Here is a 72,089-nt window from a genome sequence, read left to right as displayed (position 1 = left end):
ATGAGTGCAAAAGTCAGGATAAGATAGGCTATGCTGTGTAACAAACAGCACCAAAACTTTCAGTTGTTTAACACAACAAAGTTTTTTTTTCCAAATCCACACAAAGTCTACTATGGATTGGGTAGCTTTCCTCCATGGGGTGGCCCCAAGGTGATCTTGTGGCACCTCTATCCCAATACATGCCTCCATGATGGTCACAGTAAGAGACACATGTTCCTGTTCCTAAGTGCTCAGCTCAGAAATGACACATGTCACTTCCCAATCCACCTCATGCAGGAGAGCTGAGAAATGCAGCCTTCCATGCATCCAAGAAGGGGTAGAGAACCAGAAATACTGATGGACTGGTGAGCTTTAGTTATAATTTATCCCAATGAATAGGCCCCTTAGAGCAATAAGCCTTGATCACATTCACTGAGTGCATCACAACCTGTAAAATACCAGTATACATATCTTCCAGATGAAGAGTCCCAAGTTACAAAACCTGAGACTGGATTGAGGTCACACAGAGAAAACTTAACTGACCTTGAACATTCCAATTCCAGATCCCAAGCCCTGGTCCCTACAACAGAGGAGCCCCAGGGAAAAGGAAGAAATAGCAACCGAGGGAGAAGCAAGCCGGACTGGTCAAATGAATGCATAAGCAAAAACAGACTTTAAAAAACACCCCCTCCCCAGTTTTCTCCTTCATAACAGGGGATGGGGGAGACAAAATGTGGCTAAAAAGTCAGGCTGGGGAGGGCGAGCAGTGTAAAGAGAATTTGGGGCCCCCTCCCTGCTCAGTCTAGCACATTTAAAACATTTTGGCAGTGAGTCATCCCACTTGAGATATCAGGTTGATGGATTTCAAGTGAGGGCTGGACTGCAGGGGAAAGTTTGCAGTAAACAAGGAATGTGCCATTCATTGCAAGGATTTGCATGCACAGAGGACTGTGCTGTTTTGCAAAGTACTCTTGACGTTCCCTCTGCAGTCAGAGGCTTACTAGGCAAGGTGCCCTGGGCAGGGTTGATGTTACCCTGGGTAATGTCATACTTAGTCCGTGATCCTTCGCCACTGCACTGGGCAAGGCATCTGTTCCAGTCAGGGTGGGCTTGTGGACACTGACCCGACTGCGAGGTCCAGCAGCCAGAAGTGGGGATGCAGTGAGCATGTCCACCTACTGCTTACCCTCATTCTCACAGCCCAAAGGTGAGCCCCAGACATCCCCGGCCAGCCCACTCCAAACTTTCACTCTCTGGGCCTCGGGCAACAGTGAGCTCAGATCATCTGTGTCACCTTGAGGGAGGCAGGTAGGTGTGGCCATCGGATTGGAGGGTGGTCTTGCCATTGGCAGTGAGACCACTGTTGGGACCTAAATAAAAAGGTAAGTCTTCCACCCCCACTGACATGTCAGAGCCAGGTTCAGAGCAGGACTCCAACTCCAGCAGGGAACAGGCGAGCAGTTGTCCAGGGAGACACCAGGGTCTATAAAGTGAGAGGACAAGGAGCAGGAAGATTTGGGTCAGGTAGAGCAAACAGGTGACCTGCCATCTTGGCTTTTCCTGGACATATCCTGCTGTTCTTCTGCCTTGGACAGAGTAGGCTGGGGGCAGAGCCAGGGGAAGCCTGATAGGGGGAGGGCAGGTGTGCCTCTCACTAGAGTGGACGGGGCAGTGCCAGGACAGGGAATCACCCAGACTGTCCTCGCCTCTTCAGGCTCTGCCTGCCCAGGTTGTCCGATTCCTCGTGTCCTGGGGGGAAACACCACTGCTGGCCAGATCTGGAGTCTTCTTCAAATGTCCCCAGCACTGGTTTCAGGGCTCCAGCTCTTCATCTGGAACATGGCGCGACCACGTCATCCCTCCAGGACATCCCTTCCCTCCCTGCTACTAGTTAGGTCAGCGTGCTTTCCGTCCTGGGCAACTCAGCTGCTTCCAGAATTTCTCCAAAACGCTCCATCTATCTTGGGTTTGTGGTGACCAGTGGGCTGATCTTTGGGCATTCTCATCACCTCTGACCACAAGGACCTTCCTCCTCATTCAAATGTGGCATGGAAATCCCCACTTCTCCCAGAGACATGGGGCCCTGGAGTTAAGGACAGAGATGCAAGGCCAGGTATCAAGGGACCAGGTGAGCTCCCTCTGCTTACACTTGACTCCAGGACTCCAAAGCAAAATCTCTGCCCCCTTCTGGTGGGCAAATCGTTCAGCAGAGTGGGTCTCAACCCTGGATGCTCATTAGAGTCATCTTGTGTGGTTTTCTCAAAATCCAGTGCCCAGCCTCCACACACATCCCAGGCCAATTCAGTTAGAAAGTCTGGGATTTAGGTACATACATTCATATAATTTTTTAAATTCTCCAAGTAATTTTAATGAATAGGTAATTGCTTATGACAAATCAATGCTTCCGATGTATTCCACTAATCCAGCCTGTGCATGTCTTTCTTCTCATTTCTTCATTCATCGCTGCCCCTTACAATTACACAGCCCAACATAAAGCATGTTCATAGACATATGTCACTCACCCCATGAAGCCACATGTACCTCCAGCATATCAGTGAAGGGCAGGGGCTGGCTCCATGTTTATCACCATTGTTCTCAGGCAACAGCTCCTCTCTCCCTTAAAATTCTCAACTGCCTTGAAGCTTGGGCCACCAGGCCTGCTGCACTGTCTTGTGGTTGGCATCCTCTGCAGAGGTGCTTCTCACACTTTGATGCGCATATGAATCACTGGGGAGCTTGCTAACTGCGGCTTCCCCTTCAGCAGATACTGGGGAGGAGGGCGAGGCCAGAGACTCTGCATTTCCTATTAACTCCCTGGTGATGTGCACACCACTGGTTCAATGACGCACTTGCAGCAAAGATCGACGGGGCTCCGAATGACCCTCCCTCTCTCTTGATAACTTTATTTTTAACTCTGACACTGCTCCTGCCTTCATTCTTCGCTATTTTCATGTATATAGAAACACTCTTTCCAATACCCTGGCCTGTCAATTCTTTGCTTTGTTTCTCCTTTAATTATGTAATCTTCCTCCTCACCTCATTCGTCACCTTGTCAGATTATATCAGAAACCTTGTCTTTAGCAGTATTTATAGCTTCTCTGTGATCTTAATTTCACGTAGCCTATGCTCAATGTTAGATTTGGGGAGGTGTGCTGTGGCTGCCAGAGTGTAACTATTGAAGGAGCAGGAACAGGGAGTACTGATAGGGCCCCTGTGAGGCTGAGCACAAAGAAGTTTATATTTGAAATTCGCCACTAAGCTAAGCCCGGCCCCTGTTGCTATGCCGGCCCCTGTTGCTATGCTGCATGTGACCTCCCTAGCGAATAGCTAACTGCCACATCTACTTCTGTATAATGCTTGCTCACTTAGGATATATAAGGACCTGGCTGTAAGCGCCAGGCACGACTCTCATTTGCAGCTCCCTGTGAGTACGGTGTCTCTGGACATCTTGGGAGTTCGCCCCTGAGCAGGTTAAACTGGCCAATAAAGTAACATCTAAATTCCTGAAAGTCTCCGACGTTTAGTCTCGTACCCGGTGGATACAACACTCAATATACTTATTCCCTCCTACTAATTTCCTGTCCCCATGAGAGTGCTAGTCCCCTGCACCGAACACATTATTCTTGCCCCATAAACATCTCCTCCTGCACCCGCCATATGTGTTTACTTCCCTCCTGAACATTTGGTTATAAGACTGTGTACTATATTCGCTCTGTTGAACATATTGTCAATTCCATGGTGTGTCCCTCACCTGGCAAAACCTCAAATTTTGTTTATTTATTTATTTATTTACTTACTTACTTACTTACTTATTTAGTGACAGAGACAGAGAGAGAGATAGACAAACAGGAAGGAAGAGAGATGAGAAGTATCAATTCTTCATTGCAGCTCCTTAATTATTCAGTGATTGCTCTCCTATGTGCCTTGACTGGGGGGCTACAGAAGACCAAGTGACCCCTTGCTCAAACCAGATGGCCAGTGCTCAAGCCAGCGACCCCAGGGTTTCGAATCTGGGTCCTTTGTGTCCCAGGCCAACGCTCTATCTACTCTGCCACTGCCTGATCAGGCCTCGAAATTTATTAATTCAACTCTGCTTATTTTATGTGTGCCACGCATATGCACAGAGAACAAGACACCAGCACACAGAGTGGTCTTGATTTCCTTCGTGACAACTAATCACAACCGGGCTCATCTGCAGTCAGACTCCATTTATTTCCGTACTCCCCTGAATTACCACTCTGTACCTTCTGCTCTCCTCTAACTTCTAGCTTCTCCCTGCTCTTCTGAATCAGTGGATAACATTGCTTTTCATTTCACTGAGACAACAAAAGCTATCAAAATAGACTCTCTGGAAGTTTCCTCTAAAATAACAGCTCACCTTCCTGTACCTGCGCCTGTGTACCATACCTTTCCTGTCTCACTGCGAGTTAACTTTCCCCGAGCTGCTGTGAAAGTCCAGCTCCCCCGTCGAGCACTAGAATCCGGCCCTTCTCATCCATGAGAGACATGGTCCCAGCAAGCCCTTCCAACTAACCTCCCAGCTATCTGCTCCACCTCACAGAAAAACTCATGAAAGCTTGGCCTACCATCATCTCCAGTTCGCCTCCTCTCATTCTGATGTTTCTTTGTTTTATTGAAAGTATGCTGTACGCAAAGGAAAGTGCATATGGTATATAAGTACAGTTAAAAGAATAACTGTGAAGCAAACACTACTGGACATAGCCATTTGGATGTCTAATACGCATCTTGGACACTTTATGCCTAAAACAGAACTCTTGGTTTTGACCCCTAACTCTGATCCTCTTACCGTTTTCTCCATCCTGGGAAATAGGAATTTCAATCTTCAAGTTTGTGCATGTTAATAAATCAGACAGGAAAAGGTAAGGACTATCTGATTCCACTCATGTGTGGGATGTAAAACAGAAAGCAACAAATGAACAAACAAGACAAACAAACAACAGACTCCTAGGCACAGACAACAGTACAGTGGTCATCAGAGGAGAAGGGGTGGGGGGAGGTAAAGGAGGATAAAAGAGGTCAAATACATGGTGGAAGACTTCACGTTGTGTGACAAACAAAATGCAATAATTAGATGATGTCTGATAGAAATGTACATTTGAAATTTATATAATCTTATTAACCAGTGTCACTCCAATACACTTAATCAAATTTTTAATTAATTTATTTATTTATTTATTTTAATGGGGTGACATTGATAAATCAGGGTACATATGTTCAGAGAAAACATCTCCAGGTTATTTTGACATTTGATTATGCTACATTCCCATCACCCAAAGCCCAATTGTCTTCCGTCACCTTCTAACTGGTTTTCTTTGTGCCCCTTCCCTCCCCCCACACCCTCTCTCTCCTCCCCCCAACCCCATAACCCCCACACTCTTGACCATGTCTCTGAGTCTCATTTTTATGTCCCACTTATGTATGGAATCGTATGGTTCTTATTTTTTTCTGATTCATTATATCACTCAGTATAATGTTATCAAGGTCCATCCATGTTGTTGTAAATGATCTGATGTCATCATTTCTTATGGCTTAGTAGTATTCCATAGTATATATGTACCTAAGCTTTTTAATCCACTCGTCCACTGATGAAACTTGGGCTGTTTCCAGATCTTCGCTATTGTGAACAATGCTGCCATAAACATGGGGGTGCATTTCTTCTTTTCAAACAGTGCTATGATGTTCTTGGGGTATATTCCTAAAAGTGGGATAGCTGGGTCAAAAGGCAGTTTGATTTTTAATTTTTTGAGGAATCTCCATACTGTTTTCCACAAGGCTGCACCAGTCTGCATTCCCACCAGCAGTGCAGGAGGGTTCCCTTTTCTCCACATCCTCGCCAGCACTTATTCTGTTGTTTTGTTGATGAGCGCCATTCTGACTGGTGTGAGATGATATCCCATTGTGGTTTTACTTTGCATTTCTCTAATGATTAGTGATGTTGAGCATTTTTTCATCTGCCTATTGGCCATCTGTATGTCCTCTTTGGAGAAGTCTCACCCAATTTTGATTGGAATATTTGTCTTCCTGGTATTGAGTTTTACAAGTTCTTTATAAAATTTGGTTATTAACCCCTTATCGGACGTATTGTCAAATATATTCTCCCATTGTGTAGTTTATCTTTTTATTCTGTTCTTATTGTCTTTAGCTGTGCAGAAGCTTTTTAGTTTGATATAGTGCCATTTGTTTATCCTGTCTTTTATTTCACTTGCCCGTGGAGATAAATCGGCAAATATGATATATTGCTGTAATAGATGTTGGACAGTTTACTGCCTATGTTTCCTTCTAAGGCGCTTATGGTTTCATGGCTTATATTTAAGTCTTTTATCCATTTTGAGTTTATTTTTGTGTATGTTATTTTTGTAAGTTGGTGGTCTAGTTTCATCTTTTTGCAGGTAGCTGTCCAATTTTCCCAACACCATTTATTAAAGAGGCTGTCTTTACTCCATTGTATGCTCTTACCTCCTTTGTCAAATATCAGTTGTCCATAAAAGTGTAGGTTTATTTCTGGGTTCTCTGTTCTGTTCCATTGATCTATATGCCTGTTCTCATGCCAGTACCAGGCTGTTTTGAGTACAATGTCCTTGTAGTATAACTTGATATCAGAAAGTGTGATACCTCCCACTTTATTCTTCCTTTTCAAGATTGCTGAGGCTATTAGTGTTCTCTTTTGGTTCCATATAAGTTTTTGGAATATGTGTTCTATATCTTTGAAGTATGTCATTGGTATTTTAATTGGTATTGCATTGAATTTATAAATTGCTTTGGGTAATATAGACATTTTAATGATGTTTATTCTTCCTAACCATGAGCACAGTATATGCTTCCACTTGTTTGTATCTTCCCTGGGTTTTTTTTTTATCAATGTTTTATAATTTTCTGAGTACAAGTCTTTAATCTCCCTGGTTAAATTTCTTTTCTTTTCTTTTCTTTTTTTTTTTTTTTTTTTTTTTGAACAATGAATTTTTTTTTTTGTATTTTTCTGAAGCTGGAAACGGGGAGGCAGTCAGAAAGACTCCTGCATGCACCCGACTGGGATCCACCCGGCACACCCATCAGGAGGCGTGCTCTGCCCATCCGGGGTGTCGCTATGTCACAACAAGAGCCACTCTAGCGCCTGAGGCAGAGGCCAAGGAGCCATTCCCAGCACCCGGGCCATCCCCCACTCCAATGGAGCCTCGGCTGCGGGAGGGGAAGAGAGAGACAAAGAGAAAGGAAAGTGGGAGGGGTGGAGAAGCAGATGGGCGCTTCTCCTGTGTGCCCTGGCCGGGAATCAAACCCGGGACTTCTGCACGCCAGGCCGATGCTCTACCACTGAGCCAACCAGCCAGGGCTCTCCCTGGTTAAATTTATTCCTAGGTACTTTACTTTATTGGTTGCAGTGCGGAAGGGGATTGCTTCCTTAATTTCACTTTCTGACAGTCCATTGGTAGTGTATAAAATGCCTCTGATTTCTGAGTATTAATTTTATATTCTGCCACTTTGCTGAATTCATTTATCAGGTCCAGTAATTTTTTCACTTTAGGGACTTTAGGGTTTTCTATATACAATATCATATCATCTGCAAATAATGATAGTTTTACTTCTTCTTTTCCTATTTGGATGCCTTTTATTTCTTTTTCTTGTCTGATTGCTGTGGCTAAAAATTCCAGGACTATGTTGAATAAGAATGGTGAAAGGAGGCACACCTGCCTTGTTCCTGATCTTAAGGGGATTGCTTTTAATTTTTGCCCATTGAGTGTGATGTTGGCTGTGGGTTTGTCATAGATGGCCTTTATCATGTTGAAGTATGTTCCCTATATTCTCACTTTGCTGAGAGTTTTTATCATGAATGGGTGCTGGATTTTATCAAATGCTTTTTCTGCATCTAGTGAAATTATCATGTGGTTTTTCTCCTTCCTTTTGTTTATGTGATGAATCACATTGATTGATTTGCAAATATTGTACCAGCCTTGCCTCCCAAGAAAAAATTCCACTTGATCATGGTGTATGATTTTTTTTATATATTGCTGGATTCAGTTTGCTAATATTTTGTTGAGGATTCTACCATCTAAATTCATCAGGGATATTGGCCTATAGTTTTCTTTCGTTGTGTTGTCTTTGCCTGGTTTTAAAATCAGAATTATGCTCGCCTCATAAAAGGAGCTTAGAAGTCTTCCTTCCTCTTGAATTTTTTGAAATAGCTTGAGAAGGATAAGAGTGGCTCTGGTTGCGGCAGAGCGATGCCCCGGATGGGCAGAGCATCACTCCCTGGTGGGCGTGCTGGGTGGATCCTGGTCTGGCGCATGCAGGAGTCTGTCTGACTGCCTCCCCGTTTCCAGCTTCAGAAAAATACAAAAAAAAAAAAAAATACCATACAAAACTACTGGACCTGATAAATGAATTCAGCAAAGTGGCAGGATATAAAATTAATACTCAGAAATCAGAGCCATTTTTATATACCTACAATGAACTGTCAGAAAGAGCAATTAAGGAAACAATCCCCTTCACTATTACAACAAAAAAAATAAAGTACCTAGGAGTAAATTTAACCAAGGAGACTAAAGACTTGTACTCAGAAAATTATAAAACATTGATAAAAGAAATCAAAGAAGATACAAATGGAAGCATATACCATGCTCATGGTTAGAAAGAATAAACATCATTAAAATGTCTATATTACCCAAAGCAATCTATAAATTCAATGCAATACCAATTAAAATACCAATGACATACTTCAGAGATATAGATCACATATTCCAAAATTTATATGGAACCAAAAAAGAACACAAAGAGCCTCAGCAATCTTAAAATAGAAGAATAAAGTGGGAGGTATCACACTTTCTGATATCAAGTTATACTACAATGCCATTGTACTCAAAACAGCCTGGTACTGGCATAGAACAGGCATATAGATCAATGGAACAGAACAGAGAACCCAGAAATAAACCCACAGCTCTATGGACAACTGATATTTGGCAAAGAAGGTAAGACCATACAATGGAGTAAAGACAGCCTCTTTAATAAATGGTGTTGGGAAAATTGGACAGCTATTTGCAAAAAAAAAAAAAAAAATGAATCTAAACCAACAACTTACACCATTTACAAAAATAAACTCAAAATGGATAAAAGATTTAAATGTAAGTCGTGAAACCATAAGCATCTTAGAAGAAAACATAGGCAGTAAGCTCTCCAACCTCTCTTGCAGCGATATATGCCGATTTATCTCCATGGGGAAGTGAAATAAAAGACAGGTAAACAAATGGGACTTTATCAAACTAAAAAGCTTTTGCACAGCTAAAGACAATAAGAACAGAAGAGCTGGACCAGGTGGTGGTGCAGTGGATAGAGCGTCAGACTGGGATGCAGAGGACCCAGGTTCGAGACCCCGAGGTCACCAGCTTCAGCGCGGGCTCATTTGGTTTGAGCCAAAACCCACCAGCTTGAACCCAAGGTTGCTGGCTCCAGCAAGGGGTTACTCAGTCTGCTGAAGGCCCGTGGTCACGGCACATATGAGAAAGCAATCAATGAATAACTAAGGTGTTGCAACGCGCAATAAAAAACTAATGATTGATGCTTCTCATCTCTCTCCGTTCCTGTCTGTCTGGCCCTATCTATCCCTCTCTCTGACTCATTCTCTGTCTCTGTAAAAAATAAATGAAAGAAAGAAAGAAAGAAAGAAAGAAAGAAAGAAAGGGAAGGGAAGGGAAGGGAAGGGAAGGGAAGGGAAGGGAAGGGAAGGGAAGGGAAGGGAAGGGAAGGGAAGGGAAGGGAAGGGAAGGGAAGGGAAGGGAAGGGAAGGGAAGGGAAGGGAAGGGAAGGGAAGGGAAGGGAAGGGAAGGGAAGGGAAGGGAAGGGAAAGGAAAGGAAAGGAAAGGAAAGGAGGAAGGAAGGAAGGAGAGAGAGAGAGAGAGAGAAAGAAAGAGAAAGAAAGAACAGAATAAAAAGACAAACTACACAATGGGAGAAGATATTTGACAATACATCTGTTAAGGGGTTAATAACCAAAATTTATAAAGAACTTGTAAATCTCAACACCAGGAAGACAAACAATCCAATCAAAAAATGGGCAAAAGAAATGAATAGACACTTCTCCAAAAAGGACATACAGATGGCCAATAGGCAGATGAAAAAATGCTCAACATCACTAATCATTAGAGAAATGCAAATTAAAACCACAATGAGGTATCACCTCACACCAGTCAGAATGGTGCTCATCAACAAAACAACACAGAATAAGTGCTGGCGAGGATGTGGAGAAAAGGGAACCCTCCTGCACTGCTGGTGGGAATGCAGACTGGTGCAGCCTCTGTGGAAAACAGTATGGAGATTCCTCAAAAAATTAAAAATCAAACTGCCTTTTGACCCAGCTATCCCACTTTTAGGTATATACCCCAAGAACACCATAGAGCTGCTCCAAAGGGAGAAATGCACCCTCATGTTTGTGGCAGCATTATTCACAATAGCGAAGATCTGGAAACAACCCAAGTGTCCATCAGAGGACGAGTGGATTAAAAAGTTTTGGCACATATATACTATGGAATACTACTCAGCCATACGAAATGATGACATTGGATCATTTACAATAACATGGATAGACCTTGATAACATTATAACGAGTGAAATAAGTAAATCAGAAAAAACTAAGAACTATATGAATCCATACAGAGATGGGACATAAAAATGAGACTCAGAGACATGGACAAGAATGTTATGGTAATGGGGTGGGGTGTGGAGGGAGGATGGGGTGAGGAAGGAGAGAGAGGGGGTGGGGGGAGGGGAAGGGCACAAAGAAAACCAGATAGAAGGTACCAGAAGATGATTTGACTTTGGGTTAGGGGTATGCAGTAAAATCAAATGTCAAAATAATCTGGAGAAGTTTTCTCTCAACATATGTACCCTGATTTATCAATGTTACTGCATTAAATTTAATAATAATAATAAAATTTTAAAGAATTGCTACTACAAGTATAGAGCCAGATATTAAAAAAATAATAGGCTATGCAAAGCGCCTCAACACATCACATTAGTTTCTTTGTTAATTTGTTGTACTAAATTACTTATATTTAGTCATAAACAAATTACATAATAAAATCCTGTTTACTTAAACAAAAAAAAACTGTATTCCTCTTTTGCTATATTCTTTTTCCCCTTTGATCTGTTAGCATTTCTTACAGCATTGATTTGGTTGTAGTGAATTCCTTGAGTTTTTTTGTCTGGAAAGCTTTTTATTTCTCTTTCAATTTGAAATGATAGCCTTGAGGGATAAAGTAGTCTTGGTTGTAGGCTCTTGTTTTGCATTACTTTGAATATTTCTTGTCATTCCCTTCTGGCCTCAAATGTTTCTGTTGAGAAGTCAGAAGTCATCCTTATGGGTGCTCCTTTGTAGGTGATAGCCTTTTTTTCTCTAGCAGCTTTTAATATTTTCTCTTTATCACTTTGCTTTGATATTTTAATTATAATGTGTCTTGGTGTAGATTTTTTGGGGTTTCTCTTTAATGGAGTTCTCTGTCCTTCTTGAAATTGTGAGACATTTTTCTGCCTTAATTGAGGGAAGTTTTCAGCTATGATATAATTGAACAAAGTCTCTATCCCTTGTTCTTTCTCTTCTTCTTCAGGAACCCCTATGATGTGGATGTTATTTCTCTTCATGTTGTCACAGAGCTCTCTTAGAGTTTCCTCAGACTTTTTGAGTCTCTTTTCTTTTTTCTGCTCTGCTTCCATGCCTTTATTTATCTTGTCCTCTAACTCACTGATTCGATTCTCAGCTTCATCCATCCTGCTTTTAATTCCTTCCATTGTGTTCTTCATTTCTGATATTGTATTTGTCATTTCTGACTGATTCTTTTTTATTATTTCAATGTCCTTTTTTATATTTGCTATCTCTTTACTTAGGTGTTTGTAATGACCATCTATTATTGTTCTAAGATCTTTGAGCATCCTAACAATCATTATTTTAAACTCTGCATCTGGTAATTTGGTTATATCTGACTCATTCAGGTCCTTTTCTGGGGATTTCTCTTGATTCATTTGTGTTGCATTTCTCTGCTTTCTCATTTTGCCTGTGTAAAAGAAGGTTTTCGGGGGGGAGGGAAGGAGGGAGAGGGGGAAGGTAGGGGGAGGGGCACAAAGAAAACTACATAGAAGGTGATGGAGGACAATCTGACTTTGGGTGATGGGTATGCAACATAATTGAATGACAAGATAACCTGGATATGTTTTCTTTAAATATATGTACCCTGATTTATTGATGTCACCCCATTAAAATTAATAAAAATTTATTTATAAAAAAAAGAAGGTTTTGGCTACTGGGTTCCACTAAGTGTGGCCTCTGTGTTCCCTAGGTGTGGTCTGCCTGCAGGCCCACCATCCCCTTTGTTGCTGCTACTGCCTAGGGTGTTCAGGTATGGGCGTTGCTGGTGCCAGTTCACTGGGGCTGTTGCTGTGGTTTCTACCTCTCCTTCACAGGAGGGGCTGTGATCACGTGCTTGGGTGTACAAGCCTCAGTGGACTTGGCCTTCACCCTGCTCCCGTGGGTGGGGTTATGTGCAGCGCCCTGACCACAAGCCTCAGTCCTGAGGGCAGGGTTGAGCACCTTTGCTCAGTTGCAGGACTCCACCTGTTCTGGGCTTTCACTCCACCCCCGTAGTAGGAGCCGGCTCCCAAGTCAGGCTGCAACCCAGGCAAGACTGTGCTCCTGCGCCCTTGCTCAAGGGTGGGTCTCCACCCCTTCTGGGGCTCCTGCCCTTCCCCTGCAGGCTGGATTGCAGGCAGCCTGCAGCTGGGCTTGACCACTTTTGCATGTCCCCTCCACCTCAGCCAGGCAAGACTGAGCTCACACCAGGGCCTCAGTTGTGGCTAGCCGGCTTTTGTCCTTGCCGACAGAACCACGCTTCCGTGACCCACTGCTGCCTGCCCTCGGACTAGCCCTCAGCCATGTGGGTGGGGGCGCTGCAGCTCAGACCCTAACACTCACTACTGTAATCCCGAAAGCTCCCTCCTTCCAAGCAACTCTGCTCTGAGTGCCGCGGGAGAACACGGGAAAGCCTGTGTCCTGCTTCCCTTTTCTGGTATTACTGTTTCCAGGGGAAATATTCACTTCAGATTTGGGGAGTAACTCAGCCCAGGGGTTAGGGTTGCTGTCTCTCAAAGGGTTTCTCCCTGTGCCTCCTAGTTACACTCTCTTCCTGCTACTCCAGTCCTCTCCTCTCTCCCCGTCCTCCAGAGCCCCGGGTGAGTGGTTGTGAGAGAGGTTTTATGTGAGGTCCCTTTAAGAAAAATCCTGGGTCTGAGAAATCAGTCCCTTTCTCACAAACAGTATCCTGACTTGTTTCCAGCTAAATACTGTCCATACGCCTCTTTTAGGCTCTGGGGCTGCAGGCTGGAGCTTTGTTCCTGGGGTTCAGGATCCTCCCCTCTCTGATAAACTCACTTCCTGCCACGGGGAGCTGGGCAGCCCTCTCCACATTTCTGCTTTTCCTACCAGTCTCAGTGAGGGTTCTTCAGTGTTCCTTGGTTGAAGAGTCCTCTTAGTTTAGTCCAAAGCTGGTTTTTCCAGATGATGGTTCTTAAAATTAAATTGTAATCCACTTTGGTTCTGGGAGGTGGAAGTTGGTATGTACACCTACTCCATTGCCCACACTTAATGCAATTTTTAAAAATGTAATAAAACATGTAGGGCATCAAAACATAAAATAAATAAAGTCTTAGAGTTATCATCAAATCTCATTCCTATTATATTTAACACCCAATCCATTAGTAAAGCATATCAGCTCTAACATTAAACTGTATCCAGAATCTAATCAGTGTTAACCACTCATTTCCACCACCCCATCCAGGTCACACAATAACCACCAAAGTGGACCCCAAAAAGCACAAATCAGATGATATTACTCCTTGGCTCAGAACACCCATAGGCAATTTCAGTATTGTATGTATTTTACTTTTTAGAAAATTAAGGCAAATATGACCAAAAATTACATGAATTTTAGGTTATTTTTACATTTTTATATATTTAAATAGAAAAATATATCAAAGGAAAACTCGGGTGATGTGTAAGAGTCTCGGGGAAAGCAGAAAAATTCTCATATGAGCTCTGCCAGGGCAAAGACCTTCCCTTCTTCTCCTTCACCCCCTCTGCATTTGGCAAAGTGTCTGTCACTCTAGAGATACTCAGTGAGTATTTAATAAGTGAATAAAACCTACCTGAGCACCTAATGGTACAAGGAAAGGCAAACGGGTCCAAAGACAAGCCTTTGCTTCGACATTTTCAACGCATTTATGCATTCTTCCAACAAGTCTCTTCTGTAACTAGACAAGGTGCTGAAGTTCCACACAAATAAAACAAGGTGCCCACTCTTGCTGAACCCACAGTTAGCACCCACATGGGACCCCATGGGCTGAGTATCCTAACAGAACATCCAAGGACAGCAAGTTTAATGATTGCATACAGACAGGTCCAGCTCAGTAACTACATACTGCCATTTCTTTTCAGGAAAAGCTTTCCAAGCATTTTCTTTTTTCTCTCTCAAAATGAAATTCCCTTCTGATACCCTTAGAAAATCAGTGAGTCCAGTAATATTGAAAAAAAAAAAATTTCAAACAGAAAAGAATGGGGACTGAGGAGCTGTCCAAATCAATAGCTTTTTCCCCCTCTGAGAATCTAAGTGTTCACCCAAAATACTGCAAAAAAACTGGAGGCAAAGGAAGGACAGATTCTGTCTCTTGGTTTAAAATGTGTCACTTTGGAATCCACTGCTTTTGCGAGATAAGCCGTGCAGTGGCAAGGAACGAGCGCATGCCAGGAAATTGAGGACGGGAGGGTATTTTCCCAAACAGTATTAACACTTCTTCTCATGCTTTGCAGTGATTAGAACTTTTATCACTGGCTCACACACCTAAAAAAAAAATTGTATTAAGCTGTAGGGTTGTGTTTTTTTATAGGACAAAATAGACCCCAATTGTTCCATCTCTCAGGATGTTATAAGATGACGTGTGTCAACACAGACAGGAACTCCAACCCCACTAAACTGAAGCTCTTCAACTTAGGATGGGGGCACCTTCTCACCATGGCCAAGACTGTGGATGATGATGGATATATGGAAACATCTTTTTTTTTTTAATTCAGTGAGAGGAGGGGAGGCAAAGAGACAGACTCCTGCATGTGGCCCAAAAAGGACCCACCCAGCAAGCCCACTAGGGGGTGATGATCTGGGGCATTGCTCTGTTACTCAGCAACCAAGCTCTTCTTAGAGCCTGAGGTGGAAGCCTTGGAGCCATCCTCAGCACCTGGGGCCAACTTGCTTCCATTGAGCCATGACTGCAGGAAGGAAAGAGAGAGAGAGAAAATAGAAGCAAGAGAGGGAGGGGTAGAGAAGCAGATGGTGGCTTCTCCTGTGTGCCCTGACCGAAAATCAAACCCAGGACATCCACATATTGGGCCAACACTCTACCACTGAGCCAACAAACCAGGGCCAGAAACATCTATTTTTAAAAATGGGATGAAGGGGTTGCATTTGCTCCTTTGTGATGGTTCTCTGGACAGAAGAGAAACAGGGGTCACCAAGATAATGCCAACTAGAAAGGGTAGCCCAGGAAGTTAGGACAAGAGCATGTAGCCACAGGAGGCAAGAACAGGGCCAAGAATCTCAGCAGGCAAGACACAGGGGCAGGTGGGAGTCAGAGATGGTGACTGATGAACAGTACAAAAGGCCAGGCCTTTGAAATAGGACAGTGTTCCTGATGTGGTCATTGAGTAACTCTCACAGGCCAGGTTTCAGCTTGATGCTTTGCATCTATGATCTCATCCATTCTTCACAACCATTATAGGAAGCAGCTATAGTATTATAATCCTCACTTAGCAGGTGGGGAAGGGGTGAATCAGAGAGACCAAGCAGCTGGTGAAGAGCAGGGTCCTGATGCAAACTCAGTCCCTTAGCACCACAGCCATTCTCTTCTTCAGGCCTCATTCTCGTGCCGCCGTCCGTCTCCACGTAATGGGGAGCATCCACTCTCACCTGAGCAGGGCATGGTCCCAGAGATGATCAGCCTGAATCTTCAGGTTCTGCATGACAACAGAGCAAGGCCCTCCAGGGAAGGGATGGTGTCTCAGGGCCTGCAGGACAGAAGGGGTCTATCTGCCATTTCAAGTGTACCCACAGCACCCACACTAGTGGGCAGACAGGTCAGGAACTCTAGGCCATGTGTCTGCCTGCCGGCCCAGACTACGGCGGAGAGCTACAACTGCCGCTTACTCAGTCTACTGCCTGATTGAACTCCTATAAATCAGAGAAGCTGTTTAGAACTGAAGCAAATTAAGCAGGCTCTAACTACCCATGAAGGACAATTAGACATTCCAGAACAGAGCCAGGGTTTCAAATCTGACTAGAAAGAGGGGCTGCCATCTGTCTCCATGATTAGCAGTTTTCTAAACAAGAGAAAGGGGAAAAAAATCACTGTCGAGGTTGACTCAATCCACAGGAGGAGATCCTACTAAGTGTGAGTCACTGTGCCACGTGTGGGGGACACACAGGACAGGACATGCCTCTGTCCTCCAGTTCTCTCTATCTGAAATGATAAGGAACCCAAAGGACCACATCAAGGCCAACTGAGTTTGCACAATTGCTGAGATAGTCCAGAGCAGGAGAGGTTACTCTGGTGGGTTGGGGGGTGGGGAGGGAAAGTCCCAGGAGTTTCCTGGAGAGCATGAGACTTGGAATGGGCTTGTAAAGATAGCAGGATTCTGGTGAGTAGAGAGGAAGGAAGGGACATCTGGATATGGGAAGCCATGTGAGCCAAGGCACAAAGAGGGAAGCTGCAAAAAAAGTTTGCAAAGCTGGAAGAATGGCTGGAGCCCAAACACGGAGCCTTGAATGTTAGTCTAAGAAATAAGGACAAAGAGATATATGCCAGCTAAAACCAAGCAAAGACCACACAAGTCCAAACACTGTCACCATCAGCCTTTCTGTAAACCTTTTAGCCCCCGCATTGATAACATGGCAATGTTTGCAGGAAAGCTATGTGATGTCAAACTATGAGTCTTTTGTCCTCTAGGGTCGAAAAACTACACCCCCTTAATAAAAGGCACCCCAGTCCTTTGCTTCACAGTTTTATGAGAGACATCAGCCACAGTGTAAACTGCCAGGGAAACAGTATGTTTCTAGAAATATGCTGGTATAAGCGTCTCTTTAGACAAAAATGAAACAAAAAAAGAAAATGCTAAGAAGGTAGCAGAAAAAAAAAAGAATTCTGCATCTGTAAGAAGGAAAACAATTTTACAAATTCAAATTGCACATTAAAAGGTATCTACAGCTGGCCTAACCAGGCAGTGGCACAGTGGATAGAGAGTCCAGCTGGGACGCTGAGGGCTCCAGTTCAAAACTCCGAGTTTGCCAGCTTGTGTGCAGGCTCATCCGGCTTGAGTACGGGGTCACTGGCTTGAGTGTGGGATCACAGACATGACTCCACGGTCACTGGCTTAAGCCCAAAGATCGCTGGCTTGAAGCCCAAGGTTACTGGCTTGAGCAAAGGGTCACTCACTCTGTTGTAGCCCCCCCCCACCCCTGTCAAGGTACATATGAGAAAGCAATCAATGAACAACTAAGGTGCCACAGCGAAGAATTAATGCTTCTCATCTCTCTCCCTGTCTGTCTGTCTGTCCCTATCTGTCCTTCTCTCTGTCTCTGTCAAAAAAAAAGTATATACAGCTGGAAGACAAAAGAAAAAAGGATATAACCACAAGTGTATAAAGATTGAAACAGGCCAGGGTTGAAGGTACTGCAAATGTCAAGCAATTAACATTAAAGAGCTCAGGAAAATGTATTCATTTCCTGTGATTTTCGTAATAAGTTCCCACAAACTTGGAAGCTTAAAACAATAGAAATTTATTCTCCCATGATTTTGAAGGCCAGAAGTCCAAAATCAAGGTGTTGTCAGGGTTAACCTCCCTTCGGAGGCTCTGGGGGGGGGGGGGGGGGGAGGATCCTCCCTTGTCTCTTCCAGCTTGTCTGTGTCTAATGAGGACATTTGTCATTGGATTCAGGACCCTCCAGATAATTCAGGATGCTCTCAAAATCCTTAACTGAATTACATTTTCAAAGACTCTTTTTCGAAACAGATAACATTCATAAATTCCATGGACCTATCTTTTGGGGGGGTGTATTTCAGATAGAAGGAAGACAAGGTGAAAGCTACAGTGAGTAAAAATATTGAAAATAAGTGAGAAATCTAAACAAGCATCAACTGTCTTACACAGAAAAATAAAGTCTAACTTGAAAGGTTAACAAAATTGGGTCAGAACTAAAATACTGACCTATACAGGCAAGGATGTTGACAGAAAGTGATCAGCATGAAAATGTCCCATTTATCATGAGGAAGGATATTAAGTTTGGACTTTGTTGAGCATCCGTGTTAGAATAACTAGAATACCCATGAAAAGAACCAACAGAGAATGCATAGCTTCAAAACAAGAAAAGAGGTAAATGAGAATGGAAAAAAAATATTCAAACTAATATAAAGACAAATTTCAACTGATCTAAATAAAAGCAAAAAGGAAGGCTAAGGGTGAGGGGCAGAAAAAGTGCAATAAATAGAAAGCATATCATTAAAATGAAGCATGGAGATTCATATATACCATTATTGCAATAATTGTAAAGGAACTAAATTCTCAAAAGAATATTGTTAGATTGCATAAGAAATAAAAAGCAACTCAGCTGCATGCTCTTTATTAGTGACCAGTCAAAAACATAAGGGCAGAGGAAATTTGAAAGAATAAAAAAAAGTATTTCAAATTATTGTAACCTGAAGAAAGCTGAAGGGCTATTGTCTTTAAAGTATAAAGCATCATCAATGACAAAGTAGATAACTTCAAAATGAAAAAATATGTTCTATTCATAAAAAAGGAAATATAACAATACTCTTTCTCCAAAGAAGGCCACTCCCAAACAAGATTTCAAGAATTATTGAATCTCCCCTAAATCAATTGAATTAATTATTAGTTTTTATGTTGGCACAAGCTATCCTATTTTTTAAATAAATTGACTACTTTTACCAGAAATTTTTATATAATTTTACTATAAACAGAAAATGATCTTGTAGATAAAATAAGCGTGACCTGTTTCCTCCAAGAACTTCTCTTTAAGAAGCTAAGAACTGCATTGAGTGCATTGAGACTAAACACATTTTGCCATTTCAGCTACCGAATAGTTGTAATACAACAGAATTGGCATTTTAAACTATTACTGTCTTCTGTCAGACCACAAAAAAAAAAAAAAGGATTGGGTAGTTGGGTAGATGTAAAATGTTATTAACAATTCTATAGATTTTAATAGTATATATAAGAAAAGCAGACACAGTTGAATTCAACAAGACTCAAAAGAACAATTAGACCCAGAGAAATCAATATAGTACCATTTTCTTTCGTATAGTTTTTTTTTCATACACACTGCATTAAAGAGTGTTGTACCATAGTAAAAATTTCCAAAATAGATGACAGTGTGTGGTACAAATGACCACAAACTCTGGTGTGATGGAAAGTCATTTCGTAGTAACTCAGTCAGACCGCTCAATCAGGAGACTGATTATAGAATGGCAGAGCCACAAGGCAAATGGACGGTCATAAGACAGTTTGATGAGATCAGCAATGAGAGCAGCTGCCTGGCAGCTCTGGATGGGGAAGGTTTCAGGGGCGCAGGCTCATTTACCAGCGTGTCAGGGGCTCCCAGAAGATCTCCAGACCTTACACGCACCAGAATTTCCAAAACAGCCTAGAATGACTAAGTTTATCTTTAGCAATGAGATTCCTCAAATATATAATGAAACATGACTTCACTTCTACAGCTTGCTGAGACTTTTTGTTAAACAAGTCACCAATCAGACAAAAATAAAATATGTAAGACATTGGCCAACCACAGCATCTATTTTCTTTTCTTCAGAAAATATAGCCATCTGAAACCATAGTAAATTGTACCAACAGCACATCTGATCATTTAGATCTTTGGCTCACTTTCAATATTCCTGTAGATAGAGCCATTGCTAACAGATTTGACAAATGTGGAAGTTGCAAGAGTCTTCCGTGTGTACCCTGATCTTCACCAAGATGATTCATCTAAGGAAGCAATTTTTAACTGGTGTACCAAAGAATTTTTAAAACATGCAATTTCTGACTGTGTAATCAGGGGCACTGACCTCCGCCCCTTCGATTGTCAAATTAAAAAATGACAACAGCCAACACAACAATAGCCATACAAAGTGAATGAATCAAAATTATACCCATTTTTTTCTCTCAGATGGGCAAGAAATATATTTTTTGGTGTGCTGCCAAATTTTAATAATTAGTTTATGTGTGCCATGAGATGAGAAAGGTTGGAAATCACTGATCTAAGGTGACTAAGAGCTAACTCCTCTTTAAATATACTTTTGCCACTTAATAGTACTTCGAATATTTTAGAAATGTATTAGAATTTTTAAACTCTTGCTAATAGGAGAGCCTTCCTTGGGTTTGCCATAAATTTTTTAACTCTTTCTGTATAATGGTGGAAAGCATTGGGTTTTAGAGTCAAAGAGAACTAGGTTTGTCCATCTCTAGCCCTAGGTCAGTCCTTGGACAACTTTCCTAAGCCTCCATTTCCACAGTTAGAAAAGAAAAGGGCAGTGACATCATCACAACTCAAGAGTAGGAACTGAAAGACAACTTCCATTAAAATGTTGCCATAATGGTGGCCATTGCCACCATCACCGCCTGCACACTGTTGCAAAGGGGTGCAGCTGCTACCATCTCTCTGTCCGAAACCCTCACTGCTGCACGTCTCAAAGTTTCCTTGAGTCTTTTCTTCTGCAAACTGAATAGTAACATTCTCTCTCAGATGTTCTCCCGTATCTCAGCTCCTCTAGTTCCTGAGTGGTGTGGATCTGTTGCACGTGTGTTTTAGAGATAACAAGAGCCATACTGTCTTCTTATTCTTATCATCAATGCCAAGTTTGCACTCTCCCTCAAATTTTATTTCAGAGCTTTCCCTGCTCCATAATTCTAATTGAGCCGTAAATAAAACATCTTGCCTGGGTTGCACTTTGTGATAGATGATTTCACATAATTTCCTGAAAATTTTCCCTATAAATTATTTACTTTCCAAACGGTAGTCACATTTCAAATATGCCAAGAGAGGTGGTATTTAATGTACCTCAGGGTGAATTATTTTGTAGAACAAAGCACTCATCTTCAATATGGCCCTTTATTCCCTGATCCATCTGCTTCATAAGACTGAATTTTCATTTATCATGTTTGTTTAAAACATGACCTCTCTGTAGATTTTATCAGTTATTTGTACATTTTCCCCACATGATAAAGCATATTAACTTTAAAATCTTCACCTCAATTCCTCTTCTCTCCCTTGAGCTGTGTTAGGTATGTGTGACTCCATCTTTGACTAGTAAGGTCACTAGACAGACAATTGAGAACATCACCAATTCAAATTCTAAACCTACAGTAGAAATCAGTTGAACAGATAATGCAAAAGGTTTAGACTATGTCTCTGTTGACAAAAGCCAACCCTTCAGAGATTCTAATATAGTTTTTCAAACACATTCCTTGGGTGAGAGCCAGAACTATAATTGTGTTTTAAGAGTGTGATGATTATGGTATTTCCTTCTATTTTGCATAAATTTGAATAACATATTCAAATGGCCCTAACCTCACACATAAAATAACTAGTGTAATTAATTAGTCCAGATACATTCCAAGCCTGTATTCCAGGCATGACACACATGAAATGTTTAATAGGGTATAAAATCTACCAGTTTAATTACCTCCCAGATAATACTCCAGAAAGACATATTGTGTGAGGCAGTCATTTGCTCCTGGACACTGAAGTGTCAAAATAAATAGTCTGGGAGGGACTCCAGGGAAGGCAACTGTGACCAAGGGGTTGGGACTTTGAGGGCATGCCAAATGCAGCCTCAGATTGGGGGTGCATGTGTTTGGGGTAAAGACAGAAAGAATGGATGGCTTAACCCAGGGTATGAGGGTGGCTAGCGGAGGTGTGGAATCAAGTATTTCCACAAGTTCAAGGTTATGCAACCTCAGACCAGTGGACTAAAGGACTCTAGCATGCATTAGGTTACATCCTGTGTCGAGTACTTTGTTAAACAGTGGGCATGCTCCTCACTTCCCACCTCTGAGATAAGCACTGCATCTCCACTGCACAGAGGACGGAACCAAGGCTTAGGAGGGTTAGTCTGCCTAACCCCATGCTCCCTCACCTCACCCCTCACTCTTTCCGAGGGAAACAGAGCTGACTGCCACGGTGGTACGTGCAGAGGAGGTGAGTCACCCTGTTAACGGGCCTGAATCGTTACTTAGGGTGCCACCCTCCTTTCTGGGCCTCTTACTGTTCTTTTCCTGAGGAGCAGACTCTGCAAGGGCAGGGACTTTGGGATGTCCCTTCCCAGCCCAGCACCCTGCAGAGCAGCAGTCCTCTATACATGTGCTCAAAAAACGAAAGATGCTGTGTGTACCTCTGTGGTGCTCTGTGTCAGAGACGAGGAAATTAACTAAGGAGGCATCAGCCTTAGTTGGAGTTAACTATGCTAAATATTGAAGAACAGCCTAATGCCTGTTAGCAGAGGTCTCCCAAAGAAGCCAGAGCTCTGGAGACTGGTGAGGTCTGGAGACGGTCATTGTGATGCTGAGGCCACAGTGATCAGACATGACGCACCAATGCTGTAACTCAGGTCAGCATTAAGAAAGCTGGTATCTATCATACCACTCTTTGCTCTTCCTTGTAGTGGGTCTTTCCCTGACACCTGCGTACTTGTAAAGTACAGTGTTCTGGGCTTCTAATCCTCTAAAATGTTACAATGGAAGGTCATTGATAGGACAGACATAAAGGGTCCAGTGATGTGCAACTTCAAAGAGTTTTTGTTTCTTCTTATGCCTCTCTTTGTGGAGATGGGGGCAAAAGTAAAAAATAATAAGGCCAATGATAAGACTTGTTGGGACTCTGACCTGAATAGCAGCTAACCGCGGGTCTTAGTGGTGGGAAGCCATGCCTTCGTTCCTGGGGTTTCATTTGTCTGAAACACCTTTACCCCCTTTCGCCATTGGACAGCTTATCAACTGGTCAATATAGCGTCTGCTTCTCAACGACCCCTGTCTGGGAAAGGGCCCCTCTGCGTCTCCAACACAGGTTTGTTTTGAGGGTCAAATAAAATAATCTTAATACAGTACCTGGCTCATATAGGGTTCAAATAAACATGAAATAGGGCTTTTTCCCAAAGAGGTCAAGCTAACGTCGCCTGCAAAAACACTGTCAATGTTGAACGAAAGCCAAGCGTTGCTCCGCTAATGTATCTCTTAAACTGCCAAGGCAAATGTACCTTTAGAATTTCACCAGGAAGACAGAGAAACAGTAAAATGCAGAGAAAGGTTGGTGCCAGCATGGCTGGTGCCTGTGGTCCTCCAAGGTGCCCTCAGGATGGCGCCAAGCCATGAATCAAATGAAATATCAATACATCTTAAACAACATGCCCAGAATGTCAGGGCGAAGGCGCCATCCCTGCCCAGTGCCCAGAGAAAGCCCTCTCTTACCCACTAGCCTCAATCTGACTCATATTTCCCACACAGGGTGCTTGAGAATTGGGGCTTTGAAAAGTGAGTCAACGGGTTCCAGATGCCCACATACTATTTCCATTATGAAAATGGACGCTCACCATGAAAGCATCTTCCAAAAGAATTGTGCCAATCTGTTGTTCATGATCTAAATCACAGTCATTTTTAGAAAGTGTACAAGAAGCCTATTAAAAAGTCAGTCCCCAAAGTCATAACAGATTGGAGATTTCCGATGTCAAACAGGTGCTTAGAAAATCAATCTATAGCAAGAGAAAATGAACTGAAAAAAAAAATTTTTTAATCAACCTAAGCTATTTTTATTCACTATCCTGCTGCAATATGACACAGGGGAGAATGAGATTCACTTTTTCTTTTTTTTAAAGAACAACAGATGCCCAAAAAGAGCAGGAAAAAGGAAGAAACACTGTCACTGGGTCACTAAATTATTAGTCAAGTCAATTAGTCATCATTCAATAAATATTGATTAAACCCCACAGTTTGACTAGCATGATATGAGGAACTCATCTCTCATTTCTTGGTCTCTGTGTCTGGGCTGGGGGTCTTTAACCATTTATGAATCTTTTGTCCAAGAACATGCTCTTGCAGGACAACTCCAATCACCTCTTTCTTGCTCGTTGTTTTCTATCTCTATCTTATATGTGACAAATCCTTTTCCGTGGTATTATTTTTATCTGGTATTAGCTAAAGATCTGGTAATGTTTTTGTTATGTGTTAGCACCAAACAGTGGTCTGTGGGGACTGGCTGTGTGGGTTTCCTCTTCACATCTTATGTCTTCCCTGTTTCTCAGCCCCCAGTGCATGTTCAATGTGCAATTATGGATAGAAAGAATTATGAATAGCAAGAATTATGGATAGAAATAATTATAGATAGAAAGAAAGGGGGAGGGAAAATGGAAGAGAAGGAAGGAAAGAAGACTAGGAAGATGACATGAGGGAGGGAAAGAAGGGAAGAGGGGGAAGGAACTCAGTTTGCACTAGTTTAATCAGAACTTGGGAAATTTCTGTATGTGTCTAGAATTTCCTATGTCTGCTGCCTACCTCCGATTTCCTCCTCACACCCTGGTATCTGAGCTTTGTCCCCACCCCTTCATTGAAACGGCCTTGCTAAAGTCACCCACAAACACCCCTCATTGCCAAATCTGGTGCTCACACCTTCGTAATAGATAGATATAAATAATGGATGCATGATGGATGGATGGATGGATGGATGGATGGATGGATGGATGGATGGAAGAGTAACCCTTCTATCAGAAAGAGTAGAATGTCCTCACAGACATCTGATTCTGTCTCCCAGCCATGTGGACAGGATGTGGCACCAGGAAACATCCTCACATTGTATGGGGCAGACACTCTCAGGTCTTTTCCTGTCAAGTTTCAAATGTGACCCTAGGGAAAATAAACCCCAACATTTGGGGCCATTGCGTGTGTGTGTGTGTGCGCGTGTGTGTGTGTGTGTGTGTGTGTGTGTGTGTGTTATTGTGATGTTTGAAAAGGAGTGCACAAAAGACACTCGAGGAAGGGAACTTAGAAGCAAAGTGCACTACTGTCAGTCAGGAAACATCGTAACCAGCTAAGGGAATGCTTCCTCTGGTTCAAAAGCACAGCAGGATCTGTGTGCCTGACACCTTTGTGACCAGGCCTGTCCTGCTAGCTGGCCAGTCCCTGCTTAGCACTTTATGTCTCAGAGGGTAACAATAATGTCCTCCCATCGGCAGACCCCTCAGCGGGGTGCCCTGCCAGAAACACAGGTTTCTCTGAAGAAAAAAGTATAACAAAGGAGAGGGAGAGAGATTTTGAGGGGGCTTTTTGTTTTTAATTCAGTGAGAGGAGGGGAAGCAGAGACAGACTCCCGCATGCACCCTGACTGTGAGTCACCCAGCAAGCCCAGTAGAGAGTGATGCTCTCTGCCTATCTGGGGTGTTGCTCTGTTGCTCAGCAACCAAGCTCTTCTTAGGAACTGAGGCAGAGGCCACGGAGCCATCCTCAGTACCCAGAACCAACTCACTCCAATCGAGCCATGGCTTCAGGAGGGGAAGAGAGAGAAAAGAGAGAGGAGGAGGGATAGAAAAGCAGATAATTGTCTCTCCTGTGTGTCCTGATTGGGAATTGAACCCGGAACATCCACAAGCTGGGCTGATGCTCTGCCACTCAGCTAAGTGGCCAGGGCTGAGATTTTGAGTTTTATTTGGACTCTGTGCCTCATTTTCTTGGGACCCACCACCAAACTTCCTTAGGGATTCTGGTTCAAAGGCTGACTGACACCTATCCTCCCAGATGACAGAAGTAAGACATTAGAAAAGTCATATTGAATCCATCTGCTGGAACTGACTAGACATCCTACTACATTAGGACAGTAGCTTCCAAACACATTTTTCCAACACACACACACAGACACACACACACATTTTCACGAAGCAACACAAGTTGTCCCAAATGTCCTTGTACTGTTTTAAGCTGCAATAACTTGAGGATAAGTGCTACTACCTTAGGACAGCATCATTTGAACATTTCTTTCCATGTATTATATACTTATTTAGTTTTGTGAATGTTGAAAGACACAGTTATAATTTTTTTTTCAGTTTGTGTTTGCCAGCTTCAATCAAAAGTACTGACACACACACAAAAAAAGAAAATTAAAATTAAAAATGGATTTTTGAGTCTACATCTAACGGAATGCAGACCTTTGGGATGCTCTGAATGTACTTTCAATGGGCTTTATCTTCTCTGATGCTCCCTGGTCTATTCAATTATATTCCTCTCTGGTTTATTTAATTTGATGCTATTGTATTCCACTTGTCTTTTCTAAATGCTGATCTCACCCCAATAAATTGATTTCATGACCCACTAATGAAAACCACGACTCTAAAAGACAGGAATGCTGCGACTGTGACTCTGAAGAGACACCCAGGTCCTATCTCAGCTCAAGAGCCCAGCCGTTGGTGCTCAGGTGACGGTCACACCCATGCATTCTCCAGCTAACCCACTGTGTGAATGCCATTAAAGCAATGGTGGGATGTGGTATGTGTGGTTGGGGGGGGGGGCTCCTTGGAGAAGAAGACAATCCCCATCCCTAAACAGCAGTGCTGATAGTCCCCCACAGCTGTGTGTGTCATTGCAGGAAGTCATCATTCTTACAAGGTCTGAAAGCAACGGATTCTTGGGATGTAACAATTCGCTGACATAATGGAACATTTTCTGCACCCAAGGAACATCTAAAAATATTTTACTTGCTAACAGCAAATCTTGTCCCCTGCCAGTGCTCTCTGCTCCCCTCCTTGGTAACAGCGTAACGGTCTTAATGAAAAACACCCAGAGTGGAAATGACAGGCTTTTTAGATAGCTGTCACTGTGTTCAGAACCCTAGAACAGAGAGGAAGTAAAGTCACTCTCTATGACGTAGTCTCGGGCTACAGATGCCTGGCTCTGATTGCTGCTGTTTGGCCAACCACCCCAGCATATAATGCTATAAACGCTATTAATATTCCACTCACGCTCAACGATTTCCAACGTTTATGTTCTCGGCTCTAGCCACACATGCTTTCCCTTCCACTTACATTGAACTACAACCATAGTTGTTGTTTAGAAGAGCTCTATTTACTATCTCTTGTGTGTGTTGCTGTATTTTAGCGTGTTTTCAGCGGCAAGGAAGCAAATCATAAAATAATGAATGTTGGCACATTATGAATAGTTATGATCTCAAGTAACATAGATAAAGTTCCTGGGATCAAATGACTCAGTAGCACAGTGATCTCATCAAAGATGCAGGTGTTGTCCTGGCCTGGGCAGTTCAGTTGGTTAGAGCATCATCCAGAAATGTTAAGGTTGAAGGTTCAAATCCTGGTCAGGGCACATATGAGAATCAACCAATGAATGCATAAATCAGTAGAATGACAAATCAATTTTCCTCTCTTTCTCTCTCTCCCTTCCTCTCTCTCTCTATCTAAAATCAATCAATAAATTTTTTTTTAATTTAAAAGCACAAGTCTCTACATCCTAAAACCAGTGATGAGACCACTGGTTTCAATAGGGCTGTTCAAATTAGATTAGAAAGAATTTGTGTATATCAACGATGAGCCCAGTGCTATACTGGTTGGGTTGGGAAGCAATGGGGAGGGGGAGAGGATTGGGGAGGACAAGATAGGATTCCTCCAGCTTGAACATGCAGATAGTGAGAAGAATCTAGAGTTTGTGAGAAGACCAGTTCTAACCCAAATCTCAGCAAGTGAAAGATCTCTGCTCCTGCCACCCAGAGGGATCAGGACTGACAGCAGCCATGCCCATGGGACTTACGAACTCTTCCATCAGTGTTGGTCAGTGTAGGGAAGGAGTGATCCCTCCCCTTAAGTGCACCTTCAATGAGCTTCTGTTTTGGTCTGATTTCTGTTTTATCCCATCACACACACATACACACACACCACCACCACCACCTCATGAACAAGATTCTGATTCTTTCATCTATGACAACAGAAAGAAATCCCCAAGGTCATGTCACAGAATTTTTGCTGTGTCTTTTGACTGTCTTTTGAGAAGACATTATTATTACTGAAGAGAATCGCTTTCCCAAAGGAAAAATCCTTGTGAGAAATAAAAGGAAGCCTTTTGTAATGCGTGTCCTGACATCTTCACCACCAAGATTAAACCAATATAATTGGGGGATCACAGGAGATGAGGAGACTTGGCCTGAGGTTACCTCTGGGCACAAAAATATTTCAGGCAAAAATGTTCCAAATTTAAAAAAAGAAGAATTTCTACTTTAATGAAAAACTTCTACCCACATAAAAAACAACCCCCAGGGGCTTGGTTGAACACTGTTAAGATAAAATAATACCCCACATCTTCTTCTTCACAAAAAGGCTTATTATGTTCCCTTCCATTAACTTTCCCCTAGGGGTATTTCTGATGTCTGCAAAACATATCAAAGCCATTTCTGCTGAGCAGTTTTGCAATGCTGTTGCTGCATTCAATTCGAGAATGAACTAAAAGTGGGAACAAGGGCTGGAGTACCCAATGGAGGGTCCGAGTAAATAATAGATAAGACAGGAAACCTAAGATGGTACTGTTACGTGGCTGACTGCATGGAGCCAGGGTCTTTGTGAGACCTTCCCTTCCGTTCCCTGTTCCCTTCCGGGGAACTGGCCACCCAGATGACCAAATCCTGAGCCAGCCCTCCCCTTGCTGATTGCCCTCCCCAGTGCTTGGCCCCTCCGGCATCTTTTCTCAACCAGCCTGGCATCTCCCTTTCTCAAATTACTGTGGAGCTTTGCTCTAGGAAAAGCAAGAGCTTCCGGAAAGGGCTGCAGAATGCACTGGGGATGATCCCCCAAGTGTTTCAGGGTCATGCATGACCTTAATTTCCTAATTTGACAGGGGGGGGGGATGGTGGGTCTGTCTACAAGGGATGGAGGGGGAAGAGGGTGGAAGGAGATGTGGCTGACATTATCAACGTGTGACTACAGGTTCTGTCTCCTTCCCTGACATCACCTGCTCTGATGACTGCCCTGCCCACTGGGCCTCCAATGACATATCAAAAGGGCCAGTTCCGTGCTGCGTGGCCTCTCAGACTTAAAAACAGCCTAACCTCAAAAAGAGCTTCCTTTTTTAAGGGTATAAACCAGGCTCTTTGATAAGTCATAGTTTAAAAGTCATCTTCTTCTTTAAACGAAGAAGAAGAAGAATGATTTATAAAAGTATTACGATCATATTTAGGAACATATAAAAATTGGAAAGAAAAATCATCTGTAATCTCACCACCCTGCCATGAGGTCTTCTTAGAGGAGAGTTGACACTAGGGGACAGTCAGCCTGGCTTCCCTGTGACACTCCATCGGGAATTCGGCACCAAAGCCATTACCTGGAGTGCCCCAGGGGCCAAGCAGAGAGCCAGCCCCAGTTAGCACCTCTGTGTAAAAATCAGAGGGCAGGTGTCCCTCCAGCCCCCAGGGAAGCAAGTAGATGTTGAAGAGACTCAGGCTGACTATAAACCAGGCTGAGTAACCTGAAGTTCAGAGCTACAGGGACAGTGAGGCACTCGGAAGCCTAAGCAGGGTCCCCATGAGCTCTCAGACACTCCATGGCTCCTCAGTGCTCAGCTTTGGGGAGGTGGGGCTGAGTCAGCTACAAGGCCTTGGCCATGCACAAAGAACTCACCATGGAGTCACCACCTAAAACTTCCACATCAAATGACAGCAGAATGTCCAGAGAATGTCCAGAGACCACCAAAGGGGAGGCAGAGGACAATAAAAACCTGTGCCTCCGAGGTCCTGTCCTCAAACTCTGAGGTCACATTCACACCCTCCCCACACATCCAGGGGCCATCTTGGTGAGGACCTCAGGGTGGGGCAAGAACTTGATAATTTACCCCAAAGAGACAGAGCTAACCTTACCAGATAGACTGTATTTAGACTCCCCCTTTACCCGTGGGTGGAGGGAAGTGGGCAGAAAGCGGCCTCAGTGCTCAGGAGGAAGATAAGCTTAGTTACAGGAAAAGAAACAAAAGGACAGTTACATTTCCTCTGCACATCTGACTATGAAGCCAATTTTCTACCTCTCGTTATGATGTTGCAATAATCATCCTCTGGCATTAAACTTTTCCCATTTTTTTTATTCTTTCTTCAAAGTCAATCCCCAGAAGGGCTGTGATTAGGTGGAAAGTTTGAAAGTATCTTGCGATATTCTGCCAGGTTGCTTTCCCAGGGAAAAGCAGCAATTTGGACTCTTCAAAGCACTGTGTGTGGGAGTGGCTGTTCCCTTTTGTCCTACTGTCCAAGAACTCCCTCCCATTTCTAGAAAAGCAACTGAATAAGGGATATGTAATAGGAAGTAGGAAAACACACCTTGAATCGCTCTCTATTGTGAGTTGAGCCCTTATTTGTCACAGGGACCTGCAGTTACTTTGCACAGATTATAGTCCCAGCCATCCTACAAAGAATCATCTGTAAATGGAGACAAAAGTTCCTACCTACTAGGTTCATTCTGAGGATTAAATGTAATGCATTCAAAAAGCACACATTACCCAGTACCTAGTAAAGGCTCAATAAATGTGAGCTATTATATTTTTAGATGATAAACTCCTTTAGTCCTCACCCATCTTGGTTCTCTTTGAACTAGTAAAATGGGCCCTGGCCAGTTTGCTCAGTGGTAGAGCATTGGCCTGGCATGTGGAAGTCCCGGGTTAGATTCTCAGTTAGGGCACACAAGAGAAGCGGCCATCTGCTTCTCCACCCCTCCCCCCTTCCCTTCTCTCTCTCTCTCTCTCTCTCTCTCTCTCTCTCTCTCTCTCTCTCCTCCTACCCCCACAGCCATGGCTCAAATGGTTTGAGCAAGTTGGCCCCTGGAGCTGAGGATGGCTCCATGGCTTTGCCTCAGGTACTAAAATAGCTTGGTTGCCGAGCAACAGAGCAGCAGCACCAGGTGGGGCTTGCCGGTGGATCTTGGTCAGGGATTACACAGGAGCCTGTTTGTCTGCCTCCTCACCACTAACTTAATTTTAAAAATAAATAAAAAGAACTGGTAAAATGCCAAGCCAATGGCAGTGGTTGAGTAAGTGCTGAATGAACACAGATGCCCATATCTTTATGCTCAACCCCATCTGCCAACAGGGTAGAAAGAACTGCTCAAGGTAAGTTGTGTGAGTCACCATTGATGTGAAGCCCCAAACGGCAAATGGCAGGACTCCTCCATCCCCATAGACCAGCCAGAAAGCAGACCCCAAAGGATCTTGATAAACCTACGAGCTTTTGTGCCTTGTGTTCCTAAGTTTAGAGTCCTATCGGTTGAACCTCTTCAGAGCGTTCATTACCAGTCTTACACGCAGGAGTGTCCTAGTGATAGTTCTAAAATGATTGTATTGTGGCTTACTCTTGCTTAGTGTTCTTCAATGAGTCTGACTGCTATTTTGGGGGAAATTCAGCTTACTAAGCATAACCTCCTGATCTGGTTTCTAATCAGCTTTTCACCCTTCTATCTCAACGTAGTTTCCCCTTCCCCACCTCACCACAATCATTCCATCCACCTCTGCTCTGTGCTCCAGGGACACGGGGCTTGATACCATTGTCTGCCTGGACCTTGGTCTTCCAGACCCTCTCAATTGCTGTATTCTCTGCTTATGACCAATATTTTCACTCCCTTTTTACATGGCTAACTGCTATTTATCCATTAGCATCAGCCTGTCTGTCACTGCCTATGAGGAATTTTCTTTGCACGAGAGATAAACAGGGTTAGGTACTGTTTTATGTGTTTCTGCATACATCTCCATGAATGTTACCACATCATGTTACCATTACTTAGATAGTGGATCTTCCCTTAGAGCAAAAGTTCTCAGAGTGCAGGGACCCAGCACTAAGGACAGTACCTGATCAACAAAAGCGTTTTAATAAACATTCGTTATGTGAAGTACTTAAGAAAGAGAGGAGGGAGAAAATAAGCCAAGGACCCTTCTCTACCACCTTTGCAAGTCCTTATCTGATGCAGCAATAAACCTAAAATGTTCTAAATTGGGTATGCCTGCTTTTCCCGCCCATGGTACGCTAATGTACCTATAACAGTGTTAAACTGATATAAGGCATAAAGGCAGGGAAAGCCACATGGCTTTTATCTCAAACAAGTTGGACAGGAACTCAGTCTAGATCCTGATCTCAGAAATACATCAAGGGACAGCAGAAAGTCTGAACAAGAGAATGCACTGGGGCACCACAGATCTGGTCCCCTTATTCTTTGGGCGGGGTAGGGAGGGTGGGGGGAATGCCTGCAGCCTAATGACAGTGGGTGAGTGGCATTATAAATAACAGATGACATCAAATGGAACTATACAATGCACCAATTCAGAAGACAGAAAGAGAAAGAATTTCTGTATTGTTCTCAAATTCACCTTCAGATTTTCCTGTTACATTGATTTGATAATAATCCCTTTTGAGCACAAGCTCTTCTTTCCCCTCCTCTAGGACTGCGGAGCACTCAGCACAGAGAGCCTCACTCACTACACTGCACCCACCCCTCCTTTTCTGAGCACCCCCCCAAGGCCCAGACTGTGGAATCCCAATTCATCACCCCCCAGGGGTCCTTGCTCCAGCTCTTCTCCTAATCACCATTAAAATGTACCTCCTTCACCATCTATAGGTAGTAGCCCCTCAACAGGTGACACAATTACATTCCAGGTGAAATTTCCAGCTTCATTAGATAGTAGCAGGACTATCCCAGAGACATCAAGAACACCAGAACATCAAGTCTGGTGTTGTTTAAACACAGGAAACTGTACTAAGAAAAGCCAGCTGCAAGCTAGATAACCTAATAAGGTCTTTTTCATCTGTAGAATCACTGATTATAGGCGTGCTATTTCTACTGCCTCTCCAGGATAGATTGGTTACTTTCTAAAGACTGAAAAAAATATCTCTCTTAGCTGTTTTTGAGGCCAGAGTATGGAATTTAGAGTTCAGGTTTCATGATTCACTTCACACACTATGTTCATTCAGAGTCTGCATAGAAACATGTTCTGAGAGTCTAGCAAAAACTTGATCTATAAATCATAGCTCTCATCCCAATAAGCAAAAGAGCATGCAAATGTTATTCGAGAAGAGAATGTCTCTCGTTACTTTAAAATACAAGACTTTAGTCTGACCAGGTGGTGGTGCAGTGGATAGAGCGTTGGACTGGGATGCCGATGACCGAGGTTCGAGACCCCGAGGTATCTAGCTTGAGCGTGGGCTCATCTGGTTTGAGCAAAGTTCACCAGCTTAGACCCAAGGTTGCTGGCTTGAGCAAGGGATTACTCGCTCTGCTGTAGCCCCACTGTCAAGGCACATATGAGAAAGCAATCAATGAACAACTAAGGTGTTGCAATGAAAAACTGATGATTGATGCTTCTCATCTCTCTCTGTTCCTGTCTGTCTGTCCCTATCTATCTCTTTCTCTGACTCTCTCTGTGTAAAAAAAAAAATACAAGACTTTATGTTCAAAGGACTGGCCCACTCCTGTTCAGAGCAAAGATGGGGAGGGGGTAACAGAGTAGGAGAAGTGGTCTTCAATCTGGAATTCTCATGGAAGTATGACAGAATTCGATCCCTCCAGCAGATTTATATTATTACATGAAGGGCTACTTTGACTTTAAGTTTGTCCCTTCCTAGGAGACTCAAACTAGACTTCAGATATCCAGTTGCTTCGCCATTTACAATGAGCTTATCTTTATGTCGGAGCTTCCCGGTCAATCATGCTACTTGCCGCTTGTGCAAAACAGTATTATCATAGCAGGCTGTCCTTAGAAAGGCCTTCTTGAAAGCTTGGCCTTTGGCTGGCACCTGGGCACTTGGCTGTCAGGAGGGCTCCCACCATCCTAATTTATGAATAGCTCACGGGGCCTAAAGTGACTCCTACAACAAAACAGTTTATGCTGAAGACCCATTGTCCTGACCCATGTCTGGGATTTTGGCATTCAAGTGGCGAAAGTTAACTACATAATGCTCTTCCAATAAAAACCCTGGACACTGAGTCTCTAACAAGCTTCCCACTGGCAACATTTCACACCTGTTGTCACAACTCACTGCAGGAGGAACTAAGCAGGTCCTATGTGACTTTACTGGGAGGGGACCCTTGAAAGCATGTGCCTGGTTTCCTCTGGACCTCATTCATTCACCTGCTTTCCTTTGCTGATTTTCCTTCTAACCATTCTGCTGAAATAAGTCACAGCCATGAGTACACTTACAACATGAATCCTGTGAGTCCTCCCAACAAACCACTATAACCAGGATGGTCTTGGGGACCTATGATACACCACTGTAGTCACAAAAAAAATGAAGTGAGGCCCTGGCCAGTTGGCTCAGTGGTAGAGTGTCGGCCTGGCGTGCAGGAGTCCAGGGTTAGATTCCCGGTCAGGGCACACAGGAGAAGCGCCCATCTGCTTCTCCACCCCTCCCCCTCTTCTTCCTCTCTGTCTCTCTCTTCCCCTCCTGCAGCCAAGGCTCCACTGGAGCAAAGTTGGCCTGGGTGCTGAGGATGGCTCTATGGCCTCTGCCTCAGGCGCTAGGATGGCTCTGGTTGCAACAGAGCGAAGCCCCAGATGGGCAGAGCATCACTCCCTGGTGGGCGTGCCAGGTGGATCACAGTCGGGCACATGCGAGAGACTGTCTGACTGCCTCCCTGTTTCCAACTTCAGAAGAATACAAAAAGAAAAAAGAAAAATTGGATTCTTGGAGATGACGTCAGAGTAATGGCAGGGTAGGAAGTGATACCGATAAATCTCCCCCAAAACTCAACAAGATCTTCAACCTATCCTTGGAGCCTCCAGATGCTTTGCAATACACTCAAAGGTATGATCGAGTGAAAAATTGGCTAAATATATAACCAAACCCCGAAGGAAATAGGGAGTAAGAAATGCTCCGCCTTCCTCACTAACCTAAACAGGGCGGCTTTCACTGGAAACTGAAAATATAGAAACTAAGGCGGCAAAGGGGGTGAATAGATCCAGGCCATGGCACAAATGGCCGAACCAGGCTGTGGCATGGAGATCCAAGCCGAGGAATAACTGTTCCTGTGACAACCCTGGGCAATACAGCTAACACTCGCGCCAAACCCAGACAAAGAAAGACAAGCGGGGCAGCCATTTGACCCGATGTCCTGGTCGGCGCATGCAGATAGTGGATGAGAGATTCCTTCCAAAGCCCCGGAAGGGTGTGCCCGTGTTACCTCACAGAGAGGCAGAGTCAGAGGCCTTTGTGTGGGCCAAAAGCCTCCGGGGCGCCCCAGCGCCCTGGGAGAGCCGCACACGGGGAGGGAGCAAGAACTAATTCCAACGCTGGAACTTTTCCGTACGGGCAGGGTTTTCACTCAGAGGGTGAGGCCGCTGGTCTGATATCCTGGTCTGCACATGCAGATAGTGAGCGAGAGATTCCTCCAAGTGCCTCAGCAGTGACTTCCCGTGTTATCCCACAGAAGGGCAGAGTCAGGGGCCTTTGTGTGGGCCAAAAAGCGGAATCTCGAGACGCCCCAGCGCCCTGAGGGAGCCGTGAACGGGAAGGGAGCGAAAGCTAATTCAAACGCTGGAACGTTTCAGTGCGGGCGGGAGGTTTCACGCAGAGGGCAAGACTTCCGGCCTGAAATCCTGGTCTGCGCGCACAGAGAGTGGGCAGGAGACTCCTCCCAGCACCCCGGGAGTGGGAGCCCGTGTTGTCCCACAGAGGGGCAGAGACGGGGGCCTTTGTGTGGGCCGAAGGCGGAGTCTCAGGCCGCCCCAGCAACTTGAAAAAGCCGCACACGAGGACGGAGCGAGAGCCAATTGCAACGCTGGAACTTTTGAGTGCGGGCGGGAGGTCTCACTCAGAGGGCGAGACTTCCAGCCTGACATCCTGGTCTGAGCGTGCAGATAGTGAGCAAGAGTTTCCTCCAAGCGCCCCGGGAGTGGGTGCCCGCCCGTGCTACCGGAGAGAGTGGCACAGCCAGAGGTCTTTGAGTGGGCGGAAGCCCCGCCTGATTATGCTAGCGGCTCTGACTGACTGAGCCTTACCCAGAGCCCTGCGCTGAGTGGGAATAGAGTGGGGAGTTGCCAGCTCTTTGAGCCTCTTACTATCCAGGCAGAGGCAGCAGCAACCCCATAGCTGGATTCTCAGGCTACTAATTGAGGAAGGAAAGACTAGGAGAGAGGCTCCAGGAACACGGACTCTCTCACTGTCAGAGCCTATAAATGCTAATGAGCCTCGACTGCCAACGAGACTGAAGCACAATACATGACATCGCCATAGAGACTGATCAACTGCAAACCTCTACCTGAGCGTGCCAAAGGGTCAGAACCCGGGGTAAAGAGTCACCGACCAGGAAGAGGGAGAGAAAAGAAAAAGCAAGAAGATAACCTCTCAAAATCAAGAATAATCCGCAGACTTTATAACTTATCCCATTTTATTATATTTGTTCGTTTGTTTCTCTTATCTTCATCCTTGATTTTTGATCCAAATTGGATCCTCCTCCAATTTGGTCGTTTAACTCTCTACCGATCTTACTCTCTCCTCTCCTTGAACTACACTACCCATAACTTTTACATCTCCCATTATCTTTTCTTTCCTCTTCCTTTCTCTCTATGAGGGTTGCACTCCAAAACCCTTAACTCTCTCTATCCCTCCTCTTTTATCGTTTTTCTTCTTTTGGTGGTTCCCTCTTTTTTTCTCTCTCTCTCTTTCTTTTCTCCCTCTATATTAGTTTCTTCCTTTCTCCTTTACATCTCCTCTCATTCAAACCTCAATAACGAACAAAATAACTTACCTGGGACTCAAACTTATGTTTGTGGCATTTTGGGGGGTTTTTACTTCACCTCTTTAACTCACTAGCAGTTCTCCCATCCCTGGCTCTCCATTTTATCAAGCTCTTGTTCCACTAAATACAATAGTAATTTTTTAATTTGTCCCCCCATTTTCCTGTTTCCCTCTTATTCCTCTTATCATAACTCTCAGTCAACCAACATCTAAACGCAAATAATTTTATTCCTGATCCAAACTTTTTCATTATTTGCTTTTTGTGGATCCATACCCCCCCTTTTTTATTTTTTATTTTATTTTTTTATTATTTTTTTTCTTGCCCCTTTATTATTTTTTCCCACTTCAGGCCCTCCATTACAAGCATTGTTTATTCTATTAAATACAATATAATTCAGAGTTCACCACAAGATTTTCTCAATAAAGAGGGGAGAGGAGAGGAGAGAAAAAAAGGAGGGGGGGAATAATTTCCTTTTTTAAAATTTTTATTTTATTTCATTTTTCTTTATTTCATTATTAATTTAAAAAAACACAACTTTTTTTGATTTTTTGATTTTTTTAACTTTTTACTCTTTATTAAATCTCATTAATACTATCAGCAAAACCACCCTCAGATGCCATTAAGAAAGAGAAAATCGAATATCATGGATACAAAAGAAAGAGGAGTAACACAGATAGATGAGGAAAAAATCTATGGAGAAAAAATTTAATATATTGGAAACCTTGGAGCTAAATGACAGAGAATTCAAGATAGAAATCCTAAAAATACTCAGAGGTACTCAAGAAAACAGAGAAAGGCAATATAGGGAGCTCAGAAAACAACTCAATGAACACAAAGAATATATGGCCAAGGAAATTGAAACTATAAAAATAAATCAAACAGAGATGAAAAACTCAATTCACGAGCTGAAAAACGAGGTAACAAGCTTAGCTAATAGAACAGGCCAGATAGAAGAGAGGATTAGTGAAATAGAAGACAAGCAACTTGAGGTACAACAGAGAGAAGAAGAAAGAGACTCAAAAATTAAAAAAAAATGAGATAGCCCTACAAGAATTATCTGACTCCATCAGAAAGAATAACATAAGAATAATAGGTATATCAGAGGGAGAAGAGAGAGAAAATGGAATGGAGAACATACTCAAACAAATAATAGATGAGAACTTCCCAAGCCTGTGGAAAGAACTAAAGCCTCAAATTCATGAAGCAAACAGAACTCCGAGTTTTCTTAACCCCAACAAACATACTCCAAGGCACATCATAATGAAATTGGCACAAACCAATGGCAAAGAAAAAATTCTCAAGACAGCCAGGGAAAAGAAGAATACAACATATAAAGGAAGTCCCATTAGATTATCATCAGATTTCTCAGCAGAAACTCTACAAGCTGGAAGAGAGTGGACCCCAATATTTAAAGTCTTGAAAGAGAGGAACTTTCAGTCACGAATACTATACCCATCAAAGCTATCCTTCAAATATGAAGGAGAAATAAAAACATTCACAGATACAGAAAAGATGAGGGAATTTATCATCAGAAAACCCTCACTCCAGGAATTACTAAAGGGGATTCTCCAATCAGATACAAAGAATAAAAAAAAAAAATAAAGCCACAAGTAAAAGCTCCAAGAAGAACACAATAAAACCAAATTTAAAATGTGACAACAACAAAAAGAAAGGGGGGAGAGGATGGAGATTAACAGTAGCAAAGGACGATGGAGTGCAAAAGTACTCACAAAATAGTGCGCTACAATAAACAGGGTAGGAACCCTTTTCATTACTTAAAGGTAACCAACATTGAAAAAACCACCACAAGTGACGTCACGGAAATGGCGCCGTGAGAAGCGCGTCCGACAGCTCTCCCCTAAATCACAACAAATTTATCAACTAGAAACAGAAAAATTTATCCTCGGAGCATTCCGGAGTTCCACACAAACTGAAAGGAAAAGGACTGTTATCACTTGAATCTGAGAGACGAGGGTGTGGAGGAAGCTACCGCAGCAGCGACGCTCATTCAAGCCGCGAGGGAGTGTGCCTGCGGTGAGTCAGCCCATATACTTGGGAACCGCGAGCCGCCGCGAGCTGCCACTGCGAACCGCCACCGCGAGCGGCCGCCACGAGCCGCCGCGAGCGCCCGGTCCGGTTGAGCAGTGCTGACGTTCCCAGCGGCCCGCACACTGCGAGTGGGGGTCGCCGGCCACCGGTGCCCGGAGCGCCCCATTCGCGCGCATGCCTTGGGCATTCCATGCGCCCAGGGCGCCCTGCTGGCCCGCACACCCAGGGGGCTCCATTATCCTGTGCCTGGTGCGGTCCAGCCGCCAGCGGCGGGGCGAGCGGGAGAGGCTTGGGAGATTCTCTCCGTGGGCGGGGCACCTCACCCAGCCATTCAAGCTAACAATCAAGCGTTGGGGGAGGGGTGCACGCAGGCAACCTAAAATACCTTCGGAAGCACAGCTGCGACCCAATCACTGAAATTAGCTTAACCCATAAAATCTGCGCACCCTCGGTTCTAATTGATAAGATCTCTCTCAGTTCAGCGATCCAAGACAAGAGGCGTGATATTTTTTAGTGCCTCTCGCTAAAGGGGCGGGGCAACTTCTGATTGATAGAGCCTCCATATTCAGGGATAAACGCTAACAAGAAGGACTTGGCAGATAATAAGGTCTATACTACACTAGTCGTAAGCAGAGACTAGTGCCTCTTCTTCCCTGCAAAAACAGGCTACAAAGTGTGGAAAGCCTGGGTTGAGAGGTCCAACTAAATGATAGGCGCTGAACAGTCACCTTGACAATTGACTCCCACCCCCGCCTGATTACACTGGAGGCCCTGACTGTCAGAGCCTTTCCCAAAGCCTTGCACTGAGTGGGGATAGAGTGGGGATTTCCCAGCTCTTTGAGCCTCTTACTCCCCAGGCAGAAGCAGTTGCAGCCTTATAGCTGGATCACCAGGCTGCTAATTCAGAAAGGGGGGACTAGGAGAGAGAATCCAGGAAAGCAAACTCTCTCATCGTTGGACCCTGCAAACGCCAACAAGCCTTTACTTCCAGCAAGACTAAAGCCAATTATATGACATTGCCATAGAATCCCATCAACTGCAAATCCCTACCTAAGAGTGACACAGGGGCAGAGCCTGGGGTACAGAGTCACCGACCAGGAAGAGGAAGAGAAAAGAAAAAGGAAGAAGTTAACCTCTCAAAATCAAGAAAAACCCACAGACTTTACAACTTGATCCACTAATTTTTTTTTTTTGTTTGTTTGTTTCTTCTATCTTTTTGCCTTTATTTCCTCCACCTCGGTCCTTCTATTCTCTGCGCATCTTATGCTTCCCCTTTCTTGAACTACACTACCCATGAGTGTTGCATTTTATTTTTCTTCTTCATCCTCACCCTCCTTTAAGGTTATACTCCAAAACACTTAACTCTCACACTCTCCTCTTTTGTTTTTTTTTTTTGGTTTTTTTTTTTGTCTTGCTTTATTTTGTTTTTTTCTCCTCCTATTTTATTTCTTCCTTCGTTTTTCTCTTTTTCTTATAATTTCCTTTCTATTCGTTTTTTCTTTTCTCATTTTACTTTCCTCCCATATAATCCTCAATCACGAACAAATTAGTTAATTTGGGACTCAAGGCTTTTTTTTGGCTTTATTTCTCTTTTTTGCTTTTGTTTTTATTTTTTTTTCTCTTGTTTGTTTATTTTTGTGGCATTTTGGGTCCTCCCAACCCAAGGTCTCCATTGTATTTAGTCTTCGCTCCACATAATACAACAGATTTTTACTTATTATTTTTATTTTTTCTTCCTTATTATTCTTTTTTAGTCCTTTTTTCTGATTCCCTCTTATCCCTCTCATTATATCTCTTAGTTGACCATCACTTACAAGCAAATCATCTTATGATTGTCTAAGATTTTCTTCCTTTTTTTTTTTTTTTTTTTTTTTGGCATTTAGTAGGTCCCTACTCCCTTTTTTTTGCCCCTTGAACTCTTCACCCCAAATCAGGCCCTCCATTATAGGCACGATATTTCCCTGAGGAGGGGAGAGGAGGAAAAGAGAAGAGAGAAAAAAAGGGGGAAATAATAAATTATTACTGTTTTTTTTTGTGGGGTGTTTTACCCTTTTTTTTTTTTCTTTTTACTCTTTATTAATTCTAATTAGTGCTATCAATAAGACCACACTCAGATGCCGATAAGAAAGAGGAAATCGAATATTATGGATACAAAAGAAAGAGAGGTAACACAAATAGATGTGGAAAAATCTATGGAGAAAAGACTTAACATATTGGAAGACTTAAAGCTAAATGACAGAGAATTTAAAATAGAAATCTTAAAAATACTCAGAGATATACAAGAAAACACAGAAAGGCAATATAGGGAGATCAGAAAACAACTCAATGAACACAAAGAATATATTACCAAGGAAATTGAAACTATAAAAACAAATCAAACAGAAATGAAAAACTCAATTCACGAGCTGAAAAACGAGGTAACAAGCTTAACTAACAGAACAGCCCAGATTGAAGATAGGATTAGTGAAATAGAAGACAAACAACTTGAGGCACAACAGAGAGAAGAAGAAAGAGACTCAAAAATAATAAAAAATGAGAAAGCCCTACAGGAATTGTCTGACTCCATCAGAAAGAATAACATAAGAATAATAGGTATATCAGAGGGAGAAGAGAAAGAAAATGGAATGGAGAATATACTCAAACAAATAATAGACGAGAACTTCCCAAGCCTGTGGAAGGAACTAAAGCCTCAAATTCAAGAAGCAAACAGAACACCAAGTTTTCTTAACCCCAACAAACCCACTCCAAGGCACATCATAATAAAGATGACACAAACCAATGACAAAGAAAAAATTCTCAAGGCAGCCAGGGAAAAGAAGAGTACAACATATAAAGGAAGGCCTATTAGATTATCATCAGATTTCTCAGCAGAAACTCTACAAGCTAGAAGAAAGTGGACCCCAATATTTAAAGCCCTGAAAGAGAGGAACTTTCAGCCAAGAATACTATACCCATCAAAGTTATCCTTCAAGTATGAAGGAGATATAAAAACATTCACAAATACAGAAAAGATGAGAGAATTTATCAACAGAAAGCCCCCACGCCAGGAAATACTAAGGGGGGTTTTCCAACCAGATTCAAAGAACAAAAGAAAACAACACCACAAGTAACAGCTCCACCAAGAACACAATAAAACCAAACTTAAACTGTGACAACAAAGGAAAAAAAGGGGGGAGAGGATGGAGATTAACAGTAGCAAAGGATGATGAAGTGCAGAAATACTTATAAGATAGGGTACTACAATGAATATGGTAGGTACCCTTTTCATTACTTAATGGTAACCACCCTTAAAAAAACCACCACAAAAACACTTGACTTAAAAAAGTTAGCAACAGAGGAAAGAAGTATGGAACACAAACAAAAACAAATGATAGAAAAACAAAAGAGAAGAATCAAACTAGATACAAAACTAACAAAAAGCAATTTATAAAATGGCAGTAGGGAACCCACAAGTGTCAATAATTACACTAAATGTAAATGGATTAAACTTACCAATAAAAAGACACAGAGTAGCAGAATGGATTAAAAAAGAAAATCCAACTATATGCTGCCTACAAGAAACACATCTAAGCAACAAGGATAAAAACAAATTCAAAGTGAAAGGCTGGAAAACAATATTCCAAGCAAACAACACCCAAAAAAAAGCAGGTGTAGCAATACTCATATCTAATAATGCTGACTACAAGACAGAAAAAGTACTCAGAGACAAAAATGGTCATTCCATAATGATTAAGGGGAAGTTGAATCAAGAAGACATAACAATCCTTAATATATATGCACCAAACCAAGGAGCACCAAAATATATAAGACAGCTACTTATTGACCTTAAAACAAAAACTAACAAAAATACAATCATACTTGGAAACCTCAATACACCGCTGACGGCTCTAGATCGGTCATCCAAACAGAGAATCAATAAAGACATAGTGGCCTTAAACGAAATACTACAACACCTGGATATGATAGACATCTACAGGACACTTCATCCCAAAGCGACAGAGTATACATTTTTCTCTAGTGTACTTGGAACATTCTCAAGAATTGACCATATGTTGGGCCACAAAGACAATATCAGCAAATTTAGAAAAATTGAAATTGTACCAAGCATATTTTCTGATCATAAAGCCTTGAAACTAGAATTCAACTGCAAAAAAGAGGGGGAAAAACCCACAAAAATGTGGAAACTAAACAACATACTTCTAAAAAATGAATGGGTCAAAGAAGAAATAAGTGCAGAGATCAAAAGATATATACAGACAAATGAAAATGAAAATACGACATATCAGAATCTCTGGGATGCAGCAAAAGCAGTAATAAGAGGAAAGCTCATATCACTTCAGGCCTATATGAACAAACAAGAGAGAGCCGAAGTAAACCACTTAACTTCACACCTTAAGGAACTAGAAAAAGAAGAACAAAGACAACCCAAAACCAGCCGAAGAAAGGAGATAATAAAAATCAGAGCAGAAATAAATGAAATAGAGAACAGAAAAACTATAGAAAAAATCAATAAAACAAGGAGCTGGTTCTTTGAAAAGATCAACAAAATTGACAAACCCTTGGCAAGACTCACCAAGGAAAAAAAACACAGGACTCAAATAAATAAAATCAAAAATGAAAGAGGAGAGATCACCACAGACATCATAGAAATACAAAGAATTATTGTAGAATACTATGAAAAATTATATGCCACCAAATACAACAATCTAGAAGAAATGGATAAATTCCTAGAACAATACAACCTTCCTAGACTGAGTCATGAAGAAGCAGAAAGCCTAAACAGACCAATCAGCAGGGAGGAAATAGAAAAAACTATTAAAAATCTCCCCAAAAATAAAAGTCCAGGCCCAGACGGTTATACTAGTGAATTCTATCAAACATTCAAAGAAGACTTGGTTCCTATTCTACTCAAAGTCTTCCAAAAAATTGAAGAAGAAGCAATACTTCCAAACACATTTTATGAGGCCAACATAACCCTCATACCAAAACCTAGCAAGGATGGCAAAAAGAAAGAAAAATACAGACCAATATCTCTAATGAATACAGATGCTAAAATACTAAACAAAATACTGGCAAACCGAATATAACAACATATTAAAAAAATAATACATCATGATCAAGTGGGATTCATCCCAGAATCTCAAGGATGGTTTAACATACGCAAAACGGTTAACGTAATACACCATATCAACAAAACAAAGAACAAAAACCACATGATCTTATCAATAGATGCAGAAAAGGCTTTTGATAAAATACAACACAATTTTATGTTTAAGACTCTCAACAAAATATGTATAGAAGGAAAATATCTCAACATGATAAAGGCCATATATGATAAACCATCAGCCAACATCCTATTAAATGGCATAAAACTGAGGACTTTCTACCTTAAATCAGGAACAAGACAGGGTTGTCCACTCTCTCCAATCTTATTCAACGTAGTGCTAGAAGTTCTGGCCAGAGCAATCAGACAAGACAAAGAAATAAAAGGCATCCATATCGAAAAAGAAGAAGTAAAGCTATCACTTTTTGCTGATGATATGATCCTATACATCGAAAACCCGAAGGACTCCACAAAAAGATTATTAGAAACAATAAACCAATACAGTAAGGTCGCAGGATACAAAATTAACATACAAAAGTCCAAAGCCTTTCTATATGCCAACAATGAAATATTAGAAAACGAACTCAAAAAAATAATCCCCTTCACGATTGCAACAAAAAAAATAAAATACCTAGGAATAAACATAACAAAGAACGTAAAGGACCTATATAATGAAAATTACAAAGCATTGTTAAGGGAAATCGAAAAAGATACAATGAGATGGAAAAATATTCCTTGTTCTTGGATAGGAAGAATAAATATAATCAAAATTGCCATATTACCCAAAGCAATATACAAATTGAATGCAATTCCCATCAAAATCCCTATGAGATTTTTTAAAGAAATGGAACAAAAAATCATCAGATTTATATGGAACTATAAAAAACCCCGAATAGCCAAAACAATCCTAAAGAAAAAGAATGAAGGTGGGGGCATTACAATACCTGACTTTAAACTATATTATAGGGCCACGATAATCAAAACAGCATGGTATTGGCAAAAAAATAGACACTCAGACCAATGGAACAGAATAGAAAGCCCAGAAATAAAACCACATATATATGGTCAAATAATCTTTGATAAAGGGGCCAACAACACACAATGGAGAAAAGAAAGCCTCTTCAACAAATGGTGTTGGGAAAACTGGAAAGCCACATGCAAAAGAATGAAACTCGACTACAGCCTGTCCCCGTGTACTAAAATTAATTCAAAATGGATCAAAGACCTAAATATAAGACCTGAAACAATAAAGTACATAGAAGAAGACATAGGTACTAAAATCATGGACCTGGGTTTTAAAGAACATTTTATGAACTTGACTCCAATGGCAAGAGAAGTGAAGGCAAAGATAAATGAATGGGACTACATCAGAATAAAAAGTTTTTGCTCAGCAAGAGAAACTGATATCAAAATAAACAGACAACCAACTATATGGGAACTGATATTTTCAAACGACAGCTCAGATAAGGGCCTAATATCCAAAATTTACAAAGAACTCATAAAACTCAACAACAAACAAACAAACAATTTAATAAAAAAATGGGAAGAGGACATGAACAGACACTTCTCCCAGGAGGAAGTACAAATGGCCAACAGATATATGAAAAGATGCTCAGCTTCATTAGTTATTAGAGAAATGCAAATCAAAACTACAATGAGATACCACTTCACTCCTGTTAGATTAGCTATTATCAACAAGACGGGTAATAGCAAATGTTGGAGAGGCTGTGGAGAAAAAGGAACCCTCATTCACTGCTGGTGGGACTGTAAAGTAGTACAACCATTATGGAGGAAAGTATGGTGGTTCCTCAAAAAACTGCAAATAGAACTACCTTATGACCCAGCAATCCCTCTACTGGGTATATACCCCAAAACCTCAGAAACATTGATACGTGAAGACACATGTAGCCCCATGTTCATTGCAGCACTGTTCACAGTGGCCAAGACATGGAAACAACCAAAAAGCCCTTCAATAGAAGACTGGATAAAGAAGATGTGGCACATATACACTATGGAATACTACTCAGCCATAAGAAATGATGACATCAGATCATTTACAGCAAAATGGTGGGATCTTGATAACATTATAAGGAGTGAAATAAGCAAATCAGAAAAAAACAAGAACTACATGATTCCATACATTGGTGGAACATAAAAATGAGACTAAGAGACATGGACAAGAGTGTGGTGGTTACCAAGGGTGGGGGGGGGAGGGAGGACATGGGAGGGAGGGAGAGAGTTAGGGGGAGGGGGAGGGGCACAGAGAACTAGATAGAGGTGACGGAGGACAATCTGACTTTGGGCGAGGGGTTTGCAACATAATTTGATGACAAAATAACCTAGACATGTTTTCTTTGAATATATGTACCCTGATTTATTAATGTCATCCCATTACCATTAATAAAGATTTATTAAAAAAAAAAAAAAAAAAAACCACCACAGAAGCACATGAGATAAAAAAAAATAGCAACAGAGGAAAGATGTATGGAATACAACCAAACAAAAACAAAAGATAGAAAAACAAAAGAGAAGGATCAAACAAGACACAAAACTAACAGAAAGCAATCTATAAAATGGCAATAGGGAACTCACAAGTGTCAATAATTACACTAAATGTAAACGGATTAAAGTCACCAATAAAAAGACACAGAGTAGCAGAATGGATTAAAAAAGAAAATCCAACTGTATGCTGCCTACAGGAAACTCATCTAAGTAACAAGGATAAAAACAAATTCAAAGTGAAAGGCTGGAAAACAATACTCCAAGCAAATAACATACAAAAAAAAAGCAGGCGTACCAATACTCATATCTGATAATGCTGACTACAAGAGAACAAAAGTACTCAGAGACAAAAATGGCCATTTCATAATGGCTAAGGGACACTGAATCAAGAAGACATAACAATTCTTAATATATATGCACCAAACCAAGGGGCACCAAAATATATAAGACAGCTACTTATTGACCTTAAAAAACTGACAAAAATACAATCATACTTGGAGACCTCAATACACTGCTGACGGCTCTAGATCAGTCATCCAAACAGAGAATCAACAAAGATATAGTGGCCTTAAACAAAACACTAGAGCACCTGGATATGACAGACATCTACAGGACATTTCATCCCAAAGTGACTGAGTATACATTTTTCTCCAGTGTACATGGATCATTCTCAAGAATTGACCATATGTTGGGCCACAAAAACAACATCAGCAAATTCAGAAAAATCGAAGTTGTACCAAGCATATTTTCTGATCATAAAGCCTTGAAACTAGAATTCAACTGCAAAAAGGAGGATAAAAATCCCACAAAAATGTGGAAACTAAACAACATACTTTTAAAAAATGAATGGGACAAAGAAGAAATAAGTGCAGAGATCAAAAGATATATACAGACTAATGAAAATGACAATACGACATATCAGAATCTATGGGATGCAGCAAAAGCAGTGGTAAGAGGGAAGTTCATATCACTTCAGGCATATATGAACAAACAAGAGAGAGCCCAAGTGAACCACTGAACTTCACACCTTAAGGAACTAGAAAAAGAAGAACAAAGACAACCCAAAACCAGCCGAAGAAAGGAGATAATAAAAATCAGAGCAGAAATAAATGAAATAGAGAACAGTAAAACTATAGAAAAAATTAATAGAACAAAGAGCTGGTTCTTTGAAAAGATCAACAAAATTGACAAACCCTTGGCAAGACTTACCAAGGAAAAAAGAGAAAGAACTCATATAAACAAAATCCAAAATGAAAGAGGAGAAATCACCATGGACACCGTAGATATACAAAGAATTATTGTAGAATACTATGAAAAACTTTATGCCACTAAATTCAACAATCTAGAAGAAATGGATAAATTCCTAGAACAATACAACCTTCCTAGACTGAGTCAAGAAGAAGCAAAAAGCCTAAACAGACCTATTAGTAGAGAAGAAATAGAAAAAACCATTAAAAACCTCCTCCAAAATAAAAGTCCAGGCCCTGACGGCTATACCAGCGAATTTTATCAAACATTCAAAGAAGACTTGGTTCCTATTCTACTGAAAGTCTTCCAAAAAATTGAAGAAGAAGCAATATTTCCAAAGACATTTTATGAGGCCAACATAACCCTATACCAAAACCAGGCAAGGATGGCACAAAAAAAGAAAACTACAGACCAATATCTCTAATGAATACAGATGCCAAAATACTAAACAAAATACTAGCAAATCAAATACAACAACATATTAAAAAAATAATACATCATGATCAACTGGGATTCATCCCAGAATCTCAAGGATGGTTCAACATACGTAAAACGGTTAACGTAATACACCATATCAACAAAACAAAGAACAAAAACCACATGATCTTATCAATAGACGCAGAAAAGGCTTTTGATAAAATACAACACAATTTTATGTTTAAGACTCTCAACAAAATGGGTATAGAAGGAAAATATCTCAACATGATAAAGGCCATATGTGATAAACCATCAGCTAATATCATATTAAATGGCACTAAACTGAAGGCTTTCCCCCTTAAATCAGGAACAAGACAGGGTTACCCACTCTCTCCACTCTTATTTAATGTGGTACTAGAGGTTCTAGCCAGAGCTATCAGATAAGACAAAGAAATAAAAGGCATCCATATCGGAAAAGAAGAAGTAAAGGTATCACTTTTTGCAGATGATATGATCCTATACATCGAAAACCCCAAAGAATCCACAAAAAGACTACTAGAAACAATAAGCCAATACAGTAAGGTCGCAGGATACAAAATTAACATACAGAAGTCAATAGCCTTTCTATATGCCAACAATGAAACAACTGAGAATGAACTCAAAAGAATAATCCCCTTCACAATTGCAACAAAAAAAATAAAATATTTAGGCATAAACATAACAAAGAATATAAAGGACTTATATAATGAAAACTATAAACCAGTGTTAAGAGAAATCGAGAAAGATATAATGAGATGGAAGAATATTCCTTGTTCTTGGTTAGGAAGAATAAATATAATCAAGATGGCTATATTACCCAAAGCAATATACAAATTTAATGCAATTCGCATCAAAATTCCAATGACATTTTTTAAAGAAATAGAGCAAAAAATAATCAGATTTATATGGAACTATAAAAAATCCCGAATAGCCAAAGCAATCCTAAAGAAAAAGAATGAAGCTGGGGGCATTACAATACCTGACTTCAAACTCTATTATAGGGCCACGACAATCAAAACAGCATGGTATTGGCAGAAAAGTAGACACTCAGACCAGTGGAACAGAATAGAAAGTCCAGAAATAAAACCACATATATATAGTCAAATAATTTTTGATAAAGGGGCCAACAACACACAATGGAGAAAAGAAAGCCTCTTCAATAAATGGTGCTGGGAAAACTGGAAAGCCACATGCAAAAGAATGAAACTGGACTACAGTTTGTCCCCCTGTACTAAAATTAACTCAAAATGGATCAAAGATCTAAACATAAGACCTGAAACAATAAAGTACATAGAAGAAGACATAGGTACTAAACTCATGGACCTGGGTTTTAAAGAGCATTTTATGAATTTGACTCCAATGGCAAGAGAAGTGAAGGCAAAAATTAATGAATGGGACTACATCAGACTAAGAAGATTTTGCTCAGCAAGAGAAACTGATAACAAAATAAACAGAAAGCCAACTAAATGGGAAATGATATTTTCAAACAACAGCTCAGATAAGGGCCTAATATCCAAAATATACAAAGAACTCATAAAACTCAACAACAAACAAACAAACAATCCAATAAAAAAATGGGAAGAGGACATGAACAGACACTTCTCCCAGGAGGAAGTACAAATGGCCAACAGATATATGAAAAGATGCTCATCTTCGTTAGTTATTAGAGAAATGCAAATCAAAACTGCAATGAAATACCACCTCACACCTGTTTGATTAGCTATTATTAACAAGACAGGTAATAGCAAATGTTGGAGAGGCTGTGGAGAAAAAGGAACCCTCATACACTGTTGGTGGGAATGTAAAGTAGTACAACCATTATGGAAGAAAGTATGGTGGTTCCTCAAAAAACTGCAAATAGAACTACCTTATGACCCAGCAATCCCTCTACTGGGTATATACCCCCAAAACTCAGAAACATTGATACGTAAAGACAGATGCAGCCCCATCTTCATTGCAGCATTGTTCACAGTGGCCAGGACATGGAAACAACCAAAAAGCCCGTCAATAGATGACTGGATAAAGATGTGGCACATATTCACTATGGAATACTACTCTGCCATAAGAAATGATGACATCGGATTATTTACAGCAAAATGGTGGGATCTTGATAACATGATACGAAGTGAAATAAGTAAATCAGAAAAAACCAGGAACTGCATTATTCCATACGTAGGTGGGACATAAAAGTGAAACTAAGAGACTCTGATAATAGTGTGGTGGTTACGGGGGGAGGGGGGAAAGGGAGAGGGAAATGGGGAGGGGAGGGGCACAAAGGAAACTAGATAGAAGGTGACAGAGGACAATCTGACTTTGGGTGATGGGTATGCAACATAATTAAAAGACAAGATAACCTGGACTTGTTGATCTTTGAATATATGTATCCTGATTTATTGATGTTGCCCTATTAAAAAAATAAAATTATAATAAAAAAAAGAAAAATTGCAGTGAAAAGGCACTATTATCAATGACATTATTTTAAATATTGAAGTTGTCTGTTTTTTAAGTTTCTAAAGGTCAGATTCCTCTCATGTGTATATTGGTTTCTCTGTCATTCTTAGAAGAGATGTGGTATAATTCTCTTTATTTTCTGATCTTGATGTCATGTGTCATTTTCTCCCATGAAGCCCACTTCCAAAAGAAACTTGTATAATGAGAAGCTGAATGCATAACTGGCTGGCTTCCACTCACCAGTGCTCTCTGGCAGAATCTAAATCCTCGGTATATGAGCAATACTCCTTTTCTGGAACACTCTGCTTTCTCACATAGATTTTGAAAACTTTGACTTGTTCCTTCATTTTAACATAGGATGCTCCAAACTCTATTTGCTCCCTGACTCTCGTGCCCAGCACTTGTTGGCAGTGACCCCTGCCTGTGCTCTTAGGTCTCAATCACTTCCAAGGCACATGGGCTTTTAAGACAAGATGCTTTGCAAAGAAGATGCTTTGTTTCTTTGGCAGGAAATTTATAAAGCAAAAGTTTCTACTTGTTAAACTCATATCATTTCATCGAACTTGTTTTAGAAAGTGGAGAGAAAGATATGAGGGCTCCAGATTTCAGGGTAAGACCACTCTCTCAGCACTTGACACAAACCCAGATCACCCTTTAGGAAATGTGACCAGAAGGCCTCTGATGTCCTCCACTGGGTTGGACTCAGCTCATATCATTAATGTAATGAATGATATATTACAAACAAGGGCCTGGCTGTCTCTGAAAGCATATGAAATCACACCAAGACAGTTTCCAGAAAGCATTGGTCAACAAGAGAAACCTAAGAGCCAAGAACATGTTAGACCAACCCAAGAAGTCAATTCATTTCTTTAAATCTTGCCTGTCGAGATTAGAGATGGCAGCCTGAATAGGAAAGAGAGCAAATCTCATAGCAAATGGGAGTCAAGCTCAGGAGATTCTAATACTTCTCCCGAAAACCCTGAAAACTTATATTAACCCCAAGTTGGCAGAATGAGCTTATCTTTGCAATATCTTCCCACACCATAAATGATCGTTATCCATCATCTAGTCTACTGGGTTCAAACTCCAACTCAGCCAATTATTAGCTATGAGATGTTGACCAAGTTAATTACATCTTTTGAGCCTCAGTTTCCTCATGTGTAAAATGCTCATGATAATAACACCTACCTCATCATGTTGTTGCTGGAATTAAATGAGTTCATTTATAGGTAATACCTAAATCAATGTCTGGCACTATATAAGCACAGTACTCTAATTATTCAGTATCATTAATATTGTTGCAGCCACTTGAGGTCACAGCTCTCTTGTCACACTCACACACAAAAGAAATCCTTGTTTCCAAAGTTGGCAAAGAGCTATATGACCCAACCACTCTCTATTATAGTTGAGTCATTAGAAGAGAAAATATTTGACATTGAACCTTTGAGAAATGAAAAACGGAAACCAACCCAAGTAAGAGTGAGAGGGAAGAATTATAGCTGGTTCACTATAAGGATTTTTATTGGGAACTACAAATCACAATATTTTTAAAGCTTTTACATAACTCTTGAAAGTCCCAAAATGCTCTATGATTTTTTTTTAACTCAACTCAGGACTAGTCAAGCATGAAAGTTCCTGGAAGTTTCTCCTTGGATTTCTTTTGTCCATAGTCCCTACCCCTACCACAGTGCCTGGGAATAAGTCAGCAGCCAGCCACTGGGGCTATCTCAGTGTAACACATTAACTTATCCAACTGGCAAAGAACCCAGCAAGCCCTGCAGCTTTTTGCTTGAGTCCTAACACCTGAGTATTTGGTAACATCTAGATCAGGGGTCCCCAAACTTTTTACACAGGGGGCCAGTTCACTGTCCCTCAGACCGTTGGAGGGCCGGACTATAAAAAAAACTATGAACAAATCCCTATGTACACTGCACATATCTTATTTTAAAGTAAAAAAACAAAACGGGAACAAATACAATATTTAAAATAAAGAACAAGTAAATTTAAATCAACAAACTGACCAGTATTTCAGTGGGAACTATGGGCCTGCTTTTGGCTAATGAGATGGTCAATGTGCTCCTCTCACTGACCACCAATGAAAGAAGTGCCCCTTCCGGAAGTGCGGTGGGGGCTGGATAAATGGCCTTAGGGGGCCGCATGCGGCCCGCGGGCCATAGTTTGGGGACCCCTGATCTAGATACTAGGTATTCTGGAAACCCAAACAATACTGCCTCTGAGCATTTGCCAAGTGGAGCTCAAGTTCCCAAAAGACTGTGAGAAATGGTCAATGCACTTCCCAAGGTTTTGAGAGGATTTCTTCCATACAAAGTGAAGAATGTTTTGATCATCATGAAATTAGTCATAGAGGTTATATAAACATTATATATATAATGATATATATATATGAGAGTAGCCTACTATCTTAAGCTAGAATGTAAAGGTCTGAAACCAAACAGCAGATAATGTGAATTTTCTTTTTATAGATTGGTGGAAGGCCCATCCTTCATGATTATTTTGTTTGTTTCTTAAAGAAAATCTCTGCTTGGTTTTGCTTTAGACTTTCATAGTTAGTTGGCATAATGTTAACTTTAGCTCAAATCTCACTCCTTGGATTGCAATTTCCAAAAATAATTGGCAGATGAGAATCACAACACTAAGGACTATAACATTCAAGTGATCCTCTGACCACAGCTTTCCAGTGAAATGTCTGGACATATTGGGGGTGGGGGAGATAGGTAGTATCTCTAATATGCATATTCCCATTAATATTGCTAAAAGTTTCATATGCCCTAGCATTTAACCAAGAAAAACAATTCATGGGTCCAGAGATCTAACCATCAGATGCATTGCTGTCCTGCTGGGTATTTTTATGCTGGGGGTAGGGGAGTATGAGTTTTGACACACAAAGGAACAGATATTATTCTTTCTTGCATATGTCAGGAAGCAAATTTGAAGTTATAGTAGTCATCATGAAGGAATAAGAATACCCTTGCTTTTAAAGTATATATAGTCTAGTAGAAATATAGTATGTGGGAGATGACGTCAGAGTAATGGCGGAGTAGGAAGCGATACCGATAAATCTCCCCCAAAACTCAACAAGATCTTCAACCAGAAACAGAAAAACCTATACTTGGAGCCTCCAGATGCTTCACAATACACCCGAAGGTATGGTCGAGTGAAAAATTGGCTAAATATATAACCAAATCCTGAAGGAAATAGGGAGTAAGAAATGCTCCGCCTTCCTCACTAACCTAAACAGGGCGGCTTTCTCTGGTAACTGTGAATATAGAAACTGAGGCGGGCAAAGGGGGTGAATACATCCAGGCCGCGCACAAAAGGCCGAACCAGGCTATGGCACGGAGATCCTAGCGGAGGAAAAACTGTTCCTGTGGCAAGCCGAGCAATACAAGCTAACACTCGCGCCAAACCCAAACAAAGAAAGACAAGCGGGGCAGCCATTTTACCCGTTCTCCTGGTTGGTGCGCAGTTAGTGGGTGAGAGATCTCTTCCTAAGCCCCAGAAGTGGGTGTCCGTGTTGCCCCACAGAGAGGCAGGGTCAGAGGCCTTTCTGTGGGCCGAAAGCAGAATCTCTGGGCAGCCCCAGCGCCCTGGGAAAGCCGCGCACGGGAGGGAGCGAGAACTAATTCCAACGGTGGAAATTTTCCGTGCTGGTGAGGGTTTCACTCAGGGAAACATGGCCGGCCTCATATCCTGGTGTGCGCGCAGATAGGTAGTGAGCGATTCCTCCGAGTGCTTCGGCAGTGCGCGCCCGTGTTATCGCACAGAGGGGCAGAGTCAGGGGCCTTTGTGTGGGCAAAAACGGAATCTCGGGCCGCCCCAGCGCCTTGCAAAAGCCGCGCACGGGGACGGAGCGAGAGCGAATTCCAGCGCTGCAAATTTCCATGCGGTTGGGGGTTTCACTCAGAGCGTGAGACTACTGGCCGGATATCCTGGTCTGCGCGCGCAGATAGTGAATGAGAGTTTCCTCCAAGCACCCCGGAAGTGGGTGCCCGCCTGTGTTACCGGACAGAGTGGCAGAGCCAGAGGTCTTTGAGTGGGCGGAAAGCCCGCCTGATTATGCTAGCAGCTCTGACTGACTGAGCCTTACCCAGAGCCCTGTGCTGAGTGGGAATAGAGTGGGGAGTTGCCAGCTCTTTGAACCTCTTACTATCCAGGCAGAGGCAGCAACAACCCCATAGCTGGATTATCAGGCTACTAATTGAGGAAGGAAAGACTAGGAGAAAGGCTCCAGGAACACGGACTCTCTCACTGTCGGAGCCTATGAATGCTAATGAGCCTTGACTCCCAACGAGACTAAAGCACAATACATGACATTGCCATAGAGACTTATCAACTGCAAACCTCTACCTGAGCGTGCCAAAGGGGCAGAACCTGGGGTACAGAGTCACCGACCAGGAAGAGGGAGAGAAAAGGAAAAACAAGAAGATAACCTCTCAAAATCAAGAATAATCTGCAGACTTTATAACCTATCCCATTTTATTATATTTGTTCGTTTGTTTCTCTTATCTTCATTCTTGATACTTTTTTTCCTCCTCCAATTTGGCCAATTGACTCTCTGCCGGTCTTACTCTCTCCTCTCCTTGAACTACACTACCCATAAGTGTTACATCTCCCATTATCGTTTTTCTCCTCTTCCTTTCTCTCTATGAGGGTTGCACTCCAAAACCCTTAACTCTCTCTCTCTCCTTTCTTTTTTCTTCTTTTACTGGTTCCCTCATTTTTCTCCCTCTCTCTTTCTTTTCTCCCTCTATATTAGTTTCTTCCTTTCTCCTTTACATCTCCTCTCATTCAAACATCAATAAAAAACAAATTATCTTATCTGGGACTCAAACTTATGTTTGTGGCATTTTGGGGGTTTTTACTTCACCTTTTTAACTCACTAGCAGTGCTCCCATCCCTGGCTCTCCATTTTATCTAGTTCTTGTTCCACTAAATACAATAGTATTTTTTTAATTTGTCCCCCCATTTTTCTGTTCTCCTCTTATTCCTCTCATCATAACTCTTAGACAACCAACACCTAAAAGCAAATCATTTTATTCTTGACCCAAATTTTTTCCTTATTTGCTTTTTGTGGGTCCATACCGCCCCCCTTTTTCTTTTTTTTCTTTTTTTCTTTTTTTTTTTTTGCCCCTTTATTACTTTTCCCCAATTCAGGACCTCCATCACAGGCATTATTTGTTATAATTCACAGTTCACCACAAGATTTTCTCAAGAAAAAGGGGAAAGGAGAGGAAATAAGGAGGGGGGGAATAATTTCCTTTTTTAAAAAAATTATTATTTTATTTTTCTTTATTTCATTATTAATTTTTTTTAAAAAAATCAACTCTTTTTGATTTTTTATTTTTTTTAACTTTTTATTCTTTATTAAATCTCATTAATACTATCAACAAAACCACCCTCAGATGCCATTAAGGAAGAGAAAATCGAATATCATGGATACAAAAGAAAGAGAGGTAACACAGCTAGATGAGGAAAAATCTATGGAGAAAAAATTTAATATATAGGAAACCTTGGAGCTAAATGACAGAGAATTCAAGATAGAAATCCTAAAAATCCTCCGAGATATACAAGAAAACACAGAAAGGCAATTTAGGGAGGTCAGAAAACAACTCAATGAACACAAAGAATATATGTCCAAAGAAATTGAAACTATAAAAACAAATCAAACAGAGATGAAAAACTCAATTCACGAGCTGAAAAACGAGGTAACAAGCTTAGCTAATAGAACAGGTGAGATAGAAGAGAGGATTAGTGAAATAGAAGACAAGCAACTTGAGGCACAACAGAGAGAAGAAGAAAGAGACTCAAAAATTAAAAAAAATGAGATAGCCCTACAAGAATTATCTGACTCCATCAAAAAGAATAACATAAGAATAATAGGTATATCAGAGGGAGAAGAGAGAGAAAATGGAATGGAGAACATACTCAAACAAATAATAGATGAGAACTTCCCAAGCTTGTGGAAAGAACTAAAGCCTCAAATTCAAGAAGCAAACAGAACTCCGAGTTTTCTTAACCCCAACAAACCTACTCCAAGGCATATCATAATGAAATTGACACAAACCAACAGCAAAGAAAAAATTCTCAAGGCAGCCAGGGAAAAGAAGAATACAACATATAAAGGAAGGCCCATTAGATTATCATCAGATTTCTCAGCAGAAACTCTACAAGCTAGAAGAGAGTGGACCCCAATATTTAAAGTCCTGAAAGAGAGAAACTTTCAGCCATGAATACTATACCCATCAAAGCTATCCTTCAAATATGAAGGAGAAATAAAAACATTCACAGATACAGAAAAGATGAGGGAATTTATCATCAGAAAACCCCCACTCCAGGAATTACTAAAGGGGGTTCTCCAATCAGATACAAAGAACAAAAAAAAAACAGAGCCACAAGTAAAAGCTCCAAGAAGAACACAATAAAACCAAATTTAAACTGTGACAACAACAAAAAGAAAGAGGGGGAGAAGATGGAGATTAACAGTAGCAAAGGACGATGGAGTGCAAAAGTACTCACAAAATAGTTTGCTACAATGAACAGGGTAGGGACCCTTTTCATTACTCAAAGGTAACCACCATTGAAAAAACCACCACAGAAGCACATGAGATAAAAAAGATAGCAACAGAGGAAAGATGTATGGAATACAACCAAATAAAAACAAAAGATAGAAAAACGAAAGAGAAGGATCAAACAAGACACAAAACTAACAGAAAGCAAGATATAAAATGGCAATAGGGAACTCACAAGTATCAATAATTACACTAAATGTAAACGGATTAAACTCACCAATAAAAAGGCACAGAGTAGCAGAATGGATTAAAAAAGAAAATCCAACTTTTTGCTGCCTACAGGAAACTCATCTAAGTAACAAGGATAAAAACAAATTCAAAGTGAAAGGCTGGAAAACAATACTCCAAGCAAATAACATCCAAAAAAAAGCAGGTGTAGCAATACTCATATCTGATAATGCTGACTACAAGACAGGAAAAGTACTCAGAGATAAAAATGGCCATTTCATAATGGCTAAGGGGACACTGAATCAAGAACACATAACAATTCTTAATATATATGCACCAAACCAAGGAGCACCAAAATATATAAGACAGCTACTTATTGATCTTAAAACAAAAACTGACAAAAATACAATCATACTTGGAGACCTCAATACACTGCTGACGGCTCTAGATCGGTCATCCAAACAGAGAATCAACAAAGATATAGTGGCCTTAAACAAAACACTAGAGCACCTGGATATGATAGACATCTACAGGACATTTCATCCCAAAGTGACTGAGTATACATTTTTCTCCAGTGTACATGGATCATTCTCAAGAATTGACCATATGTTGGGCCACAAAAACAACATCAGCAAATTCAGAAAAATTGAAGTTGTACCAAGCATATTTTCTGACCATAAAGCCTTGAAACTAGAATTCAACTGCAAAAAAGAGGAAAAAAATCCCACAAAAATGTGGAAACTAAACAACATACTTTTAAAAAATGAATGGATCAAAGAAGAAATAAGTGCAGAGATCGAAAGATTTATACAGACTAATGAAAATGACAATACGACATATCAGAATCTATGGGATGCAGCAAAAGCAGTGGTAAGAGGGAAGTTCATATCACTTCAGGCATATATGAACAAACAAGAGAGAGCCCAAGTGAACCACTTAACTTCCCACCTTAAGGAACTAGAAAAAGAAGAACAAAGACAACCCAAAACCAGCCGAAGAAAGGAGATAATAAAAATCAGAGCAGAAATAAATGAATTAGAGAACAGAAAAAGTATAGAAAAAATTAATAGAACAAGGAGCTGGTTCTTTGAAAAGATCAATAAAATTGACAAACCCTTGGCAAGACTTACCAAGGAAAAAAGAGAAAGAACTCATATAAACAAAATCCAAAATGAAAGAGGAGAAATCACCATGGACACCATAGATATACAAAGAATTATTGTAGAATACTATGAAAAACTTTATGCCACTAAATTCAACAACCTAGAAGAAATGGATAAATTCCTAGAACAATACAACCTTCCTAGACTGAGTCAAGAAGAAGCAGAAAGCCTAAACAGACCTATCAGTAGAGAAGAAATAGAAAAAACCATTAAAAACCTCCCCAAAAATAAAAGTCCAGGCCCTGACGGCTATACCAGCGAATTTTATCAAACATTCAAAGAAGACTTGGTTCCTATTCTACTCAAAGTCTTCCAAAAAATTGAAGAAGAAGCAATATTTCCAAAGACATTTTATGAGGCCAACATAACCCTATACCAAAACCAGGCAAGGATGGCACAAAAAAAGAAAACTACAGACCAATATCTCTAATCAATACAGATGCTAAAATACTAAACAAAATACTAGCAAATCGAATACAACAACATATTAAAAAAATAATACATCATGATCAAGTGGGATTTATCCCAGAATCTCAAGGATGGTTCAACATACGTAAAACGGTTAATGTAATACACCATATCAACAAAACAAAGAAAAAAACCACATGATCTTATCAATAGACGCAGAAAAGGCTTTCGATAAAATACAACACAATTTTATGTTTAAGACTCTCAACAAAATGGGTATAGAAGGAAAATATCTCAACATGATAAAGGCCATATATGATAAACCATCAGCTAACATCATGTTAAGTGGCACTAAACTGAAGGCTTTCCCCCTTAAATCAGGAACAAGACAGGGTTGTCCACTCTCTCCACTCTTATTTAATGTGGTACTAGAGGTTCTGGCCACAGCAATCAGACAAGACAAAGAAATAAAAGGCATCCATATCGGAAAAGAAGAAGTAAAGGTATCACTTTTTGCAGATGATATGATCCTATACATCGAAAACCCCAAAGAATCCACAAAAAGACTACTAGAAACAATAAGCCAATACAGTAAGGTCGCAGGATACAAAATTAACATTCAGAAGTCAGTAGCCTTTCTATATGCCAACAATGAAACAACTGAGAAGGAACTCAAAAGAATAATCCCCTTCACGATTGCAACAAAAAAAATAAAATACTTAGGAATAAACATAACAAAGAATGTAAAGGACTTATATAATGAAAACTATAAACCATTGTTAAGGGAAATTGAAAAAGATATAATGAGATGGAAGAATATACCTTGTTCTTGGCTAGGAAGAATAAATATAATCAAGATGGCTATATTACCCAAAGCAATATACAAATTCAATGCAATTCCCATCAAACTTCCAATGACGTTTTTTAAAGAAATAGAGCAAAAAATCATCAGATTTATATGGAACTATAAAAAACCCCGAATAGCCAAAGCAATCCTAAGGAAAAAGAATGAAGCTGGGGGCATTACAATACCTGACTTCAAACTCTATTATAGGGCCACGACAATCAAAACAGCATGGTATTGGCAGAAAAGTAGACACTCAGACCAATGGAACAGAATAGAAAGTCCAGAAATAAAACCACATATATATAGTCAAATAATTTTTGATAAAGGGGCCAAGAACACACAATGGAGAAAAGAAAGCCTCTTCAATAAATGGTGCTGGGAAAACTGGAAAGCCACATGCAAAAGAATGAAACTGGACTACAGTCTCTCCCCCTGTACAAAAATTAACTCAAAATGGATCAAAGATCTAAACATAAGACCTGAAACAATTAAGTACATAGAAGAAGACATAGGTACTCAACTCATGGACCTGGGTTTTAAAGAGCATTTTATGAATTTGACTCCAATGGCAAGAGAAGTGAAGGCAAAAATTAATGAATGGGACTACATCAGACTAAGAAGTTTTTGCTCAGCAAGAGAAACTGATATCAAAATAAACAGAAAGCCAACTAAATGGGAAATGATATTTTCAAACAACAGCTCAGATAAGGGCCTAATATCCAAAATATACAAAGAACTCATAAAACTCAACAACAAACAAACAAACAATCCCATAAAAAAATGGGAAGAGGATATGAACAGACACTTCTCCCAGGAAGAAATACAAATGGCCAACAGATATATGAAAAGATGCTCATCTTCTTTAGCTATTAGAGAAATGCAAATCAAAACAGCAATGAGATACCACCTCACACCTGTTCGATTAGCTATTATTAGCAAGACAGGTAATAGCAAATGTTGGAGAGGCTGTGGAGAAAAAGGAACCCTCATACACTGTTGGTGGGAATGTAAAGTAGTACAACCATTATGGAAGAAAGTATGGTGGTTCCTCAAAAAACTGCAAATAGAACTACCTTATGACCCAGCAATCCCTCTACTGGGTATATACCCCCAAAACTCAGAAACATTGATACGTAAAGACACATGCAGCCCCATGTTTATTGCAGCATTGTTCACAGTGGCCAGGACATGGAAACAACCAAAAAGCCCGTCAATAGATGACTGGATAAAGAAGATGTGGCACATATACACTATGGAATACTACTCAGCCATAAGAAATGATGACATCGGAACATTTACAGCAAAATGGTGGGATCTTGATAACATGATACGAAGTGAAATAAGTAAATCAGAAAAAACCAGGAACTGCATTATTCCATACGTAGGTGGGACATAAAAGTGAAACTAAGAGACATTGATAAGAGTGTGGTGGTTACGGGGGGGAGGGGGGAATGGGGGAGGGAAAGGGGGAGGGGGAGGGGCACAAAGAAAACAAGATAGAAGGTGACAGAGGACAATCTGACTTTGGGTGACGGGTATGCATCATAATTGAACGACAAGATACCCTGGACTTGTTATCTTTGAATATATGTATCCTGATTTATTGATGTCACCCCATTAAAAAAATAAAATTATTTAAAAAAAAAAAAAGAAATATAGTATGTAGCACATGCGTGTGTGCACACACATATACACAAACATACTGGAAAATAACAAATATTAGAACTTAAGAACATGAACCGAATTGATAGAGTTTAAAAATAAGTAGTTAATATCTATCTATAAGAGGAGGCAAAGGTCCAAGAGGAAACGGAAGCAGCATTTATTGACCATTCTGCAGTGTGGTAACTGATTTCACTGTGCATCATCTCCCATGATTTTCACACCAACCCTGCATGGTAGGTAGTATTTTATAGATAAGAAGAAGCTTGGACTTAAACCAAGTTCTGCAGACTCCAAATGATTCCTGAAGGATAGTCAATATAAGAAGAAGGGATCCAAGAGGAACTGAAAGTCTCGTTCTGGAGTTCACCCAGCTGTGAAATTATCCATTTATCTTCCAAGCATGTGGTCCTCAGTTGAAAGACAGAGAATGAGGCAAGCTTTTATCCTTGGCCATAGGTGACTTCACAATAGTTGACAGTTCAGCTCCTGAATCTCAGTGGCAAAATAGGTTGGCATGTTTATCCATTACTAAAATGTTGGTTGATCAAGCCATTCTGGATAAGCTCTTACTAAGCCATGCCAGAATTTTCCTGCTGTGACTTTTTGCTCTCTTCCTAATAGGGTGACTCATTTGATTTATGTTGTCACCCGGCTCAAAATGTTTCCCTACTATCTGTGCCAATCCGGCACTTTCTTGGTTGCGATCACCAAAGCTGGAAATGAAGATTGGCCCCACCAAGTCTATTTTCTTCTAAAGCAAAGTCTTAAGTCTTTTCCTGCAGAATTTCTCAGCAAGGTGATTTTTGCTACTGGCACCATGACAGCCCGAAAACAGCCCTACTTCTTCCTCTGTCTTCGCTCACTTCTAAGGTAAGTCCTTTTCCCTTGGAGAATCTAATCTTTTGCAAGTCAAATTCTGGCTTTAGTTCAACATAAAATAGTCTATTTTTACAAGCTTTTTGTTTGTCCAATTGGCTTCTTATTTGAAAACAGAGCATCCATGGTCCATTTGAAAGCCATGAACCTCACACTATAAATTGATAGCAATAGAAATACCTGAGGAGACCGTTGGTTCATTGAAAGGAAGCATGGGGACATCAGTGAAAAATGAGAGGTTAATAAGTACAGAAGACAGAATAAAAAGATGCAGCATGCTCTCCCAAAGGAGAGAAGATCAACTGGAAAGAAGAGAAAGTCTTCCAACAAAAATAAAAAGAATGGCTGAGAGGTTTCCAGTACTGGAGAAAAACCAGAAAGCATGCCATTGAAGAAGCCTACCTAGTGCTGAGCTGGTCTCTCTGTGTCCTTTCATTCTCACACTTGTGACACCATGTGGTGAGTATCTATTTCCTCGTCTTTCTCCCCACTCAGAAAAGACAGTTAAGTTCAGAAAATCTCATTCTGGCCTCACTAGCTCCTATGCAGAGCTTTGCAACATCTAATCAATGAGCACTGCTTATAGATAGGAAATAAAAGATGTGTATTACGAAAGTCTTTACTATGCATTTGTGGACTGAAAGGGGTATGCACTGTGAGGTTAGGACCATTCCCAGGGTAAAAATGTTTGTGTGACATCAGCCTCTCCCATCTACAGGATGCTACAGCTGGGGTTGGGCTGGGGAAGAGAGCTCTATGCCAAAGGGAAGAGTTTGTCCAAGGGCTACATTTAACACAACTTCTGAGACCTGCCCCACAGCTCCCGACACTCCTTCCACTTATCCTAACAGAGGACTGTACTCATGTGCAAAATAAAGCATTGACCTAACCCAAAGCACATGAAACAATAACAATGGCCAAAATAATGTTCGACATAGACAAGCGGTATGTTGGAAAAAATATATAGTAATTCCAAAGAAGCATGAGCCATTGAACCTCAGTAGAATGGAATCATAGCTCACCCTTGCCCTACCCCCTGCCAAAAAATCCTGTAAGCTAGAGAAGTCAAACAACTTAGATTTCCTGAAAATGTCTAATCCACCAAATGTCTGAGTTGTGATGCAAACTGATCACACTTGGCACTCACAGGGCCGTTTCCTTTTCCCACTCTCTATAGAGATCTGAATGATTAACGCTGACAGCTCTGCTCTAGGGAACGCTGGTCGGGGCCAGCCCATGTGTGTGTCCACACGCCGGCTGTGTAAGTTTCGCACACGTCCACATCAGACGCTTTCCTCTACAATTTCTTATCACCACAACTTAAACACTCTTGGCAGATTTCAGGCAAAGTCCCACCTCCAGCCAGTCCTTGTGTGTCTCCTACAGGATTATGTTGCCCCTTGGAGTTGGCTGATGTAGCCCCAGATTCTAGTCTGAAAATGAAGGACGCATGAGGAACTCAACAGTCTTCTTGTGTGAGGCGTGCATCTCTACCTGCTTCTGGAATGGTGCTACCTGTGTCTGCCTTTCCGGATTATTTCCCACCAAATGGGAAGAGAAATAAAACAAAGTTGAATGCAAAAAACGCAACCTCACTGCTCCAAAGGAGAGTGATAAAAAGAAAGTCCACAAAAGAGGAACGAAGGTACAACTCCCACCCTCTATTTGACCATCCTCTGTTCATGGAAAAAGCGAGGCTCACATGAAGGTACCTTATTTGTAAAAGGCTAGACCATCTCTCATCTGACTGTGGCCGAAGAGTTCAGTTGGTTAGAGCATTGTCCCAAAGTACAAAGGTTGTCGGTTCGATTCCCAGTCAGGGCACATACAGGAACAGGTTGATGCTCCTGTCTCTCTCTTTCTCTCTCTCCCTTCCTCTCTCGCTAAAATCAATCAATAAATTTTTTTTTAATTGAGCCTGGATGTATCACCTACGCTAATCCCTAAACCCAAGTATCAGGCTTCTAATGTCCTAGGGGCAATTCCATCACTGACTCAGATGTTTTTCCCTCAACCTCCACACTATGGCCTCTTTAGAAATGTACTATTGAGTCAGTGTCTGAGGTTTTTAATAACTTGAAGGAACCTGTTCACTATTTACATTTGAAATACACTATTTAGTCAATTGTGAGATGTGAGGTTTGTTTTATTCCCCCACATTTTAACATCTCTTAAACCAATACTCATCAAATAATCAATGAGGTCTCACAACCACTCCTGGCCAGTTGGTCATCATGACAGAGTTGCCATGTCTTGCATGCACATGAACTTGGTTGTAATTCCTGGGGCTTGTCTAGACACCACAAGCCCTAAGCATGCCAATCAACTCAGCATTTAAAGACCCCCACCCCGCCTCCAAAGAAGCAATGTGATTTCTGGTTGCTATTTTCCTGTAAGATTTATTTTTAAAAAGTACCTGCATCAAAATACGCAGAAAAGGTCTAAGAAGCCCAGAGGAAAACTCAAGAGATGCAGTAAAGAACATTTTATTTGATGGCATGGAGGATAGCAATATGTGGGAAAACGTGGACGTGGATGACAAATCTGAAAAGCAACCCAGAAAATTCAGACAATGTAAGGACACGTTAGACTCATTAACCAATTTACTTTTGCTTGTATTTTCTTTATGCATGCACAACAGTGCTATGTATAATTTTTTTTAAAACTGTCTAAATAAGTCTATGAAGTTCTTTCAATAAGTTTAAAAGGGAATTTCTGTAATAAAAACAGTATAAATGCTTCACCTGAAGAAAATTTTCTTTATCAGCAATATTCAAAATATAGTTGCTGCTAGTCAAGAGCACTGTGCCCACACTGACTCTCCCTGTCTTCTTCCCTCCACCCTAAGTGCACTCAATCCTCATAAGCCCCACAAGGTAGGTCCCAGAAACCAAAACCCTAACCTTCACAGAATTCGTAAATGCTGGGTTTAAAGTTTAACCTCTCTTTTCTTATCCACGGAGAACAGCTGACCACTGCCTTCACATGCCACGTCCCAGAGTTCCTCTTATAACTTAAATGGGTTTTTCTTTTTTTCAGGACCAGTGTTGGGCTCAAGTTTGGGGAGATTCCTGATGCTGGAAAATACTCACTGTTGTACCCTTTTTAGCCCTTCTTCACTGGCTAAAACAATCCAGAAATTAGAACTGTGCCTCCCTCTAAGGCCTGTGGGCGGCAAACTCATTAGTCAACAGAGCCAAATATCAGCAGTACAACGGTTGAAATTTCTTTTGAGAGCCAAATTTTTAAACTTAAACTATATAGGTAGTATATTCCTTATCGAGGTAGTGTCCACACGTGGTATTTTGTGGAAGAGCTGCACTCAAGGGGCCAAAGAGCCGCAGTTTGCCAACCACTGCAAACAATCTTTCCTCGAATTTGTTCCTCAGAAGGCTAGCCATGAGAGATGGTGCATTGTAAATAAATCATTTTATGCTTAGATAGGGGGGAAACCATGCCTCTTTTACACCAACTTCATGGATTCATGTTGCAAACGTGCATATTAGAGGTTTTGAGAAGCACTTGAGTTTTGAGCATTGTTTAAGCCAGAATCATCTCCCTCCCTGAAAGATTTGTCTAACAAATCATGCTTCTCTTTTCTCTTAATGCTCATCTAACTTCCCACTGAATTAGTGTTCCTTAAAATGCCTCTGGGAAAATGTTGCTCTCTACATCTTTGTAATCTTCATTCCACACATCCTTCAAACACTCACCACCACCGAAGCCAAACAATGTTAAAAAAAAAATGCAACTGACAATTTGCACAACTTATTGGACATCTGCATTTAGATCTCCAAGCTGGGGCTGCTGCAGTTCTGGCCTGGTCTGGATCCAGACCTGACCTTGAAGGCTCTGCTTCCTCCTGCCCTCCTCCTTGGCATTTGTCCCACTCCCTCTGGGCAGGTCTGGCAGTCCCTCTCTCTAAAGAGCCCTGTAATGACTCTGAACTGAACAGCCCCAGCGATCTGAAGCCTTTCATTCTCCCCACGCTGCAGCCTTCTTCCCAGGCTTCTGCTCCTGGTTCTAAATGTTCCCTGCCATTGAAACAGGTGCCTCATGAACTGGGATTAATTTGATGCTGGGAAGGGTCAGGGTAGCCAAGAGGCTGGGAAGGCAATGGCTCGCGGCTCTCCAGTCAAGTCCAGTGACTTCTGCAAACACAATCAAGAAGGGATTGGGAGAACATAGAGTAGCTCAGCTGAAACCTCTAGGACCACAGTGAGGAAAAGGATGGACATCCTCTGTCCCATGGTCACTCCAGTCTCAAGACCATCATGGAATCTAAATGACCTTCAGAGCCTCACCCACTCAAACACTTGGGCCCACTGATCTCATAGAGAAAACAGCAAAGGGGACAGACAACTTGGCTTGAGAATCAAGGCAAAGGCCACTGATTGATCCTCATAGAAAATTTCTAGGGGTTTCTAGATAGAGAAAAGGTTTCTATGAAATTACAGAGTAGGATGGGAGAGCTGTCCCTTCCAAATAAGTGCCAGCCACCTGTCCCAGACCCCATGTTCTCAAGACATGCCAACTTGGGCAGCTCCCCACGTTTTAGATCCTGGAAGGAAGTACCACTGTCAGGTTATGAAAGCAAGAAGCCACAAGACTCCTAGAAACAGGTCTTTTTTCACCACTAGTTCTATTTCCAATCATTTTTTAAGGTTGGTGGGTTATTCTCAACCCCTTTAAGAGTTTGTCACTTGGCTGCCTTCGGAATGGCTGAGTCACATTCTGAGACAGCTTGGAAATAGCAGCAGTCTTTCATATACTCTTCAGAGGATGCGCTGAGGCTGATGTTAACAACAACATAGGTTGAAAGCTAATTAGATGGGAGGTTTGGTGAGGTCACAGTGCTTAGTTAGCTTCAGAAAGCTCCATGTCTAACAAAATAGTGCCCAAGAAGGTAATCAGGAAGACATCAGTTAAGAAAGTAGAAATAATAAATAATAATTAATAATAATAACAATAATTAGACAGTAATGTTTTTTGCATGTATAATAAGAACAGAAAAACTAGTTTGCAGAACTGGAAGATCTCTGGAAATGGATTACAAAGGAGAAACACCATGAAAAGAAGCCGTCCATTCTATAAATTGGTTCTTTTCTTACTGAGCCTCTGAAACAGACAAAGGAAGGGAGCAGAAGAGTTAAGAACTCTTTGTTTCTACTTGTGTCTTATCCTTTGCACCTGGATCCTCACTAAAAAAGTATCCAATAGTTTTTTAATTTGTTTTATTTATCAATGAGAGAGAAAAAAACATTGATTTGTTGTTCTACTTAGTTATGCATTCTTTGGTTGATTCTTGAATGTGTCCTGACTGGAGATAGAACCTGCAACCTTGATGTATCATGCCGATGCTCTAACCAACTGAACTACCCGGCCAGGGCTCCAATGTTTAATTGTTCAACAGGACTTTCTTGTAATGAAAACAAATAGAAATAATTTGACTCCCTTGCATTTTTACCTTAACTTAAACACAATTTTCCACTGATCAGTCATATTGATTGCTTGCACTGAAAATGCATCTATTGAAAAGGGTTCTTGTGCACAGAAAATTCTATCACACATCCTCCCCCACCACCAGAGCTGAATAAATCAGTGAGTCACCTAGACTTCTCAAGGTCATTTGGTATCCTTGACCCTGCCTCTGCTTCTCGTTCAGGTCTCTTTTCTGTACTCCTTCCCTGCCTCTGAATACCTTGCTCTACTAGGAAAGGAAAGAGCAAGAGAGAGAGAGAGAGAGAGAGAAGTGGAGAAATCCAGAAAGTAAGGAATTTCAACAGCACTTAAAACTGAAATCTCACCCAATTTGACATTAATTAAAGGGAGAACAAACAGCTGTGTTTTAGGATCTTAAACATTAATGAAGATTTTTGTTTAGTAGTATTTTAAACGTCATTGTAAATGAGCTATTATCTCATAAAGGAAAAAAAAAGAATACATTATAATTAATTTGAGAAGCAACTTTCAAGTTTTCTCCTGACCAGCAAGATGTGTACTTTCCTATTCTTGCCCAGAACAAACACACTGATATTGATCTTTTGTCAAAAGGTGATTCCTGCACAAAATTAGTCTGCATATCATCTTGTACCTAAGCAGATGCCTTTGAGTACAGACAAGAGAATGATTCATCTTTTCTAAACAATGTTACTGGCAAAAGAATGTTGTATTGCTTTAATTCTGCCTTTAAATTTAAGAGAGAGGGGGGGGAAAAACCCACCCGGCTCAGCTATTATAGAACAAGTTCCTTATTCTTGCGCATTTAGTCTGACTTAACCAGCAGGGCACATAAACAGTCTGCTTGCTTCAGGAACAGCTGGTTGGCTCTCTGATTACAGTCAGCAAATTTTCATGCTGTGTCAGAGCCTCCCTGGGACTGTACCCAGGGAAGCAAAGACATTCCCTAGGCAGGTGGGACTTCTAAAATCAGCCAGCAGCTTGGGGAACCTCAGAAGTTCAAGTCTGGAGGTGGCCAGAACTCATCATGTGGCCCAGCTCACCGCTTCTCCCTGCTTGAGATTCAGCCACGGGCAAACCTTGTTATTCTTGCTCACCATCAGCATCTTTCTCATCATTGTCATGGTCATTACCCAAAGGAATTAACCCCCACGTGGCTAAAATATACTCCCTGGTATAGTACAAACACAAGAAGGCAGTCTCTCCTCCCCAGGTCTCCTGCTTTGCTTTTTTCTGAGTCTTGTTTGCAATGCTGTATTGAAATTACTGGGGCAGGTGCATACCAGCATGTATTACAGAGTCCCTGAGCCTCTGCACTGGAGATGCTGTGACTTATTCATTCTTTCCTGCCTGTCACATTACCCAGCCCAGCCATGCATAATCCAAAGGGACATTCTAATCAAAATCCAAGTGGAGCCCCACCTGAATTCATCACCCACACGAAGCCTCAACATGGTCATTTATTGGAAGATCCCTTGAGACAGTGTGAGGACAACACATTCATAAAAATGACACAGATTAAAAAGATATAAGCAAATCTGTTACCTTTGTTAATATAAATAAATAAATAAATAAATAAATAAATAAATAACAAAGTAGTTGATAAGAAGCAGAACTTAAGACACCACAAATAGTTGCCTCAGGACTATTCTATAATTTTGATACATACAGTGATTTGATATGTGCTCAGGTCCTGCTAAAGTTAGTTTGCCTTCTGCAAGCACATCATGCCAGGGCCCGGAGGGGTATAATTCAGCACTTGTGAGTAGGCAGCAAGTGTCACTGAGAAATATATGTATTACACAGCACTGGTGGACCATATCACAACATATGGTTCATCATGTGTGTGTATGTGCACAAGTGTGTGTGTGTATATATATGTATATATGGATGGGTAGAGCATCATGTTTATGAGGATAATGAGTATGTATTTTTATCCAAATCTCACTATTGTATTTTACCTTGGTTACAAAGGTATGATACAAGCATATGTGAGAATCATCTTTTAAAAATAAACCTTTCACCTAAAATTTATTTATATAGTTACTTTTATTTATCAGTATTTATTACATATTACTTACTATGTGCCAAGTCTTGTTTTAAGCCAGGGGCCACTAAACTCTGGCCCACTGGTCAAATCCAGACTGTTTTTATAAATAAAGTTTTTTTGGAATGCAATCATGCACCATGAGATAATAAAAAACATAAATATATCGATTTCTCCCTTGGTTCCTGGCACAGAACTCCAGAAACCCTTGCAGTTTCCTAAGTGATAAGATACATTAGGAGCATCTCTTGTTCTGATATTTGGTCTTGGACCATGTCCCTGACATAGGCATCCTAACACCCTTGTAAATCCCTGTGTGACAAGGACACTAGGAGATCCTTTTGTTCTGACCAGGAGACTTCTGCATGGGAGCTGCTGACTAGAAAAAACAGCCTGTGGTGAGAAGCTTGGAACTTTCAGCAACCTCCACCTCTTCAGTAGAGAGCACGTGCCTTCCAGATGAAGGTCAAACTGGGAGCAGCAGCGCCTAAATGAGCAACAGGGAGCCCAGCAGAGGGCTAAGGATGCTCTGAAGCGGCCAGCATGGGAAAGAAAGAGAAGAACACACAGCGCTGAGGAAGGGGTGTCCAGAGAAGACAGAGCCTGGGCCAGAATGTTCTGTGCCAAAACAGGGAAGGAAGCCATCAAGCACTTGTCTGACATCAGGAGAGACAACACTTTCATCTCTTATTCTGCCAGGTCATGACTCAGAAGGACTTGCTAGAAACCAGAGATTTCAGTATTTAACACACTCTTTTCTTCCCCAACTTGAAGGCAGAGCCATTCTTCCAGAACAAATTGCCAGCAGAGAACCCTACTGTGTACAAAGGAAACGCATCCAAAGAAAACAGGAAATTGCTGAGCACTCGGAGGAGCCTTGTGCTATATACACTGGGGGGAAAAGGCTCACCCCGGACGAACACTCACTGAGGTTAGCAAGCTGCCTTCCCTTTGCCCTTGTCACCACCCTCTCCGGCCCCTCAGCACCTCGTCCATCCTGCCTTGTGTCCTGGGAGGCTGACTCATATGCCTGGCATCAACAGGATCTCTGGCTCCAGGTTGGGCCCAGCCACTGGGAACACCGGTCAGAGTGGGAGGGAGGTGGGGAGAGGCTGGATCAGTGTGGCCCTCATCTGTGGAGTCCTGGCTGGTTCCTGAAATGGAAGCAAAACTCAGGCGGAGCAGCCTTTGCCCCACCATTCTCTCTGGGTTCCAGAAACCATCCCTTTCTTCACTTCTGCTGGCTTCTCCACACACCCTTCACCCTCCATTCCTCCATCTGAGGGACCGCACTATGCCTCGTGGCTTCTGGATCCCTGCCATCTCCTTTGAAAATTGCACGCTTATTAAACTCTCTTCCAATACCTGCCATCCTCTCACATTGCGCTGTCGACTTTCTCATTCAACTAGTAAAGAGAATAATCTCTCCGCAAAGGGAACAGTGGTGGCCTGGAGGCCAGCAAAGAGTTGTGAATCAAAGAGTAAGGTCATGGCAATGGGAAATGTCCCCAACTGTCAATCCAGGGTATTCTGAATTAGAAAACAGAAAGAAACACCAGAGTCCATCTTCGCTGGATATAGAAAACTGAGACTGAATGTCTATTTTATTTCAATGTAGGATCTGCACCATAAATGTTCGCATTTCAGAAGCATTTCTCTGAAATTGGGGAAATAACCTTCCTCTTTACCAAGCATTTGAAATTGTTAGGAAATTTTTTCTTGGGGTGTTTGTCTGTTTGTTTGTTTTTAAGTCATCAAAATATTATGCCCTGTTTGGCTATGTTACTCCAATCGAAATCCTTCTTAGGAGTGTCCAAGAAGAAGGAAAATGCTTGCCATCCATCCTGCTGGTGAGCTTGGCCTTGACCTAGAGGTCTGAGACAGCTTGGATGACATGGCCCAACTCTATTTATATTGCTTTTAAATTTAAATTCTTATTCCCACCCCTTCTGAATGTGTCTGCTTTAACTTCCTGTACAGATATGTCTAAACAGGAAACCAAAAGAGAAATGTGCAATACAGATGACTGTCAGCTATTTGGTCCAGTCTAAATAGGCCATGAGCTTCAAATGAAGTGAAAAAAATGTTCAGTCTTAAAGTTAGAAGACCTGGGTTCCAATTATGACCCATATACTCAATAACTTCATCATTGAAATGCTTAGGTGGTCTAATTAGTCTCCTATAAAGTGAATATAATAAAATGTTCTTATCTGCACAGTATCATGAAAGG

Source organism: Saccopteryx bilineata, chromosome 1 (assembly GCF_036850765.1).
Source record: "Saccopteryx bilineata isolate mSacBil1 chromosome 1, mSacBil1_pri_phased_curated, whole genome shotgun sequence".
Classification (NCBI taxonomy): Eukaryota; Metazoa; Chordata; class Mammalia; order Chiroptera; family Emballonuridae; genus Saccopteryx; species Saccopteryx bilineata.
The sequence above is the reverse complement of the archived record's forward strand: the minus strand, read 5'-3'. Positions refer to the sequence as shown.